This window comes from Sapajus apella, unplaced genomic scaffold (assembly GCF_009761245.1).
Source record: "Sapajus apella isolate SASKATOON/1434 unplaced genomic scaffold, GSC_monkey_1.0 scaffold55, whole genome shotgun sequence".
Classification (NCBI taxonomy): Eukaryota; Metazoa; Chordata; class Mammalia; order Primates; family Cebidae; genus Sapajus; species Sapajus apella.
Genome location: NW_022436995.1, coordinates 14,564,188 through 14,616,309, shown reverse-complemented (window position 1 = coordinate 14,616,309; position 52,122 = coordinate 14,564,188). Strand labels below are relative to the sequence as shown.

The 52,122-nt window shown below is 53.3% G+C and overlaps 1 protein-coding gene and 1 long non-coding RNA gene across 2 annotated transcripts; one reads left to right on the top strand and one right to left on the bottom strand.

The window, feature by feature from the left end:
• Window positions 1-7,169: 7,169 nt before the first annotated feature.
• LOXL1 (lysyl oxidase like 1) lies at window positions 7,170-34,669 on the bottom strand. The gene is made up of 7 exons (XM_032244781.1): window positions 32,509-34,669; window positions 16,878-16,986; window positions 13,031-13,168; window positions 12,374-12,530; window positions 11,674-11,769; window positions 9,989-10,104; window positions 7,170-7,474 (listed from the first exon to the last, which is right to left on the bottom strand). The coding sequence occupies exons 1-7, from the start codon at window positions 33,617-33,619 to the stop codon at window positions 7,468-7,470; spliced, it is 1,734 nt and encodes a 577-aa protein (XP_032100672.1). The 5' UTR covers window positions 33,620-34,669; the 3' UTR covers window positions 7,170-7,467.
• A 9,400-nt stretch (window positions 34,670-44,069) lies between these two features.
• LOC116527729 lies at window positions 44,070-44,995 on the top strand. The gene is made up of 2 exons (XR_004258692.1): window positions 44,070-44,184; window positions 44,504-44,995. It is a non-coding gene; the product is annotated as an uncharacterized LOC116527729 (long non-coding RNA).
• The last annotated feature ends 7,127 nt before the right edge of the window (window positions 44,996-52,122 follow it).

The following is a 52,122-nucleotide window of genomic DNA, read 5'->3' as shown; positions in this document are numbered from 1 at the left end:
GCCACTGCACTCCAGCCTGGATGATACAGAGAGACTCTGTCTCAAAAAAAAAAAAAAAAAAAAAAAAAAATGAGAAACACCCCCTCTAGTGGGATATTGTGGTTAACCATGTTGTCAGTCAACAGCAGTAATGTAACCTTTCTGTATGTTTGCAAGCTTTGCACACCTGCTTCATTTTACTCTCTCTGCTTCCTGAGAGGGGCACTTAGGACCACAGAAGTGAATTTGTGTCCAAATTGCCTGGACCCAGATATCAAGTTCCAGTTTTTCCCCAGCACACATCTGGCATAGAGGAAAGCATGCCGGATATGGGCTCCATCTGATGGTACAATGGTACAGGATTCCACTGGCAGCATTTTATCTGGGACTTCCGTATTTGTAGCCAGGAGTAAAATTGGTCTGTGGTTATCAGCATGAGGGTGGGTGGTGCAGGATAGCAATTTTTATCAAAGTTTGCTGTTAGGATTAGCTTCAAAAAATCAATTCAGAAGCATAAAATCAATTCAGCATTTTCCCCATATGCTCTGGAAGAGTTTAAATAACACAGAAATTCACTGTTCTTCCAGTTTGAAATAACTCATGCTAAAAGTCTCTAGGTCTGGTGTCTTTTTTAGACATGCTAATTTTTAAATTTTCTTCTATGGTAATTGGTCTTTTTGTGCTTTTCACTGTTGCGTCAATTTTGGCAATTTAGAAATACATTCCTAGAAAATTATTATTTAATGTTGGAACACTCCAATTTATAAGCCTTCACTAGTTTCTTCAATTTGAAAAGTCATCTCCATGGCTCCTGTGTTCATATCCCTTCTAATCCCATAATTTCTTTCTTTCTTCCTTTTTTTTTTTTTTTTTTTTTTTGAGACAGAGTCTCACTTTGTTGCCAGGTTGGAGTGCAGTGGGGTAATCTTGGCTCACTGCAACCTCCGCCTCCCGGGTTCAAGAGATTCTCATGCCTCAGCCTCCTGAGTAGCTGGGATTACAGGCATCTGCCACTACACCCAGCTAATTTTTGTAATTTTAGTAGAGACAGGATGGTCTCGATCTCTTGACCTCATGATCCACCCGTCTTGGCCTCCCAAAGTGCTGGGATTACAGGCGTGAGTCACTGCGGCAGGCCCTAATCCCATATTTTTAATTAATATTTTGTTGACTAGCTGATGGTTTATTTTATTTTATTTTCTTCAGACAGGTCTTTACGCTGTTGCCCAGGCTGGAATACAGTGGCACGATCTCAACTCACTCCAACCTTCACCTCCTGGCTGAAACAATCCTCCCACCTTAGCCTCCCAAATAGCTGGGATTCTAGGCATGCACCACCATACTCAGCTAATTTTTGTATATTTTGTAGAGACAGGGACTCCCCATGTTTCCCAGGCTGATCTTGAACTCCTGGGCTCAAACAATCCAGCCACCTCGGCCTCCCAAAGCGCTGAGATTACAGGCATTACCCACCGCCTCTGGCCGGCTTATCTATTTTAATTTGCCCTCTCTCTCACCCATGAAGAACAATCTAAGACTGAGTTACACTAATGACACGACTTCTAAGAGGAATTCTGCTTCTCGCGAATCTTTTCCAGCTGTGGTCTCCACGCGTCATGCGTGATTCTAGAGGGCTCCCGGAGGCAGGAGATGACAGTTTGAACAGTGCTCTGGCTGTGTTTCATAGCACGGACCTATGGCTTCTCTTCAGGTCCCAGATGCCATTGAGGACCTGGAGGAACCCATGCTCTGCCTCCAGAAATGTACCTGCGTTGGAATTCTGGCTCTCCCATTCACTAGCTGGCGGCACTGGGGCAGGTCACACGGCTTCTCTGTGCCTCAGCTTGTCCGTCTGCAAAATGAGAATGACAGTGTCTCCCTCATAGAGTCCTTGTGAGGATTAAACGGCCTTAACCTTTATAGAGCATTTGGGGCAGGGCCTGGCCCATGGCTAAGTGTTGAGGAAGTTAGTGAGTGTCAATGATATTGTTGACATTCCCCTGCTGGGTCTTCTCCTCTTTCTCATTCCTAGGAGGTACCTGTGATTCCTCATCTCAAAGGCCAGAATCCAAAGCTGATTCCGTGAACCAAGTCACATGGCAGGGATGATGGGAGGTTGCCCCAGAGAGGAAGAGGAAAGGAGTGAGCAGTTAGGGGGCAGTGAAGACAGGCCGAGGAAAGAGGCTGGGGGAGTTCCCTGGGCTGGGGAGGTGGCAGCTACGGTGGTGGCGGTGGTTCTGGCTCACTAGTAGAGAGGACAGTGCCTCCTGGCAGTGCCCTGGGGAGGTGGCTGCCCATGTGCCTGAGCTTTACAGGAAGTGGAGAAACCACCCTTGGGGGAGAGTGAATGGGCCCTTGAGCGGTGACCTGGTGGACTAAAGACCACACGACTCCTCTCTGAAGTTCAAGGTGTCCAGGGTGGGAGTAAAGGATTCAGGGCTTTGAATTTCCCACCTGGTATCAGGGGGCTCAACGCATATTAAATGTGATTTCGAAAAAGTTTTTTTTTTTTTTTTTTAACTACTTCACATAATTGGGGTAAAAAAAAAACCCACCAGAATCCGTACCTGCTTCCTCTGTCTTCTGTACGCTGAGTTTTGTTGTTAAAGCTTCTCAGGACTTTGTCATCCTTCTCAGAAAAGCTCAGCTGTGACTTTCAGGGTGATGCGTGTCTCAGGCACCCTTCGGTCCCAGAGTCTGTCTGCTCCCCTGACCCTTAGGCACGGGCTTTGGTGAGGTTCCTGGGTGTGGTCGGCGCCTCTCATTCTCTCTGGCCAGCTGGTGCCGACCCTGGCCAGGCCTGCCCGTGGACACCGCCTGCGTGACTCAGGCTGGGGGATGCGAGGGGAGGTTGTGGGGAGGTGTGCAGCTGCTTTTCAACAATGCTGTGGATGTGGTCTGGACCTGGATGCAGCCGTGGTGAGGAGCAGCTGGGGACGGTGCACCCGTATGAGTGGCCGGCAGGGACTCAGTGCCTGGACATCCAAGGGGGCGTGGTCTCTCTTGCCTTGACCACAAAGGGGTGGAGAGGCCTGGCGGGAGCTGGGAAGTGGGCCCCCTAACCAAGGCTGGAGTAAGTAGGGAAAGCGGGAACGCCCCTCAGGAGGTGCTGAGGGAGCCCTGGCCAATGCCAGAGGCCTCAGGGGGCATCAGAAGGGAGCCACGGCCTGTGGGCCAGCGTGGGGTTTGCGGACCCAGGCTCAGAGGCCTTCAGTGCAGAGAGAAGGCTCAGGCAGGGTGGGGAGTTGGGGCCCGGGCTCCCATTCTCTCCAGGGTTAAATGTTGGAAGCTCTGTTTTCAAGGAATCTGTAAATGTCCTTACGAGCCCTTTACCTCTGGCCAAGAAGTCTATTCAAGGGCTCTCTTCTGAGTGAGTCATTTCTTTGAGGATGAAGAAGCTCTTCGTCTAAAAGTGAGACAGGACACGGGGCCAGCGCCACCACTCACACCCTGGTTATCAGGAGCTTCCTTAACACAGGCCCAGCTAACTTTTCAAAACAGGTGGGATTCTAGTGGAGGGAGAGGAGACAGGATGGGTGGCATTTTGGCCTGGGCCCTCCCTGCAGGGGGCTGCTACCCTGGTTGGGAGGGCACAGCGCGGGGCACAGGAGTGCGTGGGCATCTGAGGTGCAGGGAGAGGGAGAAGGTCAAGGCTGTGGCTGGGAGGGTAGGCCGTGGAGGGTCAGGTCTGGGCTGGTCCTGTCGTGCTGGCTTTCAGAGCACACCCCACCTGCCCAGGGTCCGGGGCACCTCTGTCTCTATCAGCAAGCCCTTCCAAGGGTTTCAGGCCAGCCCTGGTTTGCGGTCCAGTGCCCCCACTTCAGGCCTCTGTGGCATCCTCCAAGCCAGCAGTGCCCCCGCTGGCTCCCTGCTCCCCTCTCCTGGCAGTCCCCCTGCTGCCTGCCCACCTTCCCCCAGGCTGGACTTTGCGTACCACTCCCCAACCCAACCTCCTTCCACCTCCCTTTCCCTCCGCTCCCTCTCTTCTCTTTCCCTGCCCCCTCTTCTCTGCCAGGCAAGGAATAGGAAGACACTCAGCCCCCTCAGGGCAGATGGGGAAACCGAGGCCCACTGGAGACAGAGGCGGGGCCACAGCTGTGTCCCCTGCCAGGCATTGGCTCTGCTCTCTCTGTCCTTCCTGCTGTCCAGTCACATCCACCCCACCTGAGTCATTTACTTAGCAGATCCTGAGGCCCAGCCCAAGGGAAGGCTTCGGGGCTTCTGTTTCACCTCAAGGTGTTTCTAACAGCAAAGGTCTCGAGAAGCAGCGAGCTCCCCAACACTGCGGCTGAGCAAGAAGCGGACAGGAAGGGCTGCTGGGCCGGTGACTTGAGGCCATAGTGGCCCAGGTGGATTCCTGCACACCGGTGCCCAATGCTGTCCACCTGTGCAGCCCAGAAGGCGGTGCTGGGTCAGGAGTGAAGAAGGCACCTATGTTTTGTTGTTGTTGTTGTTGCTGGTTTGTTTTCTTTTTGAGACAGAGTCTCACTCTGTCGCCCAGGCTGGAGTGCAGTGGCACAGTCACGTCTCACCGCAACCTCTGCCTCCTGTGTTTAAGCACTTCTGCCTCAGCCTCCCAAGTAACTGGGATTACAGGTGCCCACCACCACACTCAGCTAATTTTTGTATTTTTAGTAGAGATGGGGTTTTGCCATGTTGGTCAGGCTGGTCTTGAACTCCTGACCTCAAGTGATCTGCCTTGGTCTCCCAAGGTGCTGGGGTTACGGATGTGAGCCACTGTGCCTGGCTGAGATGGCACTTATGTAATCTTTTACCAGCATGCAAGCCCTGGGTGCCTCCTCCCATGCCCGTGTGTGTCCATGGCAAGGTAGAGGTGGGAGAGTCCTGGGTGAGGCCACACAGTGCACCCCAGTCGAAGAAGGGGAGAGGGGATGGTTAAGGAAGGCTTTGAGAAATCAGGGTTTCAGCTGGCCTTGAAGGTGCAGATGGAAGGGTGAGGGGACCAGTGAGCCTGAGTCCCTGTGTCGTGTGACCTGGCCTCCTGTGGGCCTCACACACCCCTCCCTGGGCCTGGCTTGGGGAGGGGTCCAGGCGATCCACCTCCCGCCAGGTGAGCTCTACCTAAGGAGGAGCCTGAGCCAGGTGACAGCAGGAACAAGGAACAAGCAGGCTGTTCCTCCACAGTGACAGCCAGACAGGCCTCAAGAGGCCGAGCCACGTCGGGAGAGCACTCCTCTCCCAGCCGCCCACCTCAGCTCAGCGCCTGCCAGGGCCCTGAGTCTTTACAGGTTTTTCCTCCCCACTCTCAGGGAGATACTGCCATTCTACATGGCGTCAAAATACCTGAGGAGGCCCTGTCCCCTGAGATGGGATCAGCTGCATCTCCCTTCCCAAGGGGACGTCACTGCTGGGCAGTGCTGTAAAGCTGCACTGATAGGGCCCCGATAGGTCAGCCAGGGACCGGTGAGGGCTGCCCAGGTCCCTGTGCGCCGTGCCTGTCTTCTCTCTGTCTCTGTCTCTCTCCTCCTTTGGGTGAAAGCCTCCTCTGCTTTTTGGGAACCAAAGAGGTATCTAAAGCCCCTCCCCAGAGATCTACTCTCAGAGTCCTCCCAGCATGTGAGGGCTGGCCCAGGTGTCCTCAGTCTGAAGGCAGGCTTAAGGACACCCACCAGCCCCCTAGGACCTGAACTTCAGGCCAAAGGCCCATGTGCACGTGGGAGCATGGTGTCTGGGAGTCTCCTTGTGTGCTCCCACCTCTCCACAATTTGTCATGTGCTTCTTTTTGGAAAAGCCACCTTTCCTCTCTCCTTCCACCCAATTCTGTGTTCAGGGCCAGAGCCCCCCTTGGGCATCTGAAGGTACAGATCTCCCCAAAAAACTGCACACACGCAGTATTTGGCCCTGGCCTTGGGCTTGGAGACGTGAGCTCTAGCACTGTGTCTACCTGGAACTGGCTTGTGCTCTCAGACAGGCCTGTTTTCTGACCTGAGAATTGGGGACTTTTGCCTCTAACTCATGGGAGCCTCCTGACAGTCTGGAATTGGTTGACCTTGTCTGATCCCTCCCTGGCTCACCCCAGGGAGCACCTAGAATGGAGAGAGGTGGGGCTGCAATAAGGATGGCATCTTGGAGGCACAAGGGCAAGGGCTGGGGGGGAATGACAGGCATGTGCCCACATTCCTGTCAGTCCTCCTGGTCCAGCCTCAGAGGGAGAGCGGCAGAGCTGCGGCACTTGTCCACAGTCACACAGCCAGTGAGCAGGAGGACTGGCCTGGAACTCAGAGCCTTGGCACTTGGGCATTCTCCTTCCCTCTCTCACTGATGTTGCTCCCACAGGGAGGCAGGTGGGTCCGGAGGCATTTTGAGGGCTCGCTGGTCAGGGGAGGAGGCATCCCGAGGACAGGGCTCGCTGGTCTTAAGGGCTTGCTGGTCGGGGGAGGAGGAGAGGCAGGACCCTCTCACTTCTTCCTGGTCCATCCCAGTGTCCAGGACCTCTGGGATGCCACAGCCAGGGCAGGGGACGGGGGCTTCAGGGCAGGGGGCCTCCCTCCATCTCCCACTCACACCCTGCCAGCCTGCAGGCCCACCCCATGGCCTCTGCTCAAGGCTGTCTCTCTGCCAAGAATCCTCTTCTCCCTGCCTGGAAGGAGGCCCTCTCCCATGTGAAGGCTCCCGGCTGCCCCTAAGTTCAGCCTCACTGGGCACCGCGTGCTCCCCGTTCCCTGTGGTTGTGCGTTACCTAAGAGCAGGAACTGCGATGCTACTGCGTATGCCCAGCACAGCGCCTGGCCTTCGAGAGACTGAATTTGGGAGCCTGCAATTGTAAGGGGGACTTCCAATTGTGGGTGGCTGGTGGACAGCGAACGGTGTGAGAGGGCTGGGAAAGGGGCAGTGGGAGTGTGAGGCTGAAGGCTGAGAAGGGGTGGCAGAGGGCAAAGGAGCCCAGGCAGCAGCAGAGGCCAAGCAGGGAGAGCAGGCTGGCACCGCCCACCCCACTGCTGGGCCCTCCCCTCGCCGGATGTGGTCCTCTTCCCATACAACGGGCTTGGCCAAGGGCTCCACCCCAAGGGTTTCCACGACGGGCTCGGGGCCCTCAAAGTCACTGCGGTCCTGACGGGGTGGTGGCTGCCCTTTCCACACCAGGCGAGGAGAAGGATGACACCCAAGGACATCTCCCAAGCCCAAACTAGCCGTGGCTGGCCAGCCAGCAGGCCACATGCAGAGCCACAGAGTAGAAAAACCTTGTTTTATTCAGCCCGGACCTGGGCAATCTAGCTCTGTGGTATGGCCAACATATAAAAAATAAAAACCACCAACAAAACAACGCAGTAGAGAAAAGTGAAGTACAAAGTGGGGTCTGGCATCCGGAATCCCTGTGGTTTCCATCCACGTTCGCTCCCTGAGGCCGGCAGGGAGGGATGCCCCTGCCTGTGAGTTGGGGGCTGGGCCCCTTGGCGGGTGGGAGGCTGCTGGGGGAGCAGGGCTGCTTTGGAAGGGGAGAGATTGGCCATCTGTCCCTCCCGGAGATCAGGATCTGAGGAAGGAAAGACAGTGGGTCAGTGAAAGGCTGCAAGGTAGCGCCCCCGTGGCCTCCTCAGCCAGGACTTCCCTCCCACAGCCCAGATCCATTTCCCTTGAGAGAAAGGGCCGACCCCCTCAGCCCAGGTCCAAAAAGCGGGGTTTGACGGACTCCCACCCACCCGTGGCACAGTCTCAGCATGTTCCCTCCCCATGCCCTAGTCCCAGCTTGTTTTCTAGGCCATTAGCAGAGCTGCTACTGCCTGGAAATACTTTCTTGTTTTTTCTAACTCAGTCCTTTTTTTTTTTAAGCCTCCCTTTTCCTCCAGGAACACGATGGAAACCCACAGGCGTCAGTCCCGTGGCCTTTCTGGGAACGCTCTCTCCGGCTTCCTGTGCACGCTGGCCCAGCCGCCTGCCTGCGGTCAGGGTCACAGAGACGGAGACGCTCTAATAAGACCCGGCCTTTCCAAGCACTTATGTAAAGAGCTCTTGGAAGGAAGGACTTTGGCCTCCCCTGCTGCCCTCAGGCCCCCGGGGAGTTGGGAGGGTCTTGCAGGCTGCTTCTCCATCTGCCCTGCTGAGAGCCCTCCTGGCAGCTCCGGGCGCCTGGGACAAGGGACGCTGTTTCTGTTCCCATACCCCCTTCCCAGCAGCAGGCGGAACTCCCTGCCTCCTTGAGCCCCCCGCAGCCTCTTTTGTTTCCTGAGTACCCCATTCTTCCTTTCTCCTCCTTCCCTAGAATGGCTTCTACCACTTAGGTGACCCCTGGGTCTTGAATGGCTAAGACAGGCCCTGAGGGGCAGGAATGTGCTGGGAACCCAGGCCTGCTACAGAGCCAAACTGCCAGTGATGGGACAGGGGTCCGTCCTCTCAAACACACTGTGTGCCCTGGGGAATTCTGACCTCTTTCTACTCATGAGGAGCCTAATCTCTGCACTGAGCTAGAGGCTGCTGTTCCCATTTTTAATATTCATGATGTGGTGGCAGCATGCTGTGAACAGTCAGGTTAGTGGTAGCAGCCAAGGGTGAGGGGGCTGTCTCTAAATGAGCCTGGCCCTGGTCACAGACAGCCCTGACCCTGGTCACAGACTGAGCCCTGACCCTGGACACATACTGGGCCCTGACCCTGGACACATACTGAGCCCTGACCCTGGACACAGACTGAGCCCTGACCCTGGTCACAGACTGAGCCCTGATCTTGGACACACACTGAGCCCTGACCCTGGTCACAGACTGAGCCCCGATCCTGGACACAGACTGGGCCCTGAGCCTGGACACAGACTGAGCCCTGACCCTGGACACAGACTGAGCCCTGACCCTGGTCACACACTGAGCCCTGACCCTGGACACACACGGAGCCCTGAGCCTGGACACAGACTGAGCCCTGACCCTGGACACACACTGGGCCCTGACTCTGGTCACACGCTGAGCCCTGACCATGGTCACACACTGAGCCCTGAGCCTGGTCCCGGACTGAGCCCTGAGCCTTGTCACATGGTGGGCCCTGCCCCTGGCCACCGCACACTGAGCCCTGACCCTTGTCATAGACTGAGCCCTGATCCTGGCCATACGCTGCACCCTGACCACAGTCACAGGCTTAGTCTCTCATACCTGCTATCCATTATTAAGCATTCACATTTAGGGAAAGATGCCTCTCTGGGCCTTGGGATCTCGACCACTTTCCTCCCAGTTGATGAACTAAAGCTGAAAGCTCTAGGACTACTTTTTTTTTTTTTTTTTTTTTTTTTTTAAATAGAAAAGAGTTGCTTTGATCTGATTAAACATTTTTAATTCACATGGAGTGTGGTGGGGTTTCCTTGTGAGCTTGTAAGCAGGAGGTCCCTCTGCAAAGTACTTCACGTGGAGCATCAGAAGAAAGACCGAGGACCCTGCCTAGCAGCCATTTGCCAAAATCCCAAGTCCAGGTTTTATGGACTTCTTCTACAATGCGGGAGAGGGGGTGCCTAGGGATTGAAGATGGCTGCTTTTAACCAGAATCACTTCTAATCAGCGATTGTTTAATCCAATCCGCTTGGTAAGGACACTAATGACCACAGCTGCTGCTGACTGTGTGCCACTGTGTGCTGGGCTGCTGAACATGCAGATATCAGGCCCGTAGATCCTCATCCCCAGCCTGTGTGGAAATCCCTATTCTACAGTTGAGAAAAGGAGCTGAGGGAAGTGCAGTGAGTCACCCAACGTCACAGAGCGAGGAAGCTTTGGAACTGGCACTGTGGAGCTCACGCCCTTGTACCGAACGGCTCTGCCTTCTGCTGGTTTTCACCTGGGACATCTCAGGGAGCCAGAGGAGGCAGCCCCAGATCAACACCCTACAGCCGGAGCCCCACCGAGAACACTCAGCTTGCGGCCGGCACGGTCAAGGCTCTTTCTACTGGGCCCCTCTGCAGCTGCATTCGGCCATCAGGGTGACCTAAAGTGCAGGTATATTAAGTACTTGAGGTGGCCTTGCCTGCTCCCCAGGCAGGAAAGGGCCAGGGCCAGGGAAGGGCAGTGGGCAAGCACTTACTGGACAATTTTGCAGTTTGTTGCAGAAACGTAGCGGCCTGTGTAGTGAATGTTGCATCTCACCACGTTGTTGGTGAAGTCAGACTCCAAAACAATATATTTTGGGTTCACGTGCACCTGAGGAAGAAGGGAAACAGAGAGAAAGGGAGTCTGGTCAGGGGGGCTGTACCTCACCTGCTCACCAGAGAAGGTGGTGAAGAGGCAGACAGACAGCCACAGAGGTGACAGAGACAGGGAGACAGGGAGATGGAGAGAGACCCTGTGAGGCCAGGAGACATGGAGACAAAGACACACTGCTAGAGAGACACAGAGGGGAATGAAGAGGCAGCTGGTAGTCCAAGAAAACATCATTTGATCCCCCTTATCGGGAGATGGGATGTTTCCCTAGAGCAAGAGCCTGTGCCAGGTGAGACCTGCATGGGGCATCTGGGGCCAGAGAGGTTAGATCCTGCCCCAGGGAATGCAGTAACGAGGAGCTGAGCAGGGATTCAACACCTGGCTTCCCTGACTCGGAGGCTCAAAGTCGTTCACTATGCGTCCCTATCTAGGTGACCCATCGAGGGTCTGTCAGCTCCCCTGCTCCGGAGCCCAGAGTGCCCAACATTCACTGAGATGATAGCCCGAGTATGATCCGTGCCTTTTGTCTCAAAAGGAGCTGTTGGGATACAATACTTTCAAATGTTGGATTAACTGGGGTAGGGCCAGCTTTATTTGCAGAACATTTAAGAACAGATGCAGGGACGCGACTTTCAAATCCTGATACACTCCCAAAGGGCAGGGACTGTGAGCTGTGTTTGCTTATGAGGTTTGTGTGTCCAGTGCCTAGAACTGAGAGGGGACTTCCTATGTGTTTGATAAGTGGATGAATGAGGAAAAGAACAAATATACTGGACAACCCCAGGCCCTGGGGGAGCAATCCTGGAGGCTGCTGAGGAGTACTCAGGAAGAAACTGCAGAGAATCACTGCTGAATGCATCTCTCCACCAGCTGACTGTCTGCAGGGAAGGCCTCTGCCTACAAACTGGCTTCACGGATCTTCCTTCACTGAGCTGCCTTTCTGCTTCTGCGTGGGTCCAGAACTGGTGGAGTGATCCCCACTCATTTTATACCTGTGTGCAGAAGGCCAAGACATGGCTTCCCCAGGTGAGCCCAGGACAGCCTGGCTTACACGGATACACCAAGTCTGGCTGTGTGTTGTTAACATGCTTTTCCACTTTCCCCCCAGCCAAGGGAAGAGGTAATGGTGTAGGAGGGGTTCAGGCTAAAAGGGTCTTGGTCACAGGAGCCCTTGGCTTTGCAGGGGTCTTTGGGAGGAGCTGAGGGCCTCTCATCTGTCTCCCAAATGACACAAAGTCTGCCCTGTCTGGAGGCAGGAAGATGGACCACATGGCTCTCCAAGTCTTCCTTGTTCTCTCTGGTCCTCTGTCACGTAGGGAGACACTGCCTCTAGCATTACCACAGCGGTGGCAAAGGTCCCTTGGGTTCTTCATGGAAAGAGAGGCTATGTCAGCCTGAGACCTAAGCCTTTACCTGGGAAGCCTAAGCCTCGAGGGATGCCTCGGATGCTGCCTCTGCTCAGCAGCTGGGGAGAAGGGAACAGGCCCAGGGGCTGACACTTCTTTCAGGAAAGGGAGGACATTGGACATGAACACCAGGCTGGAGGGAAAGCCCGACCCAGAGGCCCACCTTGAGGATGTAGTTCCCAGGCTGCACATCGGTGATGTCAATCCACTGGCAGTCGATGTCTGCGTTGTAGGTGTCATAGCAGCCTGGGCTCAGGCCCTGGGAAAGGGACAGGAGGAGAGGCTGTGATGCTGCTGGTTCCCCAGAGCCACCCTATGCCGACTTTTAGGAGTTTCGGGCCCACCTTCCCCTGGGTTTCTCCCCTGACCCTGGCCCAGTGCGTCCACTCCTTCCTAGAGCCACTGTCTAGATGGACCAGATGAAAAACAGCGATATCTAATCGCCAGGTGGGAGGGATGAGACGGAGGTGCAGGGAGGCTTGGGCGAGATGGATGGCAGAATGATAAAGAGACACGACAGATGGACAGTGTGTGGATGTTTAGACTGGCTGATGGAAAGGGGGACATGGGGGGGTGAAGAGGCCAGTGGGGCGTGTTGCTCTCCAGACTTTGTTGCAATGTGTCCTTCTCTCCATGAGCAGATCGCCTGGGAATAACGTGGGAAGGGGCTTGGGCAGGGAGGGGGCACTCCCCGCAGGGCACTGTGGGGCCTGAGGACTGGTCAGAAGACCCTCACTGTGAGCAGAGCTGAGTGGCCGGAAGCCTTGGCACGAGCCGTTTCCCAGCCGGCCTCAGTGGGTCTTGCTCTTTGCCTCCCCGCTCCTCATCCTCCTGTGCCCCAAACCCTGTCTCTCCAACCAAACCTGGGTGTGAGAGGTACACGCATAGCGCTTGAGGTTGCCGAAGTCACAGGTGCTGTCCTCCAGGCAGAAACTGGCCTTGTGACCCTCGGCCACCTTCTTGCCTGTGGCTGCATCCAGTAGGTCATAATGGCTGAACTCGTCCATGCTGTGGTAATGTCTAGGGGCAGAGGAGAGGAGAGAGAAGAGGGCCTAGTCTTCCCCGGGCCTCTCATCCTGTCCCCATCCTGAGATGTGACCCTGCTGTGACACAGCCTCTTGACCCGTCTGGGCTCTTCTGTCCCCTGAGTCCCGTAGGGTGGCCCCTCTGTGCTCCCCACCCAGCTGGGTCGCTCCACGACAGCACCTCCTCTGGACTCCTCACTTCCTTTTTGGGCTCCCACCTGTACTGGCCTCACTGGGCGATGCCGTGTATTCTAGACATGTCCATCCCTTATCGAGGCCAATCCTCCGATATCCATCTTCCAGCCTAGCTTTGGCTAAGGCTTCTCTGAAAAACTCTGGTCCCAGTAGCAAGAGCTGGCAGATAACACCTCCCCGGGCCCTCTAATCCAGGACCTGTGTCTCCCAGAGTCCATGTGGTGGGAGGGCAGCTTGGGCACCAAGGTCTCTGGCCCAGAGGAGAAGGGGAAGAGGACGGCCCAGCCCCTCCGCACTTACTGGTGGCAACTGTGCCACTCCCAGGTGTGCCGTGGCCGGTTGGGGAGGAAGTCCGCCGTGCCCTGGTTCTTCACGCGCTGGGGGAAGCGCAGCAGCACCCGCACGTCGTAGTCGGTGGCCTCAGGGGCATAGGCTGTGCTGCAGGGACAGGGTGGGGGGTGCAGAGGGGGGTGGGGGCACAGTGACACCAGAACCCAGCATGGGCCCCCTCAGCCCCACCCCCAGCCCTTGGTCACTGGTCCTGCATCCCCACCCCCTTGTCCCTGAAGATCTTTTCCTCTGACTCCTCGAACTGTGGCAGAGGCCCAGGCCTCCTCCTCTGTCTTCCGACCCTGTGAAATCATGGCTGTCCCTTCCTTTCCGGCCTCCACCATGTGGCCGGCAGCTGCCAACAGCATCTTTCTGAAGTGGTACCAGGCATGGCAGCGTCCCTGGTAGCTGCAGGTGACTCAGCTGGGGTCAGCCCCTGGGTGCAGGAGCCTGTAGAAACCTCTAAAAAACAGCCCTACCTGGGGGATGGGGGGGCAGGCACTTTGGCTCAAGCCTGTAATTACAGAGCTTTGGGAGGTCCAGGCGGGAGGATCACTTGAGGCCAATAGTTTGAGACCAGCCTGGGCAACGTAGTGAGAAATCACAATTAAAAATCAATTTAATTGGCCGGGCGCGGTGGCTCAAGCCTGTAATCCCAGCACTTTGGGAGGCCGAGGCGGGTGGATCACGAGGTCAAGAGATCGAGACCATCCTGGCCAACATGGTGAAACCCCGTCTCTACTAAAAATACAAAAAATCAGCTGGGCATGGTGACGCGTGCCTGTAATCCCAGCTACTCAGGAGGCTGAGGCAGGAGAACTGCCTGAACCCAGGAGGCGGAGGTTGCGGTGAGCCGAGATCGCGCCATTGCACTCCAACCTGGGTAACATGAGTGAAACTCAGTCTCAAAAAAAAAAAAAAAATCAATTTAATTAAAGAAATTTTAAAAAACTAAAAAATTAGCTGGGTAAGGTGGCTTATGCCTGCAGTCCCAGCTACTGGGAGGCTGATCCCTTGAGCCCAGGAGTTCGAGGCTGCAGTGAGCTGTGACCGTGCTGCTGCACGAAGAAGAAATAGAAGTCCTGTCCAAGAGCTTCTGGTCAGTCTTTCCTCCTCCAGACAGGGCCCTAGCTGTTGACCAACGTATGCCATGTCTTGGGTGTGGGCCTGAAAAGCAGGCTTGAGATCCTCTGGTCAAAGCCTCTTTACTAGTCCCATCTGCTCCTCCACTCCCCCACATACCCTGGGTGCCTGCTTCAAAGCCTATTTTCCAAACAGGCTCACCTTTTTCCCTGACCCATACTTTTGCCCATGCTGTTTGCTTGACCCAGAATTCCAAAGCTCACCCAGCCTCCTAGGGGCAACTCAAAAGTCCCCGCCTCCAGGAAGTCTCCCCTGATTGCTCCACCTAGAGGATTCAGACTGCCTGTGAGCTCTGATGGCGCTGACTGCGGCACAGCCCGACACCACCTGCATCTTGCACTGGGTTGGGTATGACCGGGCCACCTCTCCCTGATTGCATGGCTTCTGGCTGGCAACCTGCCCTTTTCCATTCAGGGAGCCTGGGTCTGGTATGAATCGCCTGCTCCCAATTCACCTGCTGACTCCAGATTTCCAGCTGAGGCAGGCCTTGCCACCAAAGGAAGAGGGCGGAGAGAGGAGCGGGGGCTGCACGGAGGGGAGACACGCATGTGTACACATACACACACGCACACGTGTGCATGGTAGGAACAGGAAGGGGTGGCTGAAGACCCCTCCCCTCTTCAGCTGACAGCTGACAGCTCACTCTGCTGGCCTCAGGGGCTCTTCCCTGGCACTCATTAAGGTCCGTTCCTAAGGCCAGAGAGGAGCGGTGGCCAGTGGTAGGGATTAGCGCTCTCTTTGAGGGAACGTCTGGACAACAGGCGGCTCAGACTGTCTGCCAGGATGAAAGGCCCTCAGCCTTGTCTGGGAGAGGCTTGGAATCTGTCTATGTCTGGGCTGAAACAAAACATCCTCCTTCCCTCTGTTCAGTTCAATCCTGCCCTTCTGTTCGGCTCAGCACACCGTGGGAAACCATAATGGTCTAGGTTCTAGGCCCAGCTTGGCCACAAACTGGCGGTGAGACTTGGAACCGGTCCCCTTCCTTCTCTGGGTTCTGCCTGCAGCGTGTGAACTGGCACCAGCCCGCGGCCCATACTTGAAATGATCTCAGAGGGCCCTCCCACCCCAGGGCTCCAGGTCTGCAGGGCTCTCCAGGTCTGTAGTCCTGTGCCCACCTCCTCTGAGGCCTCAGCCCTTGCTGACCCCTCCCTCCTCTGACCTCCGGCAGCACTGGCCTGTGAACCACTCCTGGCTCTTGTCCCACTCGTGTCTTGGTTCTGTCACTGGGGTACGGGTGAGGGCAGCTCTCTCCAGGTGTATCAGGAGACCCTCCAGGACAGAGGACAGGCTGCCTCCTCTCCCCAGCTGGGAGCGCAGGTCCGGGTACTTGGGATCCTCCATGAAGAAGCAGTGATATTAATAGTTTAGCTTTGAGTTAATTCTCTTAAGACTGGAAGGGCTGCCATGGAGGCTCTAAGTTCCTCATTGCTGGAGGAACTCCAGTAGGACCACTACATTCTTTTCCCCAGGACAACTGAAACAAGAGAAGACCTACCTGGAGAGCCTGGCTGAGTGGTGGTCTCTGGACCAGGGGCAGGTCCAACACTGATGCCAGTCTGGGATGGGATGGGGAGCGTGCACCAGAATGTACATTGATGACATTACTAATCACTCTGCTTAGTTCAGCGGACACACACTTTTTTTTTTTTTAAAGTAAGACTTTCTCAATGAAGGAGTGAGTTGAGTTACATTCTGGTGCAAGCTCTTTATCTTATTACAGACAGATAAAAGTTTATGGTCAGCAACTTATAATGGCAGTGAACTCGTGAACTAGAAGTTCTAGGAGTGAGAAAATGTGGAGATTCCGAAGAGTTTCCTAGATAGTAAAAAGTCAAACTAAGCAGAGAGTTCAAATGTCCAAAAAGCAGGTAACTAAGAAAAAGAGGTGCTTTCAACATAGAGGGACATTAACAAAAGAAGCAGATAACATAATCTTAACTGATTATTTTAGCCCAGGGATGTATCCCCAAAGCACCTATATTTCAGTAGAATATGAACTGCTAATAAATTAGAAGCCAACACTGCAAGAGGCAGGGTTGCCCATGAGTAATGGCAAATCAGCTGTGCTCACCTTCTGGGTTCATGGAAACTGGTCTCCTTCTCCTCTTTCCAGTGCAACGTCTAACTGAAGCTTCCTTGTCCCCCCGGCTCACTGCCCCTGCTGTGATGAGGCAGAGGCAGCCTGAGCCAGTCAAAGCCACTGTGGACGTGGCTCCACAGTCCTGGCCTCTACCCTGCAGTTACACCTACCCTATAGAACTTCCCTGGGTCCCTGTATGAGCACTGGAAGCCTGGGCTCCCAAGAGGAACCTTCTCATTCAGCAGCTCAGATCCAAGAGGTCTGGGTTCCTTTCATTGCTCCTCAGTTTCCTGAGGGGGCAACCCATACCTTCAGGGCTCGTGCGAAGAGGAAGAACCACACTAAAAGTGAAGTCCCTTATAGAGTGGGGAACAGTATACAGAAATGCTGGACCGCCACTTGCTCCCCTCCCCTCCTGACTTCCTCGGGGCAGGCAAGGCTCACAGATGAAGAGGTCAGGGTCCTAGGAGGCTCGGGCACTTGGCCAGGGTCATCAGCTTGCAGACAGCCTAGCTGGCAGCCACAGCTAGGCTGGGTTCTGGGTGACTCCTGGGGACTCCCCCGACACTCTCCACTTCTGCCTCAGCTCCTTACCTGGCCAGACACTTCTCCTCCGCAGCACAGCGCAAGGAGTACAGGTGGGCTCTCTGCACATAAGTGGATGCTTGCACATAGTTGGGGTCTGGGACCAAGTCGGGGAGACCTGGAGTGGGCAGTGGGTGAGGGGAGGAAGAGCATGACATTGAGAGCGTCAGGTTGGCCACTGCTAATGCCCAGAGACCTCCTCCCACCCCAGACATCCTCCCATAACCCAAAGCCCTTTGCCATTCTCCTCGGGTGTTGGGTCTTGGGCTCAGGTGTGGGGTTAGGGAAGTGAGGACACAAGAGCTTGCATCTCAAGCTCTGTGGTGTGAGAGCTACTGAGATCCCCTGGAAAAGGTGGGACATGAACAAGATCTGGGAGATGGGGTGGGAGTGAGAGAACCAGAGAGCAGGAACGGGTGTCCTCGGCAGGGGAACAGCACGAACAAAGGCCTGGAGGCAGGACTGAGCGAACCATGTGATTTCCTGACAGATGTACTCCCTCCAGTCCTTACTCCCCAGGCCTCTGGACACCAGCCCCCAGACACCCTCCGTTCCTCTCATCCCTGCAGTCAGCATTCTTTGTGAACCACCAAGAGAGCCCTGGGCTTCTGGCCTGGAGTGTGTCCCTGAAGGCTCATGGGCAGAGCCAGGTGGATGCTGGCTGGCAGGAGGTCTGGGTGGGCAGAAAGGGAGGCTAGAAGGAAAACACTTGCCCAGAGCAGGCTGCTGACAAGGCAGGATTCTCAGCCTGTGCACCCAGCCCGACCTTCTCAGGATTCCTTCCTGCCTGGCACAGCCACTGCGCCCTGTACACCTCCATCGCCTGCCACCACTTCCTGCCATCAGCCCCCTAGACCTGACCACACCCTCCCCTGTCTGCAACCTCCTGCCACCAACCTGAGGGAGGTTCTGGCTCCCTCCTCTGCAGGGCCCAGGGTCAAGCGTCCAGAGGAAGTCTGGAGGTTGCCCCAGTCCCTGTGGTCCCCTGTTCCCCAGGATGTCCCAGAGCCTGGGGCCTGTGCATTCCACAGGTGTTCCTGCCCCTTCCACCTTTCTCCCTGGGCAGGCATTAGGTTGAGCAAGAGTTACTAGGAATAAGCAGAAACCAGACTTAGGTGTCCAGACTCCATCCTGCATTGGAATGAAGGAATGACCCTAATGTTGGGGTGATGGGGTGCAGGCTGGGGCAGGTGTGGGGTGCAGGCTGGGGCAGGTGCGGGCTAGGGCTGGTGTGGGCAGGGGGGACTCCAGAACCCTGAGCTCTATTCCAGCCCAGCCACTGATTTAAAGGGGAGGGGTCTTGGGGCCTCTAATTCCCCATCCTCTCTGGCCTCAGGGATCCTGTCAGGTAAGTGACGAGGCTGTAAGCTCCTCCTACCTTCTTTTAAGACTTCTGCTCTTGAGGGATTCAGGAAGGGTGGGAACAGGCAAGGTGAGAGGACTTGAGTCCCGTGGAGGGGTTTTCTACCCCTTTCCTGCTGCCAAGACCCTCTTATCAGCTTTTAGGTCCGGATGATAAGGCCGAGGAGGGGAAGGCTGGCTTCTAAGCCTTTGGCAGAAGTGTCTGCCTGCATGTCCCCCACCCCACACCATCCTAAGTTCCCAGACCCTAGCTTTGCTTTCTCTGGGGCCTGGGCCTCATGGGGGAGCCTGGTCCAGGCAGCCAGGGTGATCTCACCTACTTGGAATGAAGAGGAAGCTTGGAGTGCAAGGGTGGGTAAGGATGAGGTGGCTCCTGGCTGGTGGGGGACTTCTTGGCCAGCCTAGGCCCTGTTACTTGAGCCCCTAGGAATGTTTGCAGTCATTTCTCAAGGGACCCATAGACCCTCAAGCCAGCTGGGAGCTGGTTCTCACTCTCTGGACCCTGGAAGCCTCTGGGGGAGGGGTGAGGACGAGAGGGACGGGCCCCATCCTCATCACCCAGTGCGTTTCCCTCAGCTGTGTACAGGGTGGGGTAGCTGGGCGTTAAGTCTCAGGGGACCCAGCATTTTACATCAGACAACTTGCTGCCCCCACCCCAGGCCCGGTTTCAAGAAACACTGCACAGATGGCTCCACAAAGCTTTTCTGGCCTGAGTATTCCTCTCTAGGCTATTTCATGAGCTGGCTACGCAACCCAGGGAAGTTGGAGGAGCAGGGAGGAAGAGGCCAGGTGGGGCCAGCGAGGGCCAGTGCTGCTCCTGTGCTGCTCCTGGCCTCTCCCAGCCCTGACTATGTACACACACCGAGCCTTGTGCCTGATCACAGTTGCACCCTGACCTTGGACACAGACTGAGCTCTGACCCTGGTCACATTAAGCCCTGACCTTGGTCACAGACTGAACCCTGGCCTTGGGCACACCCTGAGCCTTGACCCTGATCATACACCGAGCCCTGTTCCTGATCACAGTCTGAGCTCCGATGCTGGTCACACACTGAGCCTGGACCCTGGTCACATACTGAGCCCTGATCCTGGTCACATACTGAGCCCTGATCCTGGTCACAGACTGAGGTCTGAAGCCTATCAGCAATTCTGAATCTCAGTCTCATTTATGTGTATTCTGACGATGGACTAAAGCTCTTCAAGTAAAGGAAAAATAAATTGCTGTGATATCATCATGGCTCTATGATTAAAATTGAGTGGGGTACGGTTATAAGCGCCAGAGTTATGGAGGAGGGGCATTTGTGTTTTTTTTTTGAGATAGAGTTTCACTCTTGTTACCCAGGCTGGAGTGCAATGGCGCGATCTCGGCTCACCGCAACCTCCGTCTCCTGGGTTCAAGCAATTCTCCTGCCTCAGCCTCCCGAGTAGCTGGGACTACAGGCGTGCGCCACCATGCCCAGCTCATTTTTGTATTTTTAGTAGAGACGGGGTTTCACCATGTTGACCAGGATGGTCTCGATCTCTTGACCTCGTGATCCACCCGCCTCGGCCTCCCAAAGTGCTGGGATTACAGGCTCGAGCCACCGCGCCCGGCGGAGGAGGGGCATTTGTACAGTAGTGCACCTGGAGATTTGGAAGACAGACGAAGGACAAACAGCTTGTGGCTGCCGCTCACAATCTGAACCTTGAGCCTTGCCACAGATGACCACCTTCCTCTTACTGAGGAATCTCAGGCTCAGGCAGGTGCCTCTTGTTGTGGGAAGTCTCCCCTGATTGCAACGCCATCTCAGGCTACACACGCTTCTATCTCACTACCCCATCTATACGGACGATCTACACTTAGATTTCACCATATGAACCTGCGTGTGCCTCCTCCCCTCCAGACGGCGTTCTTTGGGCAGGGCCTGAGTCCTCCTCGCCCTCAGTGGAGCAACTTTTGCTTTGGGGGTGACTGGCTGGCCCAGAGCCCTCAGCCTCTGTCAAAAGATCTTCCTTAATGAGCATTCCAGGCACCCCCAAGTGTGCTCCACGTCCTGCCCCCCAGGACGCCAGGGCACACAATGCCTTTGGAAACATCCGAGGAAACTGAGTCTCAGAGAGGTCCATAAATCTGCACACAGTCACACAGGGAGCCGGGGTACCCCAGGAGGAGATCCTAGGTCTCCTTGCCCTCCAAGACTCCTCCTGTCACTCTTTATAAAAATGAACTTTTTGAGTCATAATCTATACACGGTGAAACGCACAGACTTTAGGTGTACGGTTTGGTAAGTTCCAACAAATGTATAAAGCTGTGTGGCTTCCTCCACAATCAAGCTGTGGATTGTTTCCGTCACCCTCTGGCCCCTTCCCTTTAAGTCCCTTCCCAGCCTCTGCCACCTCAGGCAGTCACTGCCCTACTTCTAATCACTGTAGATTAGTTATGCCTTTTCTAGGACTTAAATGGAGTCACTCTTACCCTTATTTTGTAATTTTCTTACACCGTGTGACTCCCCCAACGGACCCCTCTCTGTGCTCCACCTCTGTCACACCCTCATGGCTGTGGGGGGTGACACGGGAGGCCAGCAGCTCGGGGAAGCTGCTGGAAAGGAGCAGCCTCAGGAGTTCAGGCTGGGCCCCCCCGCCTCACCCTCAGGATCCTTGCCGAGGTCCCGGGGAACAGCAGGGCCCCCTCCCACAGCTGGTATGTTTTTCCGGGAAGGAACAATGCCTTCCTCTCTGGGCAGCTCTCCCAGAGGACATTTCGTCAGCAACGAGGCCTGCAGGCTTGGGCTCTCAGCCCCTCTGCAGGGCTTGGGGCGGGGGGATTATGTGATGTTGGAAGGGGATAAAGAAGGGTTGGTTGAGTTGGGGGCTGGTGGACATGATCGGTGTGGGAGTGGGGAGGCCATTCTGCAATTTATGGCTTGTAGGGTACAACAGGCCCTCCAGGCAGGGTGGCCCATGCTGGGTGAAGTCCAGTTACTATCAGACTGTGTGATCAGCCCTCGCCTCAAAAATATGCATTTTAAAGGAAGATCCTGGACCTGGTGAAGGTACACATCTAGCTCCCCACGTTACTTCCATCTTTTCTTTTTCCCTTTGAGACAGGGTCTTGCTCTGTTGCCCAGGCTGGAGTGCAGTGGCGTGAACATGGCTAACTGCAGCCTGGATCTCCTGGGCTCATGATCCTCCTGCCTTAGCCTCCCAAAGTCCTGGGATTGCAGGCATGAACCACTGCACCCAGCCAGGTGAAGGTCTTTTTGTTTACTCCAAATACAGGGGAACCATCAGCTCAGGCTGAAGTGCAGTGGTGCACTCTGGGCTCACTGCAACATCCACCTGCTGGGTTCAAGCGATCCTCCCACCTCAGCCTCCTGAACAGCTAGGACCACAGGTGTGTGGCATCATGCCTGGCTAATTTTGTATTTTTAGTAGAGACAGGGTTTCACCATGTTGGCCAGGCTGGTCTTGAACTCCTGATCTCAGGTGATCTGCCCGCCTCAGCCTCCCAAAGTGCTGGGGTTACAGGTAGGAGCCACTACGCCTGATCTGTGTAAACTTTTAAGGCCTATCTGGTTCACTGCCTGTCACTGCTACATAGGATTCTACAATGTGCATCCTCCAAGTCCCCCCTAGCTGGCCTCCTGTTCTATTTATTTATTTTGAGATAGAGTCTGGCTCTGTTGCCCAGGCTGGAGGGCAGTGGCGCCATCTCAGCTCACTGCAACGTCCACCTCCCAGGTTCAAGCAATTCTTCTGCCTCAGCCTCCCTAGTAGCTGGGATTACAGGTGCTCGCCACCACCCCTGGCTAATTTTTGTATTTTTAGTGGAGACAGCGTTTCACCATGTTGGCCAGGCTGGTCTCAAACTCCTGACCTCAAGCGTTCTGCCCACTTTGGCCTCCCAAAGTGCTGAGATTACGGACATGAGTGACCGCGCCCGGCTGGCCTCCTGGCTCCCCCTTCCACAAACTCCACGCTCCACAAACACTCAACGGTGAGCGGCTATACACGCCCCTCCTTAACCTGGTGAAGATACACATCCAGCTCCCCTGGCCTCCTTCAGCCCTGCTCAGTCTTCTCCCAAGCCCCCAGCACCACTGGTGGGGGGTGTGCTGGGTTGGGTCTCATCAACAAAGACTGGGTGGATGAGCTTGCTCAGGCTACCCAAAGAAACCCTGGCCGCCATCAATTTCTTGCTCCCAGGAGAGAGACAGGAGCCTGAGTTCTTACCCTTCTCGATCGCAGGCCTTCTGGGTGGCTTTGGGCTTTCCCAGCCCCACTTCAGGCTTCTTAGCCTCCCTCCTTCCACTTCTAATTGTCCTCCACCTGACTTGGGGCTTGAGGCCCTGAGCTGGCCCCTGTGGGCACTCTTCCTCAGATGCAGGCTGCACAGAGCCTGGGCCAGGATGGCAGGGATGCTGAGTCATGGGGTGGTGAAGATCCTAGAGATGACCAAAGCCAGACTGCTCGGCTAGGGTGGAGCTGGGTGAGAGGGGACAGGATCCCAGGGCCCTTCCACAGGGAGACAGCCAGCTGCTGGTGTGGGGTAAGCCTTTCAGCTATGGCAGCTCTATTCAACCCTCCAAGGCAGTGAAGACACAGAGCTAAGAAGATAGAACCAATGTTCTGTATCCTGGCTCTGTCTTTGGAGCCTCCTCTGTGGCAGCAGGCAGGGACACAGCAGGAGGAACCTGTCACACTGACTCTTGGGGCCCGTGTGCTTGGGACAAGCCCACCCTCTCCGCTCTGTCCTCCTGCTCAAGCTGAGTCTGGAGCTGCTGATGGCTCCCGTGCCAGCCCTCAGGAACCAGAGGATGATGACCATCTGCCCCTTCCCTGGTGGGATGCAGCTGGGGCCTTCTCAGCGGTGAGGCTCTAGAGGTGAGGTCACCGTCTTGTCCAGTCTCCCCAGTCCCCTTTCTGAGGCTCATTTTCCCCATCTGGATGATGAGGGAGACTGAACTAGCCAGCCCTTCAACACAGGTTGGATGGATCGATAAACACTTGGAGATTAAAATAGTTTTTAGGAGCCATTCAGTTCATTCCCAGCCTTGGGCAAGAGCCCAAGACCTCTCACAACCCTACAGACGATACTTCAGCAGTCAGGAAATTCTCCCACCGTCTGACCTAAATCCTTCCTGCTTCATTAGAAATCTGTTCCCTCCTGCCCAGCGGTTCCTGGAGGCTGCCCAGCGCAGAGGGCCCTGTGGCTGCATTCCCATCGCTCGCCCACACCTCACCTGTTTCCCTCTTGGCTTCCCCTTTTTTGTGGGTTCAGTAAACCTTGTCTCTGAAATCTTTCCTCTCCAAGTCTCTGCCTATGAGGGGCAGAGGATGGAAAGTGGAACGCAAAAGAGCCCTAATCTCTTGAGCCCAGGGGTGGAGGATAAACAAAGGCCAGCAGGAACCGGTCAGTTGCTTGTGAAATATGCGCTGAGCGGTATGTTTTGGCTAGCGCAGCCAGACCCGAGAGGAGCCCCTAGGTGGGGGAGAAGCAGAAAGCTCTGCAGAGCAGGCCCTTGAATAAAGATGAGCCAGAGAGGCCTCCAGGGCGGGAGCTGGCTGCCCTATTCCCTAGGAAATGATTAGCTCATAATCAGGAAATTAACTTGTCAGCGCTGGCCTGGCGGTGCCACACCTGCTTGGTGAGCAGGCAGGCAAGGTGGCTGCAGATTCCACTGTGCCTCATCATGAAGGTTTAATCCCAGCCCAGGCATATGAGCTAGGACAGCCATGAAGCCAGGCCTAGAATCTTCAATGGCTCCCTATTGCCCACAGAATCAATCCCAGAAGTCTTAGAGTGACAGCTAAAGCAAGCTTCTGTGGTTGGCCTTACCTAACCTTCCAGAACTCTTAACCCTAAGGGTCAGTAGGCAGGTCTCTAGCAGCAATACCCCAACCTTTTCTACCCCGTGACCCCATGGTGCCCTTGTCCTGGAATTCCCAGCTATGCACATGCGTGCACGTGCACACACACACACACACACACACACACACACACACACACACTCCAGCTCTACCCATGCAGGGGTAAGCACTCTTTAGCTCCAAAGCCCACCTTGTCAGTCCTGACTACCCATTCACCACCACCCTGCACCCTCTTACAGCACTCATTTGCCCACCCCTCCGATGGGGGGGAGACAGCAGCAGCACAGGACCCGACTCACAGAAGGTATCTGCATGTGCTCAATCGCACCAGCTGCCCAGGATGCCCTGGGCTGAGGCGGAGGCAGACGACGCTACCCACTGGGGAAGTCAGCTCCCTGCTCACAGGCCAAGCCTCTGCTGCCTCTCTGCACACCTAATGCACATTTCTTCCCAGCATGAACCCAGCCCCTGCCCCTGCAGCCCTCCCTGTCCTGGCAGGCCCTGCCTAGTGCCCCTGAACTCACCTCTAGAAGCTTCCTCTGATGCTTCGGTCACTCCAGGGGTTCCCTCCCTTCCCTCTCATGCCCTGAACAGTGACCTGAAGTTTTTATATTTCTTTTATGCTTTTGTTTTTGAGATGGAGTCTCATTCTGTCACCAGGCTGGAGTGCAGTGGCACAATCTTGGCTTACCACAACCTCCGCCTCCCAGATTCAAATGATTCTTCTGCCTCAGCCTCCCGAGTAGCTGGGATTACCGGCCTCCGCCACCACGCCTAGCTAATTTTTTGTATTTTAGTCAAGATGGAGTTTCACCGCGTTAGCCAGGATGGTCTCGATCTCCTGACCTTGTGATCCGCCCGCCTCAGCCTCCCAAAGGGCTGGGATTACAAGTGTGAGCCATGATGCCCGGCCAATTTTTATATTTCTTATAAAACCCACTCTGCCGACAGCCTTCCCATCTCAGCTTAAGGCAATTGCATCCTTCTAGCCACACCAGCCATAAACCTCTGTGTGATCCCTGACACCTCTCTTTCTTTCATACTCCATATCCAACCCAGCAGGAAATCCCCTCAGCTCTATCTCAGAAACATACCCTCAAGCTGGCTTCCCCCATTGCTGCCACTCTTCCTGGTCTCTGGAACAGCCTCCTCTAGGTTTCCCTGGCTGACTCCCCACTGTGCACTCCGGGCACAGCAGTCAGGGGCCCATGTCTCTGCTGCACCCAAACCCTGAGTAAAAGGGATGCACAGAAATGAAAAACCAAAGCCCTCCCAGTGGCCCACAAGCCCCCGCCATGGCCTGGGCCCCAATGCCCCTCTGACCTGTCCCCGTCTCCTCGTCCAATTCCACTCCACTCTGTTCTAACCACACTGGAGCACGCCTGGAGACCCCAGGGAACTCCTGCCTCGGGGCCTTGCCCTGGCTGTCTTCCTATCTGGAATGCTCTTCTTGAAGACAGCTCCACAGCTCACTCATGTGCCTCCTGAAATCTTTGCTCAAATGTCACCTTCACGAGGCCTGACCACCTCTGCCACCTGCCCGTCTCCTCTACTCCCGATCCTCCTCATCTATCTCTATTTTTCCACAGCACTTAGCACCTTCTATTTTTCTTTTTTAACCTATTTATTATGTTTATACATGAAAATAGAAGATCCACGAGGGCAAGGTTTCGTCTCTTTTCACGACTGAATACCCAGCTCTAGAACAGTGCCCAGCACACAGTAAGTCGCTCAATAAATATTTGTCAAATGACTATTTCCTCATAAGATGATATCTGCACTCTGTAGCCAGGCAAGAGCCCGTGAGGGCAGGGGCAGGTGGCAATGCCCTTTGCCTGTGCCCAGCTTCTGGGGCAGGTCTCACAGGTGCACAGCAGGTGCTACGGGAGCTGGAAAAGACAGACGTGGGCGTGGGCCACTCTGCACCCCAAGTACCTGTTTTCTCGCTGCCAGGCTGAGATGTCAGGGAGGCCAGGGAGGGGTCTGGGGTGCCCCTGAATTCTCCATGCCCAGCTCAGGGCCTGGCACCTGTATGCCCTTGATAAGTGCGTGAGCCAATGCCCACACTCCACAAGGGTCTGGTGGAACTGCCTGTGTGAGTACAGACTTCAGTGTCAAGCGGAGTCTGGAATCCATTCCCAAAGTCCTTTCTTTTGCAGAAGGATTTGCTTTGGGCTTGGAAAACCTGTGGTTCCAGCTGGCCCACAGGCAGGGGAAAGGGTGGGTTGTCTGCTGAGGTTTGGATGGCAAAGGCCTCTGGGGCCTCGCTTTCCCATCCTGAGTCCCTTCCTGCTTTGGCATTCTGACATCCCTCTCTCCATTTCCAGGTGGTACTTCAGTGCCCAGTTTCTGAGGTGCCTATCAGCAAGGGGGAGAGGGCCCCAGACCCAATCCTCACCCTGTGATAATGAGTCTAGACAAAAAGGCCCTTGGTCCAGCTGCTTGTGGTGAGGAGGTGGCTAAGAGGGGCCAGGGGAGGGGGCGAGTCCGAACCTCTCCTTCCAGCATCCCAACCCTGACTGCTCCTCTGCAGGAATGCTGGGCACAGCAATTGGAAGCAGGTGTGGGCTGCCTGGGCGGACCCCTGCTCCCTCCCTGCCCTCTTCCTCTCCTGCACATTTCAGCCACTGTCCTGGGAAGTCTTCCATGTGTTCTTGGCTTAGAAAGGAGGTGGAATGGACTCAGGCTGGGAGCTACTGGGGAGGGGTACCCCTTCTGAGACCAGAGGACATTGCAGTGGGGACCCCTGGGGTTAGGAGGAAGGAGAGAAAGCAAAAAGCCAGAAGTCCCAGGCCAAGTCTAGCAGTAGCCTAGTGCCGATAAAGGCACTAATGGCCCCCGACCCTGCTCTGCCACCATCCCCAGCAGCTCTGTGGGGCCTGCTAACTTGAGGCAAAAACCCACATTTTGTTTTTTCAGGTGTTTAGACCTCAGAGAAACAGTGAACACTGAGACAGGTGACACAGAAAACACCCTTCCCTAAGAGACAGAACAGAGTGAGGCTGGGGCCTAGGTCTAAGTTTGGCCACTCATTAACCCTGAGACGTTGGGTGAGTTATTTCATTTCTCCGAGCCTCAGTTTCCTCATCTATAAAATGGAGATGATAATTCTATCTAACAAGGCTGTTGTGGGAATGAAATGAGAGAAATAAAGTGTTTGGCATAGTGTCTGTTCAATAATTATCAGTTATTCTTATTATTCATTAAAACAGGAGCTGTCTGTTCTTGCAGGGATGGTCCAGTTTGAGACTTCGGGGAGAGAATGTGCCTTGCAAGTGGCTGATAAGAGAGGAGACAGGAAGTCTGCCTGGGATGAGGCTGCTTGGGACTCTGTTTGTTTGTCCAGACACTAATGACTCTCAAAGGAGAAACATGGAGGCGAGAGGAGGGCCCAGAGCCCTCTGTTTCCACAGCTTGTCTGACCTGACACAGCTTTCTAAGCCTGAGGACTCTTTTTCTTTCTGAAGGAACAATCTGAGACATCTTCAGGGAAGGAAGGAGGATGCTGATCTGTGATTCTACCTCCAGGGCAAGTCACTGAACCTCCCAGGGCCTCAGTTTCTTCATCTGCAAAATGGGGATAGCAATCCCAGGGTTGTTATAAGGATTAAGTGACTCCAACTGCAAAGCTCCAGGAACAATGTCCGGCACTTAGTATGCACTATAAGAGTGTTTGTTACACAAACCTTCTGGAATCTGCAATGATAATGACCAGGCGACACCCTAACACCACACTGGGGAGAGACTCTGCTTCCAAAGTCTGTCACACCTACTGTCCCATCTCACCCTGTCACAAACAATACCCAGAATCTAGCAGTCAAATACCTGTTGAATGAATGAATGACCAAATGAATGAGTGAATAAGTGAGGCATACAGGATCTAAGCAATTAATACAGAAGTTTTTTTTTTTTTTTTTTTTAAATGCATGGTTGTTAAGAACTCAGGATACGGAGTCACACAGACTCAAATGCTGGTTCCACTACTAAAAGTCAGCAAGGGAGCCTGTCACCTTATCTGTAACACAGGACAAATCACAGTACCTGGCTCGGACCTGGGAATTAAAGGAGATGTTGTATAACGCGCTCAGCAAATGCAAGCATAATTCTTCCCTCTGGATGCAGATGGCGGAGGTAAGGCCCACAGAGGCAAAGCTGGCAGAGGGGTCCATGCTCACCTCCTGCCCTGCCCTGCCTGCAGGTGGAGCATGGCTTCCTCCTGGGTCATCTCACTGTGATGCAGAGAGCACAGGCTCAGTTTGAATTCGGGCTCGGCTGTACCCTTTTGCGCCACCTCCCTAGGCCTCAGTTTTCTCATCTGTACCAGGAGGACCATACTGCACCTCACTAGGAGGTTGTGCATTGAGGCCGCTAAGCCCAGGAAGTAGTCTTCAGCAAATGGCCAAGTTGGTATTATCATCCCTGCCTCTGGGCTCTAACTCTGGAAGCTTGCTGGGTGAAGCCTGCTTTGGTCCTTCCCTGCATCTACTCCAAACTCTGTGGGGAAAGGTGGCCGACCTGGAGGGCAGAGGTGGGCAGGCAGCCTGTGGTGAGGGAGACAGGCCCAGGTGAGCTAGGGGCTCAGGCAGGAGGGGTGGTAGCAGGAGGCCAGAGCTGCTCTCAGGAACTGAGGGTCCAGACAGGTCTGGCCTCTTGGGTGCAGGAGGCTGGACAGAGAAGGCGGTACCCTGGAAACATCCTTGCATGTGTCTAGGGAGATGTAACATCTAGGCCCATGAGCAGTATGGTCCCGCGGGGGCTGTGGAGGCTTGAGAGAAGGAGGAGGAGGAAAGGACAGGAAAGGGGTACCTCTAGCTCTGGAGTGCTAGGCTGAGACCCTAGACTTTGTCCCAAAGGCCCTGAGGAGCTACAGAATCCTCCTGAGCAGAGGAGTAACCTGGTCAGACTGCTGGGGTTTATCTGCCCCACATGTAGGACAAACTGGAGAGGGAGAGAATGGGGACAAGGGTATGGGGTGGGGGCAAGTACAATTCCCTCCTGGCCTCTGATTGGCCATGTGAGGTCAGGGATAAAGGACACATGCCAGGCAAGGCTAGCATAGCCATCCGAGATGCCCTGGGAGGATGCCTAGGGCAGCCTGTTCCATGTTCCTTTCAAAGGATTGCCAGAGCCGGTGAGTCAGGCAGCGGGTGGGAGGGTAAGGCCTTGGGAGGGGAGCTTTGGTCTTCTGGGGCTGTGGGGTTTCTTATGTGGCACTAAGACCCCCAGCTCAGAGAAGCTAAAACTGTGGGGAGGCAGGAACTGAGGCAAGGATCCCAGGAGAGGAGGGCCTGGTGGGGGCAGAGGGAGAGGTCACTCGAGGGAGCCGACACAGCGTAGGGGACCCAGCTGGGCCTGGGAAGCAGCTGGCCACTATCCAGGGCTCTCTTCAAGGATTTGCTATGAGAGCTGGGCAAAGTATGTGAACCTCTCTGGGCCTGTTTCCTCCAGTTTATTTTCAGTTTCACATTTCAAAGTTGGAGAGAATGGTACTGCAGGTACTGCCTTGGGTATTCCCAGTGCCCAGGGTGGGAAGGAAGAGGGTGCAGGTGCCCAAGGAAGAAGCTGGGCTCAGGACAGGACAGGCGCTTGGAAACCACCCACCCATGGAGGGAGGTGGGTGGTGCTCACATGTGCTTGGTGTTGTGAGGACACGTCCACGCCCACACACACATGCAGGCTGCCAGCGCCCAGCCTCAGACCCCTGGGTGTGGGGCCAGGAGGAATGAAGTCAGTCTCAGAGAATCCGCTTTGGGCTCCCACACCAGGCCTGGGGGTCTGATCTCAAGTACAAGGCTTGGCCTTCCCTGGGCTGGGATTTTCCACGGTCTGGCTTAGCAGGGTGGGGAGGGAGGAACCAATGACGGGGGAGACTACTGCTCCCTCTCTGGCCTCTTTGTCAGCCCTAAACTAGCCTGCAACCCCCTCCCCAGCAAAAAACACACTCCCACCCCACACCCCCAATGATTAGGGGAAGGGGCACTTGGAGGGTACTGACGACCATCCCTTGCAGCAATGCTTAGACGTTGCCTTCTCTGGAAGTCTCCCTGAGCCCCAGCGCCTGACTGGGAGGGCCCTTGTCTGGGCTCCCAAGGCCCCCGGCCCACCAATGCTTGCCTAATCACAGCACTGAGATGCCCCTCCTGCTAGACTTGCCCAGGGAAGGGCCTGGACTCGATGCATGTGAACGCACTCAGCTTGGCTCCTAGGATGCTGCCTTCAGGGGAGAAATGTTTCTGACCCAAAAGGAACTGTGGGGCTCAGGGGCAGTGGCCAGAGGCCTGCTAAGCACCAAGCACCCTGGCTCCAGACATGGCCTCGCCCTGTCCCATTCCCCTCTCAACCAACTGGCTTCCTTAAGAACTAACAGGCCAAAGAGAGGCCCTAGAAAACCCACTGGCTTGGAGCCCAGATGCCAAGTCCCAGGCCTGCCTCTGCCAGTATTGTGGCAATTGAGGGCTCAGTTTTCTCTGCCCAGAGGTGGGGCCCATCAGGCTGAGCCTCATGCTGAGGTCTTGCATTCTAAGAAAAGCCACTGCAAAAGTTTTGCACCCTCTAGGTAAAACATCCTATACTCCAAGGGGCCCTAGGGCACCTGATGCATGGCTGTAACGTGCCCTTCTGCAGGGATGCTGCAAGTACCTGGTAAGGACCACAGCAGGTGGATGCATCCTTCATCACATCACAGAAGGACCTGCCATCTGATTTTTCCTGAGGTCTCACAGGTTCTTAAAGTGGGATTCAGCACCCAACTCAAGTGCTACACCTTGGATGTGAGGGAGTGGGTGCTCCCAGTGCAGAAACTCCTCTCCCCTAGTCTTGGCCTCCAGCAGTACCCAGGGAGACAAGGCACCCCATCAGCAGCAGCCCCTCACTGAGGTCAGCTTGGCTGGAGACAAGGCATCAACCCTCTGCTGACAGAGGCTGAGGGGGAGGCTGGGGTGGTAGCACCTACAGTGCAGGGCACTTCGGGGCTCAGCCCTTACTTGGTGGGCCAGGCACAGCAACCTCAATGGGGAGCAGAGAATCATGGGTAGAGGAAACTGACAACAGCTTGAAAGAGGCAAAGTAAGGTTGGACTGCATAAGCATCCGGGATCGAGTGGAAAACCTTGCCCAAAAAGCTATCTATATGGAGAGGGTAGCAGGAAGGGGGATTCTAGGGCAGCAGAGAATGGCTGATGGCCGTCCAGCCTCAGCCAGACCCACCAGTCAACCCTTGTCACAGTAGCCCCATCTGCTAATAGCACGTGTGGAAGCTGCCACTCTGCTGTGTCCTCATGTGCAGAGGGCTTTGGCCTTCCCAAGAGGAGGATGTATCCTTATCCCCTGAAAAGCCAGAGGGAGATCTGTCCACAGCTGGGGCTCTCCCCAGGGGCCAGGACTAGGGTGAGTGGACGAGGCCGGTGAGGTGTTTTTCTTTTCTTTCTTTTCTTTTCTTTTTTTTTTTTTTTTTGGCTTGGGGTGCAAAATTTTAGGGGATGCCAAAAAATTCAGTAACCGAGATAATATTTAACGTAATAGTTTTAAAAATCAAAATTAACGGAAAAATCTGTGATTAATAAAATATCCAAATTTTAAATAAGGACAGGATCCGTGTTGCTGATTTTTTAGCTTGCCTCAGGCTCCAATATGGCTTGGTGTACCACTGTTAGGACTTTACTTAAAAATGTGGATATTTTGTTTATCACAGAGTTTTGTTTTTTAACATTAATTCTGACTTTTAAAAAATACATCTCAATATTGCTCATCTCAATTATTGCGTTATTTTGATAGACCCTGAAATTCTGCACCCAGGCCAGTGCCTGACGGGTCTCTCTTGTCCCCAGCGTTACAGACTCCCCAAGGGGGTCCCGACTTCCCCCTGGAGCACAGGCTCTCCAACCTCCTGCGGACTCAGGCCAAGCTCACACCATGCCCAGTGATGGGCAACTTGCCACACCTCCAGGGCACCCCTTAAGGCCACTCTGGCCCTGACGACTCGGGTTTCTGATGCTCCTTGCCTCACCCTGTGAGCTGGCATAGGGCATCTCTAAGGGGGGAAGGAGATGCCCTCATTGGAATGAGGGAGAGGCAGAATGAGGGGTTCCTTCCTTTTGTCCTCAGATGACCCCAAGCCAGGTACAGAAGACGCCTCCTCCCAAAGCTAGGCTAGTCCCTCCACCAAAGTCAGGATCAGAGCCCACACCTGCCTGGCCAACCCCTGGAACTGATGATGCCTGGGTGCGGCTTAAGCTGGGAGGTGAGGTGCCAGGTGAGCTGCCAGGCTGTTGGCTGGGTCGGGGGAGTCGGGAGGGGGCGCTGCTCCGAGCTTAGCCGCTCAGAGGAGGCTTCCGGGGAAGTTCTGAGGAGGGGCCCGGCGCCCGGGGCAGTTCCCCGCGGCCAGGGGCGCGCGCCGCCAAAGGGGCGTCGGGGGTCGGGGGCGGTACTCACCGCGGCCGCTCTGGTTGGGCCGGTACACGCTGCCCACGCTGAGGCGGCCCTGCTGCGCGCCGTTCCGCTCCCCACCCGGCTGGGGCGCGTCGGAGCTGCGCACAGGCAGGTAGGGCGGCTCCTGCGCGCGCGGTGGCGCGTACGCCTCGGGGGCCTGGTTGGCGTAGGGCGGGTACCAGCCCAGGCGCGGGTCTCCGCCGTAGGCCTGCGCCGCGTCGGGGCCGGGGCCGGGGTCGGGGTAGGCCTGCTCGAAGCCCGCGGTGCCCTCGCTGTACAGGCTGTGCGAGTAGCGGCGGTCCAGGCCGTCGGGGGGCGGCGGCGGCGGCGGCGGCGCGTAGGGCCTCTCCGGGGCCGGGTAGAAGCCCTGCGGCGGGTACTCGGGCAGCTCCTCGCCGCCGCCGTACTCCTCGTAGCGCGCCCGGGGCTGGTAGGGGTAGATGACCCCCGCCGAGGCCACGGCCGCCGCCCCCGCGCCCACGCCGCCGCCCGCGGGCCGGTAGTACACGAAACCCTGGTCGTAGGTCCGCGACGCGGGGTCGTAGTTCTCGTACTGGCTGACATAGGGCGCCTGCGGGTAGGGGAACTGCTGCGGGTAGGAGGGCGGCTGGCGGTAGGTGCTGGCGAAGGCCGAGGCTGAGACCGAGGAGGCGGAGCCCCCGTGCCGTTGCTGGGAGACGGAGGTGCGGGCCCGGGCCATGCCCGTGCTGTCCCCGACGGCCACCTCGCGCCAGTTGTCGGGCACCTGGCCGAAGCCGAATGGGTGCCGCGCCTGGCCGCGCACGGTGTCCGAGCCCACGCGCCCCGGCAGGGGCAGGGACGGCGCCTGCCGACGACGGGGGCTCCCGTGGCTGCGCCGCGGCTGGGCCTGGGGCGCGCCGGCCAGCAGCACCCGGGAGCTACTCTCAGACCGCGGAGGCCCGGGCGGCACGTACTCTGAGCCCGAGTTGAGCAGACTGTACACCTGCCCGTTGTTCTCCCACTGGATCAGCTGCCGCCAGCGCCCGGGGTCCGAACCCTGCCCCGGCTGCGCCTGCTGCCCGTGCACCAGCACGCACAGGCAGGCGCCCCACACCAGGGCCCCCAGCTGCCGGCTGCCTCGGGCCAGAGCCATGGTGCCCCCTCAGCAGAGGCCGGGTGGACAGAGAGGCTCTCAGGCGTGGCCCCCTGTGCGCGCTTCTCTTCCCACGGCCTCGAGGACAGGAAGGCTCCTTGCCCGCTCCAGCTCTAGCTTTGTCCATGCTGGCCTTGTCCCGAGCGGGACGGCTCCTCCGATGACAGCATTTCGAGGCCAGAGGGTCAGGGCAGGGCAGAGGCGATGCCCAGGGCTGCACGAGGCTCTCCTCAGGGCACCGGGCTGGCAGGACCGCCTGTGGGCCTTACATGGCCAGCCTCGCACTGGCTGGCCGCTCGGCTGGCGCTTTCCCACTCTGAATGAATAAGCAACAGGCTGGGAGCGTCGGGAGGCTTCGGCCTCCTGGTCCGCCTGCTGGGGCCTCCTCCGCGGGGCCCTATGGCCCGCCGGCTTTTAGCTATGCGCCGGTCCCACAGCTGGAGTGCTCCCTCTGTCCCTAGGAGTTCCCAGCCAAGCCACAGACAGGCCTCTGAGGAAGGGAATCAAGCAGGGAGTAGGAGGGGGCTTCTGGGGACTCGGGCCTGGTAAGTGGGGGCTCTGGCAGGCAGAAAAGGGCTGGGGTGTCAGCACCACCCTCCCCATTCCTCTCTGCTTTGGACGCAGTATCCCTGGTCTCCACCTTGCTCACTCTCTAATTCCAGGGCCCAGGTGCACCTCAGCTCTTGTACCTGCATAGAAAGGCACTGAAGCTGCAGCTTTTCCCTCGTGTCCCACCTCAGGGCCTTACTTTCCCAGTCTGAAGAGTGGGGTGTGTTCCTAGGCTGAATAGCGCTTGTGAGATCATGGGAGAGATCAAGGTCCCACACATCACATATGGGCTCTGTTCTGCATCTCTTCCTTCTGCATAGCCTGGGAATAACTTGAGTGTACACATGGATGAAATGAAACCCAGGGGCTGTGTTTGATATGGGACAGGGGTCACTGTGGGACAGAGAAGCCTGTAAGCATCGAACAACAGAAGGGGGGTTTCCGGAGAACGGGCCTGGCCTTGTGGCTGTGTGGCTCGTCCCTTACTCTGTCTGATCCAGCTGCCACATCTGACCAATGGAAGATTAGGCCAGATGGTTCCTGAGAGTGTTTTGGGAGATTCTGTGTTCCTTCTGGGAATGGCAGGGATAGGAGGGGTCCCAGAAGTTTGAACACTTTGGCATCCAAGAAATTGCACTCCAAATGCTGCTCTTCAGGCCTCCCCGGGGCTGCCTTCTCCAACCATGTTCCTGGGAACCAGAGGGCAGAAATTGGCTTCTTGTGCTTATGAACAAGGTAGGAAGGACCTGTCCTTAATTCGGCCCCTGTATATTCCTTCTTCTTTTGGAAACTTCTGGAGCCCACCTAGGGAGGAGGCAACTAGAGTGGACATTCCTTGGGAACTGGGGGCCTCCCAACCCCATGCTCTCTAGGTAGCATTTGTTCACCCATTGCATTGTTCTTCAGGACTGGGGCTTGGACTCCTGCATGCCTCTGCCCTTTAAAGGCCTAGAATCAGCCAGGAAGGCAGGGGGCTTCCAATACCTCCTGGCCAGCAGCCTGTCAGTGCTGACACCTCAGCTCCCCACCATGGGGTTTCCATCTCAGACTGCAGACAAGATTCCTCCAAAGAGCCACTGGTGTGACTGACACCAAGCAAGATGCTGAGACAGGGCTCACTGAGGGCTGGGACCTGGAGGGTTAAGCCTTCCCTCCCTCCTGCTTGCCCCCTGCAGTGTTGGCCGCTACTGCTTAGAATCCCTGGGGTCCTGTAGGGCCCTCCCGCCAGCCAGATGGGCAGCAGCGGCTGCAGAGAAGGAGGAGAAGTGGAAACAGGCCTCTGGGTACCCCTAGGCAGGGAGGGAAGGGAAGAGGAGTGGAGGGAGGACAGGATGGCTGTGAGGATGGGAACTCAGTTGCCCTGAAGTGGAGGCAGGACCCCTTGCCTTGAGTCAGACAGCAGGGCAGGGACTGCTTCAAGGCTTTGGGTGTGTGGGGATCCAGGCACAGGCCACTCCATTCAGCTGGCCTCGGAGCCAGCTCTTGGCTTGAAACCTTACCCGATGCTGGCTCCTGCTCCTCTCTCTTTTTTCTTAAGGTAGAATCAGAGTGAGTCAGAGGAGCCAAGTTTCCTGTTAGGCTCTGTTTGAATAAACTCTGAACATAGCTTGGGCCTCTGCACAGATTCCCCTGGCCAGGACTGCGGTCCTGCGAGCCATCCCTGCTGAGATGGAGAGCTGGGGGTCTACACTATGACTTGAGCTAGGGACCTGGCCTGGCCCAGCCACTCCTCAGGAAACCGTTTTCAGCTCTCAGAGCGTCAGAGTCCCGTCTGTGACCTGGGGGTAATCATACTTTCTAGTGGCATATTTGGGAGGATGGAATGAGAGGATTATGAAAAGTCCCCAGCACAGAGCCAGACATGTGGCCACTATTTTCTTTCTTTCCTCTTGACTTGTAAGAGAAGGGAGGGGTTTCTCTCTTTGGGGCGACCCCCACTCCCACTTCCTCTGTCTTTCCTGTTTTTATCTGTCTTCAGCATCTTTCCTTGCCCAGGACGAACCTTGTGCAGGGGGGCCAGAGGTGGCCCCTCTGCCAGAGCTGTCCTCTCCCTTTGTCTCTACTCCTTCCCAATGACCTCATTCTGCTTGGGTCTAGGTCTCCTGCAGTGGCTGACAGGCCCAGCAGCTCTGTGAGCCCAGGGGAGCCTGCCTACCTTCACCTCTCCTCACTCGGGGCGTAGCCTTGCCTCAGTGGCTAGAGGTGTCCTGGCATCCTTAGGTTGAAACCTGCAGGGTGAGGGCCTAAAGAGACCTGGGCAGGCTATGGAGGGTACAGAGCTTGGGTCAGATGAGGGCTTGGACTCCAGGCTGGCCTGGGCCAGAGCTGTCTGGGGGGAGGGCAGCTTCTCTCTCTGCCTGTCCCTACAGGCTGGGATTCACACCCACTTTTTTAAGACTCAGGCATGTGCTTGAGGCTTGCTGCCAGTTCCTGGCACTAGGAACCAGCATCAAAGGCCCCTCGGAGGGCTGGTGATAGAAGGCTGAAAGGGCCTGTTGATCACGCACGACTTGATTAAACCCCTACCGCGTGCTCAGCTCTGTGTTGCTGGGCCTCCCACGGAGGAGCCAGGGTCCTGTGACCCTGTCATGGAGGTCCGGGCTCTGGAAAGTCCATGGGGGAGCCAGGAAGCAGTAGGCCTGACCAGCAGCGGGTCTTGGGAGCAGAGAGGGGTCAGGAGCTGTGGGATTCCTCACTTGCTTTGCAGAGGGAAGGACCAGGAGGCCCATTGTGGGTTGGAATTTTCTGTGGTTGTGGGGAAGCCATGAGAGCAGGCCCTGGGGCACCCAAGCCCTCCATCTTCCACACTGCACTGTAGATGGGTTTTGGGCTGCACTGGGAATCCAAGACCCAACCCAGGCAGCTGCTGCCTCTGGAAAGCCGGCTGGAGGAAGTGCTGAGTGAGGAGGCTGGGCAAGCTGGCACAGAAAGTGCTGACTCTGCAGGGAGAGGACCACCGAGTGACCACTGCCAGCTGGGCCCCCGTGTTCACCCCTCCCCCGCAGCCACATCTGGCACAATGGTGGGGAGGGGGACCCAGTCCCCAGGGCCGGGGCAACCGAGGAGGGGGCCTGAGGAGGGGGCCAGAGCCGTGGGTTTGGAAGTGTTTCTTCAGGGCTGGAACTCCACTCTGGAAGTGGGGGAGGTGAGGTCAGAGCCTTTTCGAGGGACTAATGGGGTGGGGGATGGAAGGAACCCACCCTTCTCTAGGACCCAGGGAAATTCTGTGGCTCTGGCCACTTCCCAGTTGGTTTCCTCCCAGCTCTCCCAGCCCCTTCTCCCGTGGCTCCCAGGGGATTTGGAAATAACAGAGCTGGGCATCCTGGTTGGGCTCTGTGGAGGCAGGAAGCCCCTTCGAGCCCTTAGAGCTTCTCCCCTCCCTGATTTTCACCCCTCCCCAGAGTCTGGGGCAGGCGGGCTCTGAGTGGCTGCAGAAAGTTTAACATTCTTGTCTCTACCTCCACCTGCAGCCCCACCCTGACCATAGGTGGGAGCGGGGAGGATTCTGTGTAGTTTTCTGGGGCCTTCTGGGTGGGAAGGCCCTGAGCTGGCGTTCACGGGGGTAAGGGGTCAACTACAACTGTGCCCTACCCGAGGGAGAGAACTGGCAAATCCAAGCAGGGCACCAGGCCCTTGGGACACAGCCCAGCAGAGGCCTGCAGAAACTAGGAGGGAAACTAAGGCAGGAACCCCTGGTTCTGACTACTAACATCCTGACAAGGATAAGGGAGGGCTTGCGTGCGTGCTCTCGTTCTCTCTCTCCCTCTCCCTCTCTCTCTCTCTGTCTCTGTCTCTCTCTCCTTTTCGTCTCTGTAACTTTCTCTGGGACATCTCTGGGTTTCTTGAGCTTTTTGGTTTTGCTTTTTTAAAAAGCATAATCTTGGTATGTTCCCCAGGCTGGAGTGCAGTGGATTCACAGCAGCCCTGAACTCCTAGGCTCAAGCCGTCCACCTGCCTCAGCTTCTGGGACTGCAGGTGCACACTACCAGGCCTGGCTCTCTATAGCTTTTAAATTTTCCGCAGTAACCTCCCTCCATCTTACGCATTCATTTTCTGTCTGTGGCCATCTTTGTGATTTGCAGCCTCCATCTGTCACCATCTGTTTCTGTTCTTCCTCAGCCCTCTTACACACTGCCTCCCTTCGTCTCTGTCTGCTGATGTTTCTCCCAATGAACGATTCCTTCATTCATCCACTCACTCACTCGCTCAGCATGGTCCCTGGGCATCTGTGGAATACCAGGCCCTGTGCTGACTGCAGTCAGACCTGCCAAATCTCCAGCGGGTGCCCAGGCTGCTGGGGGTGTCACAAGTGGTAGTCCTGGGTGGAGGTGAAGACATGGCACTGACTCTTTGTGACCTTTGAGAGGCAGTTCTATTTCAGTCTCCTCGTCTGTCTGTCCGCCCATTTACCCATCCATCAATGTCTGCAGTGACTCCGTCCCTGGTTCACCTTCATGAGGTGGCTTTTTCTGTGCTTTCTGCAGAGCTCACGCAGTTGACTTCTTTCCCCATGGTGGAGGTTGATGGTGGAGCTGGAGAAGCGGAGGTGGTGTGGGGTGAGTGGAGGTGGGTGATGGAAATGTCGGAGGTGTTCCAACCAGAGGGACTCCATCTTGAATGGGGCTGGGTAAAATGAGGCTGAGACATGCGAGCTGCATTTCCAGGAAGCTAAGCCTTGGTAGTGACAGGGGATTTGGAAATGACAGAGCTGATAAAGCACTTTATATCTAACAGAATGGGACAGGAGGTCACAAGATACAGGTCATAAGGACTCCACTGATAAAATGGAATGCAATGAAAAAGCCAGCCAAAACCAAGATGGTGGTGAACAGGACTCCTGGTTGTCCTCATTGCTCTGTGTACCCTAATTATCACATAATAGCTTGCTAAAAGACCCTCCCACCAGTGCGTGACAGTTTACAAATGCCATGGCAACATCTGGAAGTTACCTTATATGGGCTAAAAGGAAGGGGAGCCCTCAGTTCTGGGAACCCCCTACCTCTTGCCCAGAAAACTCATGAATAATCCACCGCTTTTTAAATATATAATCAAAAGATAGGCATAGATGACTGCTAGCCAGGGGCCACTGGAGACTGGCTTTACCCAGCTGGGGTCTGGGAAAGGAAAGGGCCCCAGGGTGATGAAAGAAGAATAGAGATGAGATATCAGCAATCTCTCCCTTAAGGTTTTTGTTTTTTGTTTTTTTTTTTTTTTTTTTTTTTTTTGTTTTTAATACAATGTTTAGTCTCAGATTACAAAAGAAATAGAATACAGAGTAAAAGAAAAAATAATTCATTCTGTAACCTAGGGAAGAACCACTGTTCTAGGCTCCACCTCCCCCCCCACTCATTTAAAAAAACAGTTAGGATCATAATGCCTGTGTGATTTTGCAAGCTGCTTTGTTTGCATAACAGCAGTGGTCGAACATTTCCTTGTGTCACCGTAACTGCCGTGACCCAGTTCTCCTTTCAATGTTCGTGTTGATCACAGGAGCTCCTGCATGCCTAGATGAAGAGGAGGTCAAGACTTTGTCCCCCACCCCCCAAAATACGCTCTCTGTTCCGGAGTGGTGAGGGGGCTGGCTCCTAACAGCCCCTCCCCTGTTAGGACCTTGTCTCCTTCAGGACTGGACCTTAATCCTGGGCCTGTGGTCGGATTGCCAGTTTCACTTAGAGGTGGAAATGTCAACCCCCTGTTTGGAGTGAAAAGGCGGGTGTGGGACGGGGGAGTACCTTCATTTCTATCTGCCCAGGAGGCCAGCCTCTTCCTGCCTAGGCATTTCCTTCCTGCGGTATGGGAAGGACCAGGCTTTCTTGGTCCGTAGAAGGTTGAGAGCCAATTCCGTGTGGAGCAAGTGGTGGCTACCAGCCTTGAGTCTACATTACTAGGGCTCCACAGCCTTCTTGTGTCCCCCTAGGAGGAAAAACACCTGGCAATTTAAATTTTTAAAAATAACTTTAAACAACATTAGTATAGCGCACACACACACACACACACACAGAGAGAGAAAAGTCCACACATCCTAAGTATACCACTAGATGAATGATCCCAACAGGCACACACCTCTGAAGTTAACACTTGGATCAAGAAACAGGACATCGCAGTAGCTGGCAGCTTCCAAGGAGAAGCTCCAGAAAGTTCGGCCTGTCTCAGCACCTGGCTGCATCGGAAATGACTTTTCTTTTCTTTTTTTTTTTTTTGAGACGGTGTTTCGCCCTTTTTCCCCAGGCTGGAGTGCAATGGCGCAATCTTGGCTCACCACAACCTCCGCCTCCTGGGTTCAGGCAATTCTCCTGCCTCAGCCTCCTGAGTAGCTGGGATTACAAGCACGCGCCACCATGCCCAGCTAATTTTTTGTAGTTTTTTAGTAGAGACGGGGTTTCGCCTTGTTGACCAGGATGGTCTTGATCTCTTGACCTCGTGATCCACCCGCCTCGGCCTCCCAAAGTGCTGGGATTACAGGCGTGAGCCACCGCGCCCGGCCCGACTTTTCTTTAACAAGATTTTTAATGACTGACTGATGTGGACAAATCATAACTGAATGAATAACCTCCTTTGTTAATTTTCTTCTAATAGCAAATAAAGTTGCTGTTATAAATGGTGCTGTAATAAGCACCCTTGAAGAAATCTTCATGTCTGCCTCTGCTGTACAGCAGGTCACAGTGCCCGGGTTTGGTTCTAGCTCTCGTTTGTGAACTCTGTGACCCAGCATGCCTTTTTTTCTTTCTGTAAAACGGAATAATAGTAAGAATTTAAATGGGGTAACATGGAGTGGGTTTAGTTCAGAGCCTGGGTTTAGCTGAGAGCAAGCACTCAGTAAGTATCAGCGATTTGTAGACTCTTAGATTAATTTATCAGAAGTTGGATTTGTGGTGAAAGGGTTAGAGTGTTTTTAAGGCTTTGGCACAAAAAATACCCATGTGCTCCCAGAAAGGTGGTTCCCATTTACCTACCTGAGCTGCCCTCACCCTTTCTGATACTGGACACTGTTTTCAAAAAGAATATTAAAAATTGGATAGGTTAAAAACAAGCGTACACATTTTTTGGTTGCATTTTTTTGGTTACCTGTGAGAGTGAACATGTTGCCTTCTGTTTGTCGCTCTCCTAAATGGTCTACTTGCTCCTACCTTTGTACCCCAGAAGTCTGTTCTCAAGACGGGAGCCAGAATGATCCTTTTGAGACATCAAAATTTCACTCATTGCTCTGCCGTGGTTCTCAGGTTAAAAGCCAAAGTCCTGTTCAAGGCCTTCCAAGTCCTCACGATTTGGTCCCTTGCTCTTTCTGTTCCAGCCACCTTGGCCTCCTCCTGCTCTCCCGCCACACTATGGCCATTTCCCCTACTCTTCATAGTCAACTCCCTGAACTTGTTCAAAGCTTTGCTCAAATGTCTCCTTCCTCATGAGGCGCCACCAGCCCCTGAGTTCCCTATACCTCACTCCTGATGGCCTTACTTCACTCTTCTTTCTTTTTTTTCTGATAGTACTTATCACCTTCTAAAATACTTCATGTTTTACTTATTTGTTTGTTTGCCTCTCTCCAGTAGAATGTAAGCTCCTTGAGGGCAGGGACCTTTGTCTTTTTCACTGCTGTGTCCCATGTGTAAACTTGTCTGGCACAGAAGAGGTGCTCGATAAATATTTGTTGAGTGAATGAATGGTAAATTTTCTGCTCATATTCTTTGACTATTTTCTATTGCAATGTTCATCTTTTAGTATTGGTTTATAAGATGTGGTATAGTTAGCTTCTTTTCATATATCTCTCTTTGTCACATATTGTGCGACTAATTTGTCATTTCCATCAATTTCTAAAATACTTTTCTTGATGCTTCATTTTTAAGCTGTCAGATTATTAATCTTTTCTTTATGGTCTTGGACTCTATCGTTGCATGACTTTTGCCTTCACCGGGAACATATAAATTTTCAATTAAATGGCCGGGCGCGGTGGCTAACGCCTGTAATCCCAGCACTTTGGGAGGCCGAGGCGGGTGGATCACGAAGTCAGGAGATCGAGACCATCCTGGCCAACATGGTAAAACCCCGTCTCTATTATTAAAAAATATATATATATATAAAAAAGAAAGTAAATGTTCTTCTGTGACTTTATGACTTTATTTTACTTTTTTACATTAAACTCTTTATCTTCATGTGTGGTAAGAGGTAAGAACATAACTTTAAAGCAAATTAAGCAGCTATCCCCAAATGAATTATAAACAAATTGATCATTTCCCAGTGCTCTGAAAGGCCATTTTATCATACACCAAATATTTTTGTGTGTTTGACAGGGTTTACCATTCTGTTCCATTGGCCTATCACATCATTCTTACATTGGTGTTTGTTGCCCTATTTTAATAATTGTAACTTTTTAATAAGAGTTAATGACTGAGAGGACAAGTTCCATTTGTTTTATTTTTAATTTTTTTGAGACAGGGTCTCACTCTGTCACCCAGGCTGGAATGCAGTGGTGCTATCTCGGCTCACTGCAGCCTCTGCCTCCCTGGTTTAAGTGAGTCTCCCGCCTCAGCCTCCCGAATAGCTGGGAGTACAGATGTATGCCACCACGCCTGGCTAATTCTTGTATTTTTAGTAGAGACATGGTTTCACCATGTTGGCCAGGCTGGTCTTGAACTCCTGGCCTCAAGTGATCCATCCACCTCAGCCTCCCAAAGTGCTGGGATTATAGGCTTGAGTCACCACGTCTGGCCCATTTTTTTTCTTTTGAAGTGTTCTTTGTGGTCATTTATATATTCTTTAAGATAAATTCTAGACTTTTTTTTCTGCCAAGATAAACCAGCAAACAAAAATCTCACTGGGCACTGCAACTGACTTTGTTTCGTAGATTAACTTAGTGATAATCAACTTTTTTGCACTGTTGAGTATCTCTGTCCAGGGACATGGCATATCTTTCTGTCATTAAGGTCTTTTTTATTATAGTTCTTTAGGAAAGCTTTAGTTTATAGATGAATGTAGTGTGTTTGCTGCTTATTTTCATAAAATATAGCAGTGACGTCTGTGGCAGGCAGCTTCCGAAATGGCTCCCAGTGATCCTTAGCTTCTGGTAGTTACCCCCTTGTAGGATCCCTTTCCTTTGTGTATGGGCTGGATCTAGTGACTTGCTCATAAATAGAATATAGCAAAACAAAGAAAATGATGGGTTGTTACTTCTGAGATTAGGTTGTAAGAGGCTAATTTCTATTTTGCTGTAACTTTGTCTCTCTGACCCTCTTCTTGCATGCACTCATGAAGCAGCTGCTGTGTTGTGAGCCAGCTTATGGGAAATGCATGTGGTGGAGAACCGAGGGTGGCAGCTTGCCAACAGCAAGCCAGGAGCTGAGGCCCACAGCCCAAAAATTGGTGAGGAACCACAGGCTGCTAACAGCCATGTGAGGAAACTTAGAAGCAAATCCTTCCCCAGTTGAACCTTCGGATGACACCAGAGCCTTTGCTGACCCCTTAATTTTGCCCTTGTAAGAGATGTTGAGTCAGAGGACTTGGCTAAACCACACCTGGTGGATTCCTGACTTACAGAAACTTGAGATAATAAATGTTGTTTTAAGCCACTCAGTTTTGGATTAATTTGTTACATAGCAAAGATAACTAATATAGCCCGCCCCTTTTTGTATCATATTTTCTAACAGTTTATTAGGAAATGAAGAAGTTATTTTAGGCTGGGCACAATGTCTCACACCTGTAATCCCAGCACTTTGGGAGGCAGAGGTGGGTGGATCGCCTGAGGTCAGGAGTTCAAGAACAGCCTGGGCAACGTGGCAAAACCCTGTCCCTACTAAAAATACAAAAATTAGCTGGGCATGGTGGTGTGAGCACCTGTAGTCCCAGCTACTTGGGAGGCTGAGGTGGAAGAATCGCTTGAGCCCAGGAGGCAGAGATTGCAGTGAGCCAAAAGCACCCCACTGCACTCCAGCCTGGGTGACAGAACAAGACCTTGTCTCAAAAAAAGAAAAGAAAAGAAATTTTATAACTAGCCACATTAATATAAACCCTTATATTTTGATAAGTTTGTATTTTTAGGCCGGGCGCGGTGGCTCAAGCCTGTAATCCCAGCACTGTGGGAGGCCGAGGCGGGTGGATCACGAGGTCAAGAGATCGAGACCATCCTGGTCAACATGGTGAAACCCCGTCTCTACTAAAAATACAAAAAAATTAGCTGGGCATGGTGGCGCGTGCCTGTAATCCCAGCTACTCAGGAGGCTGGGGCAGGAGAATTACCTGAACCCGGGAGGCAGAGGTTGCGGTGAGCCAAGATTGCGCCATTGCACTCCAGCCTGGGTAACAAGAGTGAAACTCTGTCTCAAAAAAAAAGAAAAGAAAAAAAAAAAGTTTGTATTTTTGTGTTTTTTTATGGTAGGATAATCATATTTGTAAGTAATTATAATTTGTTTCCCTCTTTTTGATGTTTTATACCTAATTGCATTAGCTAAGATCTTTAGAATAATGTTAAATAACAAGCTATTAGAACTCTTCATCTTGTTCTCAGATTTGATGGAATGCTACTTGTATTTTACTCTTGATTTTGGCTGTTGGTTTGAGATTTATTTATCATGTGAAGTAAGTATATTTTGATTTCCCATTTACTTGAGCTTTTAAAAAGAAAATCGGAAATGGATGTCGCAATTGACCAAACATCTATTCGGTATGTAAAATGATCTTTTTCTCCTTTGACCTATTGCTGTAGCAAATCAGCTCACTGCCATTCTAATATAGAGTTATCCATGCATTCCAGGAATGTTTGCTCATGGTGTATTCTTTTAATACATTGTTGACATACATTGGACTTGATCTGATTAAATTTTCATGAGGACTCTACATCTGTATAAATGAGGCTGGTGTATGAGTGTATGACTCATTCATTCTGTCTCTCTTTGTGGCATTCTGGCTTTACGAAAAGAATTGAGAAGAGTTTGAGTTAAGGTCCTGGCAAGAAACGCTCACTCAAGATGGTTTAACTAAAGAGACTTTAATGAAGAGACTGCTTATAGAAATCTGGATAAGGGGGCTGGTTGTGATGGCTTATGCCTGTAACTCAGCACTTGAGGTGGGTGGATCATTTGAGGTCAGGAGTTTGAGACCTCCTGGCCAACATGGCAAAACCCATCTCTACTAAAAATACAAAAAATTAGCCGGGCATGGTGGCACATGCCTGTAGTCCCAGCTACTCAGGAGGTTGAGGCAGGAAAGTCATTTGAACCCGAGAGGCAGAGGTTGCAGTGAAGCAAGATGGCGCCACTGCACTCCAGCCTGGGTGACAGAGTCAGACTCTGTCTCAAACAAACAAACAAAAAGGAAATGTGGTTAAGGTTAGGGAACAAACAAGAGATGATGAGGTACCCAGAGACTAGACATTATGGTGAATGTTACCATCCTTACGGCGTCAGGGACAATGGGAGGAACCTCTGTGACTGGAGCCCAGGGAGAGCTGGGACCTTGGAGAAGAGGTGCAGGCAAGAGCTGAGCTTTGGAGGAACAAAGGCCCTGCCAGAGACAGGGCATGAAAAGAGGCAAGGCACAGATGAGACACACCAGCCCTTCTCACCTCCCGCCTTCCACACCCTTGCCCATACCCCCTGTGGCCCATACCTCCAGCAAGGGGCTGGAGGACAAGGGATCCCGGGTGATGAATGCGGTTTGTGGGGCTCCGGGCTGGGCAGGGAAGGAAGTGGCCCTGGTGTGATTTCTGTCTCCTGACTGATACGTGCATAACCATGTGTTTAAGATGTTTTTAATATTCACTTCCAGGGCTTTTATACAATTTCTCTGTGTTGATTTGTTTTGTTTGTTTGTTTGTTTCTGTTTTGTTTTGTTTGAGACAGGGTCTTGCTCTGTTGCCCAGTCTGGAGTGCTGCGGCGCTATCACGGCTCACTGCAGCCTGGACCTCTTGGGCTCAGTCGATCCACCCACCTCCTGAGTAGCTGGGACTACAGGCTTGTGCCACCGTGCCTGGCTAATTTTTTAATTTTTGTAGAGATGGGATTTTGCCATGTTGCCCAGGCTGGATTTTTTTTTTTTTTTAAATTTAGAGAATTAATTTGGGCCAACGTTGAGAACTGTAGCCCAGGACTTGTTTTTTCACTCACTATTATTTTGATTATTTTGACTCTTGCTGACTTGGAAAGAGTGCATCTCTTGAGTATTTTTTTCCCCATGAAAAGTAGAACCATGCATGGCCTGTGTCCTAAGTTTTGACATGTAGGAAAGTCTTTTTCTGTTGCCTTCATGCATGAATGCACCAGGCAAGTTGTTAAAATGTGAGGTCACAACTGATGTCTCAAAATTCTATAGAAGAGTGATTCCCAAAATGTGTTCTCTTGCACACCAGTCTTACCACGTAGTCTACGGCAAAGGATTTCGTAGTCAAATAAGTTTGGAAAACTGCGCTTGCTAATATTGCTGGTTTAACAACGTGCATGAACACATTAAAAGCCCTGAGAAAGCCTCAGCATAGGGTTTATCTTGTTTTGTTTAATTCAGCATTTCCCAAGCTTATTTTATGATGGAAACTTCTTTCCCCAGCATAGTTAACCAAATTCCATGGACTCTGTCTTCCAATTACACACTTTAAGCAAGGTTGGGCTGGGTGTTGTGGCTCACACCTGCAAACCCAGTACTTTGGGAGACCGACACGTGAGGATCACTTGAGCCCATGAGTTCAAGCCAGCTTAGGCAACACAGTGAGACTACCATATCTACAAAAAATCAAAAAAATTACCTAGGCATAGTGATGCGTGCCTGTGATCCCAAGCTACTTGGGAGGCTGGGGCAGGAGGATCGCTTGAGCCTAGGAGGTTGAGGCTGTAGTGAGCTGTGATCACACCACTGCACTCCAGCCTGGGTGACAGAGTGAGACCCTGTCTCAACAACAGCAACAAAAATTAATGTTGTAGATATTTCTCCATATTTCTCTCTGCATAGGTGCTGACAGAATTCTTTCTTTACCCTTGCAATTCAGAAATTCTGCATGGCATTTCCAAGTGTTCAATTCTTTTTATTATTATATTTATTATTTTTATTATTTTATTATTTTTATAATAATAATTTATTCCAAGTGTTCAATTCTTTTTGTTAACTTGACTTAAGGAGGAACCTTTTAAATGTATAAGCTCAGGCTTCTCATCAGCTCAGGCATATTTTTCTCCTGTGATTCTTGCTTTTGTTTCATTTGGTTAGTGTTTTTTTTTTTTTCTTTTTTTGAGACGGAGTCTTGCTCTGTTGTCAGGCTGGAGTGCAGTGTCGTGACCTCGGCTCACTGCAACCTCCGCCTCCTGGTTCAAGCGATTCTCCTGCCTCAGCCTCCTGAGTAGCTGGGATTACAGGCGCCCGCCACCATGCCTGGCTAATTTTTGTATTTTTAGTAGAGACGGTGTTTCACCATGTTGGCCAGGATGGTCTCGATCTCCTGACCTCGTGATCTGCCCGCCTCGGAATCCCGAGGTGCTGAGATTACAGGTGTGAGCCACTGCGCCCGGCCTGTTCAGTGTCTTCTTGAAGCCCAGATACCTATCATGTTCTCTCTTTGTTTTTCATCCTGTTGAGCTTTTCCCCTGCAATCTCAGAGAACTTCTCCTATCTGTCCTTCACATTTACAGATTCAATGTTCTGTAGTTCCAATTCTGTTCTTTACCATCTTGATGGAAATTAAAATTCTGCGGCATTTTTAGTTTCTTTGCAGCCTTTCTTTCTCTCCTCTGGTTTGTTTTTGATTTCCACCTGCCTCTCAGCCAGCAGCCTTCTCATTTCATTCTTTCCATCTTATCTTTCAACTCTCATTTCTTAGAGCGCACACTTTAATTAAATGAGTTGAGTACAGAGCAGATGTGGCCTGCAAGTTATTTATGTTTATGTGATAAATCTTTTCAAAGGGATTATTTTTCTCTGCCCTTTTAGAACCACATTCTCTTCTTTGCCTCATGCAGAGTCTTTTCAAAGGCTCTGTGTATTTCCAAGTGTATGTGTGTGCATGTGGGTTTGTGTGTGGGGGTGTGTGTTTGCTTTTCTGTGTACTCCTACTTTAAAAATGAGTGCTTTAAACTTTAAAAATTTTTATTTTTTAAAAATATATTCATTTAGAGACTGGGTCCCACTATATTGCCTGGGCTGGTCTCAGTCTCTTGACCCTGAGTGATCCTCTGGCCTCAGCCTTCCAAGTGGCTGGAATTCTAGGCAGGCGCCACCACATCTAGCTAAAAATGAATGTTTTATAAAATCTTATTATTTTCCCCCAAACAAAGAGAAGGAAATGGATTATCTTTAGGTCACCCTTCGCCTGGATGTTGCTCCAGCTGTCTTGTCATATTTTAGGACTGGCTAATGCAGTTTCTCATCACCGGTTGGCTATGAACACAAGCCACATGTGACATGCCTCCCCACTTGTCACCAGAGTCACCAGCCAGTGGCCGAGCTGGCTTCAGGGTTTGTGTGTGTGTTTGTGTGCAAATGTCCCGTTCTTTCCCCCACTCCAGCTGTTTTCCAAGGCAGTTGGTAGCATGGCAAGGGTTTTCCAAAGATGCCCTGCAAGCCCCATGTCCCGCCCCAGTTCGGGGTCAGTGGCATTCTGCCAGGACCTCTTCTACTTCTCATGATACAGTTTTGCTTTCTCAAACACTGGAGTTGTGAATCAGCCCTTGGGGTCTTCTTTTCTTCTGTGTCTTGCACATTTTACAGCGATCCCCAGCTTTCCTGGCACGAGAATGCACCTTCTCTGGCTTTCAGTCCAGGCCAACAGGCCTTCCCTTCTTTCCTAGTCTTTTGATCAATTCAGCTGGGATCTGGGAGGGAGGAGAGTTCTACACCAGCATAACAGGATATTGTGTGGGACTCTTCCTCCTGTTCTGGAATTGCAGCTAACACCCAAAGCTGAGTACAAAAGGCACTGGGGACCCTGCCTTCTGCATTCAGAGAGTTGTCAGTGGGTGGTCAGCAGCAAGTACCATCTCCCTCCTGCAGGGCTGATGGCTCTTCTCTCATCAGCCACCACCACCTCCCACAGTGACTGGAAGAGGAGCAGCGGATGGAGCGGCCAGTTGCCATGTGCGGAGGGCAGTGTTTGTGGTAGAGGCTGCTTGCTCCCCCTTCACAGGAGACGAGGGGTGGGGCGGGGTGCCTTTCCTCCCTGATAGCATAAGAGAATTGCTTGTAAGGAGAGACAAGCATGCCATCCCCCAGGGGGGCATCTGCTTAGTCTGTAGATCCCCTTGTATACTAAGCTGCCTGAGTTGGGGAAGAGAAATAGGAGACAGATGGCAGGGGGGAGAGAGAGTTGTGTGAGGTGGCTGGGCTCAAGTGGACAAGCCGGTATCCCACCCCGAGGGCGTCTGTCTAGGGCTTGATAGAATGCACAGGCTGTCCACGACACAGTCACCAAGGCAAAGAGGAGGGAGAGGAGGAGCCAGGGAAGCAATGACAATCCACCCAGGAGAGGACGTGTGAGAGTTGCTTCCAAGTCCCCCCGGTGACTGAGAGACTAGAAGAGGGATAGGAGGCGCGTCTAGAGCCGGATGCTCCCCTCCACTGTGGCCTTGTCGGGGTGGAAGGGACAGTCACTGCTCTTGTCTGGGCAGAAGTGGGAACGGCAGAAGAGACAAACAGGAACACGTCTTGATTACAGAAATGAGACAGTCCTCATAGATGAGAAAGTGACAGCGGAGTTGTGGGATGCAGCCACAATGTCACTAAGATCCCTGTCACCCAGCAGGAAAGGGATTTCAACAGAGCACAGCTGACTCTGTGTGTGTGTGTGTGTGTGTGTGTGTGTGTGTGTGTGTTGGGGGGAGATTATTAACAATTTCACGTCTACACCCTAACAAATTGAGGCTCTACAATAAATGTGCTACACTTGGGAAAAAAAAAGTCCTTAAAAATCAATGAGAAAGAAAACAGCTTTGTAACTTTTTAGGAGTAGAGGATCACAAAAATATGGGATGGGAACATGTGAGTAGTGAGGATAGATGGAAGAGACTTTCAGCAGAGGACCCAGGGGCTTGAAAAGCTAGTCCTTGTTCTCTGGCTTGCAAATGACAGAAGCCGAACTCACACTAGCCTGAGAAAAATGAGGATTTATTGGAGGGTCTTGGAGCATCTCACAGAATCTAAGTAAGAGCCCAGTAATTGAGCCAGCAGAGGGGCGGGAATGTAGGTGGGCCTTAGAGACATCTGGGACCAGGGATCTTCTAGCCACAGCAGCCCTGCCAGTTTCTTGTTTTTGCAGGTCAGCCTCATTCTTTCTTTTCCCAGAAGACTGGTTTTGTCTAATACAGAAAATATGACCACTGACAGCTTCTGAGTGTTGTAACTTGGAGGTTATGTCATGAGAAAGAAGCGAGTCTTGATGTCCCTGAATCTGAAAACACCACAAGAGGGGCCTCCCTGGCTGAGCTCAGGCCAGGCACACGGCCCTAGACAGTCAGCTTGACCTGGGAGGGCAGCCTTATATAGAGAGATGGGAGGTGAGCCCTGCAGAGAAACAGGACTGTGCCACCACAGAAGAAAGAAGGTCAGACAATTGGGACAGGTGTTCCCAGCAGGACTCTGACAGCCTGACATCATGGCCTTCTGCAAACATGAGATTCTGATGATCCCACCATTACAACGACTTCCCAGGAGTCAGGTCAGCTACAGAGGCCCTGATGAAACTCTGCCCTTCATCTCTGACAACAGTAATGTAGCTAGCATTTATTATGCACTTACTCTGCGTCAGGCCCTGGGCTGCACTCTATATGGATTTTTCTTTTTGTTTTTGAGACGGAGCCTTACTCTGTTCCCCAGGCTGAATGCAGTGGTGTGATCTCGGCTCACTGCAACTTCCACCTCCTGAGTTCAAGCAATTCTCTTGCCTCAGCCTCTGGAGTAGCTGGGACCAGAGGCGCATGCCAGCTTGCCTGGCTGTTTTGTATCTTTAGTAGAGATGGGGTTTCACCATGTTGGCCAGGCTGGTCTCAAACTCCTGACCTCAAGTGATCTGCCTGCCTCAGCCTCCCAAAGTGCTGGGATTACAGGCATGAGCCACCACACCTGGCATCTACACGGATTTGTAGTTCATCCTCATTGCAACTGTCTTACTCCCCTCATTTTGCAGACGAGGATGCAGAGACATGGAGAGGTTAGGAGCCCAAGGTCACACAGCAAGTGAGGGGCAGTGCAGGCACTCTGCTGGGGTCAGTCTGGTCCCCAAGTCTGTGTTTTCCATCACCAGGTTCCCTTGCCTCCAGGATTGAAGGTCTGGGGCTGGGCATTCCCAGAGGAGGTGGAAAAGTTCCCTAGCCTGGTGGATGGTTCTGCCACGTGGACTTACAAGGCATCACAGCCAGAGCCTGAGGAACTTTCTGGGGCCTGTGCCCTTCATACTGCTAGCTGTGCCATCACAGGGTCTCTAGAGGGTCATCATAAGCAGCTGAGAGGTGATGTTCCTGTCTGCAAGCAGCTGCTGTGGTCAGTGAGTGGCTGCATAGCTGGGTCCTCCATCCTGGTGGCTTTGGGGACAGTATAGGTCCTGGTTCTCTTCTCCCTCCATTCTTCACTTCCTTTCACTCTCTTCCCTTCTGGTTTGCCCTCTTCCTAGACTCCTGGCTTCCTGAGGCCTGCTGCACAGGCTCTGGCTAGGATGGAGAGGGCTGCAGGCAGGACCGGAGTCAGCAGAGGGCGCCAAAGCCTCTCAACACACCCATGGCCCAGGACTAGCCCAAGAGGAGAGCTCTGAGAGCCAGGACAGGTGGCTACGTGAGCCCTGTGGATTCCCCCCATTTCCCATGCGTCAGCCAGCCATGGGCCTGCAGTGCAGTCACAAACATGCACCAACCCTCGTGTGTGTGTGTGTGTGTGTGTGTGTGTGTGTGAGACACCATCAAATTGTCTCTGAATTTGCATGGCTTCGTGTGTTTGTGTGTGTTTGTGTGTGTGTATGTGTGTGTGTGTGTATGTGTGACACCCATCAAATTGTCTCTGAACT

Bases quoted from the DNA above. Each gene is read 5' to 3' on its own strand.
- LOXL1 (XM_032244781.1), bottom strand. From the start codon at position 33,619: ATGGCTCTGGCCCGAGGCAGCCGGCAGCTGGGGGCCCTGGTGTGGGGC. The intron at 12,531-13,030 runs GTAAGTGCGGAG...CTCTGCCCCTAG, and splicing joins GAGTGGCACAGTTGCCACCA to ACATTACCACAGCATGGACG. The intron at 10,105-11,673 runs GTGGGCCTCTGG...CTTCTTCCTCAG, and splicing joins CTGGGAACTACATCCTCAAG to GTGCACGTGAACCCAAAATA.